General features: G+C 38.6%; 3 protein-coding genes across 4 annotated transcripts; 1 reads left to right on the forward strand and 2 right to left on the reverse strand.

Moving 5' to 3' along the window:
- Positions 1-6,649: 6,649 nt before the first annotated feature.
- Positions 6,650-13,312, reverse strand: LOC149846446 (membrane-anchored ubiquitin-fold protein 3-like). Its single transcript, XM_089996358.1, has 5 exons — positions 13,124-13,312; positions 10,737-10,974; positions 10,413-10,636; positions 9,045-9,215; positions 6,650-6,841 (listed from the first exon to the last, which is right to left on the reverse strand). Exons 3-5 carry the CDS (start codon positions 10,540-10,542, stop codon positions 6,786-6,788), a joined length of 357 nt encoding a protein of 118 aa, XP_089852484.1. The 5' UTR covers positions 10,543-10,636; positions 10,737-10,974; positions 13,124-13,312; the 3' UTR covers positions 6,650-6,785.
- Positions 13,313-31,689: 18,377 nt separating this feature from the next.
- Positions 31,690-38,766, forward strand: LOC149846447 (serine/threonine-protein kinase PBL27-like). Its single transcript, XM_089991321.1, has 5 exons — positions 31,690-31,873; positions 33,996-34,153; positions 37,316-37,349; positions 37,416-37,807; positions 38,158-38,766. The coding sequence occupies exons 1-5, from the start codon at positions 31,690-31,692 to the stop codon at positions 38,764-38,766; spliced, it is 1,377 nt and encodes a 458-aa protein (XP_089847447.1).
- A 1,505-nt stretch (positions 38,767-40,271) lies between these two features.
- LOC149846448 (lipase-like) lies at positions 40,272-58,545 on the reverse strand. 2 transcript variants are annotated; one of them, XM_089997997.1, is made up of 11 exons: positions 58,308-58,545; positions 57,143-57,212; positions 45,015-45,094; positions 44,706-44,771; positions 44,536-44,583; positions 43,561-43,628; positions 42,204-42,276; positions 41,959-42,120; positions 41,546-41,740; positions 40,807-40,895; positions 40,272-40,707 (listed from the first exon to the last, which is right to left on the reverse strand). In XM_089997997.1, exons 2-11 carry the CDS (start codon positions 57,207-57,209, stop codon positions 40,494-40,496), a joined length of 1,062 nt encoding a protein of 353 aa, XP_089854123.1. In that variant the 5' UTR covers positions 57,210-57,212; positions 58,308-58,545; the 3' UTR covers positions 40,272-40,493. The 2 variants fall into 2 exon arrangements, with proteins under 2 accessions (XP_089854123.1, XP_089854124.1); XM_089997998.1 differs by lacking the exon at positions 41,546-41,740.
- Between the last annotated feature and the right edge of the window lie 11,330 nt (positions 58,546-69,875).

Below are 69,875 nucleotides of genomic sequence, written 5' to 3' on the forward strand. Positions count from 1 at the left end.
AGTGTAAAGACATGACACCCAATGCTTAATGCCATGACGGTTTAAAAATTTTGAAAATGCATGACTCATGAACTCGCCCCTACCATCACTATGAAAAAATTTGATTGAAAAACTAATTTATTTTTTTACAATATTTTTAAATATTTCAAAGCAACTCAAAGTATATGATTTTCTCACCAGTGAAAATAACCAAGAAAACATGAATAATCATCCACAAGTAATAAATAAAATATATGTTTCTCTCTAGACATCACAGGTGCAGGATGCATAAATCAACATGTAAAATCTTAAGAGGACAAGAAGCCATAGTCTTAGCTGATCCAAACGGTAATTTATGTGTCTTTCCAATCATACAACTAGAAGATAAAACAGATAAATGCAAGTTATTATCAGGAAAAAAATGTCTAGAACAAAATATATCCATGAACCCCTACTAGGATGTCCAAGCCCACAATACCATATTTATGGTGAGGTGTCCTTCTGCGCAAAGAGCGCATCAACTCCTCTTCTTGACTCATCATTTCCTTTACTCAAACATATAGACCCTTACCGAGGTATACTTGGGTATACTTATCGGTACTTTGTATTTGTTACTTTGCATTCTCTTTGTATATTAGGTATATCTTTGGTATACCTATTAGGTATTTAGCCTTTATATTAAGTATACTTGTAAGGGTAGAATAGGAATTTTCATTTATACTTTTGTTTTTTTGTTTTTATTCGTTATTTAATGACTATTATTTGTTTTTTGTTTTTTAGTTTTATTATGGTTAAATTGTTTTGACCAGCTAGTTGTTAGGACTATGCCTAGTTACTAGTTGGAGGAGGTCCTCTCTCTTTTTCTCACTCACTCTCCTATTTTATGTGTGTGTGTGTGTGTGTGTGTGTGTGTGTTTAGGGGTGAGAGTGATTGGTAGACAACCCCCCTCCCCCACCCCAAATTTATGATGAGTGAAAGATTGCAAATACCAAAAAAAATTTATTTCAAATGTCTTCATTATCTTCACCAAATGCCTTCATTAACTGCCTTCATGGAAGGGTGCATCAAAAACTTTCATAAAATCTTCAAGATTTTTGGCAATCATTTGCTCAAACTATTAACTCTTTGAGAACATGTAAATAGAGCAAGACAAATGTCTCAACTATATAAAAGAATATATATCCCAAAATACATTTAAAAAAAATAAGTAACAAAATTATTATAATAATAGTTAGATTTGTTTTTGACAACAAATAAATTTAAATAATGATATATATTATGGAGAGAAGATGGTCAAACACATCAGCAAACAGAAAACAAAGTGGATACTATGTAGAAACAAACTAGACACATATTAAACGTAATAAAAATATAAATTTTAAAACAATTTTAGAAAAAGTAGTAACTATGCAAGCAAGACACAATAGCCATTAAGATACATAAGAGGAGCACACCTCAAAGACAATTTTAAGAAATCTAATTTAGTTAATCATAATCATAAAATCAACATATTTTTCAAGAAAACATAAATACTGATCATAATAGAATTTGACCACTAAAGTTCAAAAGACAAGCATAGATTAGCCATAAAATATTAAGAAGAGATAAACAATCATGCATCGATACTATCCCAAAGGTTTATTTAGACACTTCAAATGAAGTACGGATCATCAATTATACTAAGCAAAGACGACAACCTGCATATAAAATGTAAAAAACTCAAAAGAACTCACGAGTGAAATGGGCTAATGAAAGAAGGTTTTTCTTAATGTGAGGAACGAAAAAAGATCTATCCTTACAACTTACAAGGAAGAGTAATAATACATGACCTGGTTATGGTAAGATTAGCATCATTACCTACCATAACCATTTTTGGACTGATATTTTTTTCTGACATATCTCCTCCTGCAATTATATGGTGAGTTGCTCATGTATCAGGGTACCAGTCAGAGTTTTCAATTGATGACACGTTCAAAACTGCAACAAAAGCCTTGGGAATATCCCAACAGTTTTTAACCAAATGATTTTTTCAACCACAAAACTGACAAATAACTACTTGTTGATTGAGATTTCCTTTATCCTGACCACCATTACCCCTGCATTAGTTGTTTCTTGTAGAAAACTCATTAGCACAACTAACAAAATTTTCAAGTGTTCATGTGCCTGCTGCTGCCACCACTTCTTCCTCTTCTGAACTGACCAAAAAATCCTTGACCACAACCTCTTGTCGAGCAAAGAAAGCAGCCAAGAGGTGTTTTGGGAGGATCTCTGATTTAATACTTAGATCATATTTTCTTGATTTAGTAACATATCATATAATCTATAAAATGAAGGAAGATTCTCAAGAGTAGTCACGGTAGTGGTAAAACGTTTATACTCATGGGTGAGACCATCCAAAGTATAATAAACAAGATCAACATCAAAAATTGTTTCATTAACAGCACTCAAAGAATCAGATGGATATTTAACATAGTTCAAATATTCTATCATGGACTTTTCACGGATTCGGGTTCAAAATTGAGTTTTGCATTCAAACCAGAACATGAACCAACTAAAATCCAACCCCATTAAATGTAAGTATTGGGTTTTATGCTAGTTGGATCCACATTCTATTTTATCTAATTTCATGGGAATCCAAATCCAAAACCAAATCCGATTAGGCCATACATGATTAAGCAGTACTCGATAATGTCTAGATCCGACATCTATATCCCTAGCTGTCTTGTGGAGTCTAGATCAGGTGCTATATGATGACGCAAAAATTTGTGCCTTACGCACCTGATCGCCCTTTATCAGGTCTTGGGCCCCACAACTGACAGGCCCTATCCCCAAGATGGAGGGTGATCAGGTGCGTAAGGCACAAAATTTTGTGCCATCATATGGCACCTGATCCGGACACACCCTTGTGAGCGCTTAGACTCTGTGTTAAAAAGTCAATCCGTTAAATTTAGTGCAATTTATTAGTATTTTAACATTTTCTGAATTTATCATCGTAAATAATCATAAACTTAGAATATCTCCTCTGATTATGTCATCCAATGCACAACTGGATATGGATAATAAAAGTACTAACAATGTATTCATGGATCCACATGTGACCCTGTATCCAATTCACATTTTATATACAACCAAAAATATCGATAAATATGAATTGGTTGAACAAGGATGAATCTAATAAGATGGACGTGGCTGAAGCCTGAAGGTAACTTAGGTATACCAAGCTACCTGCATCTGCCTTGCTGCGCTAATCTTAGACAAATGTAGATGAGCTGAATCAACCGAATAGAGGGCTTTCAGGCTTGGGTCATTTTTGTGGTGAGATGAGCCAAGTTCAAACTCATGGCAAGCCCGAGTTAAATGAGTCAAGCTCGAGCTGGCTCGTTAACAAACAAAATATATTAAAAAAAAAGTTTAAATAATAAAAATTGGACTCTAAACCAAGCTCAAATTGACTGATTTACAAAATAAATAAGTTGTTTCAAAACTGCAAGCAATAAGATTTCAACTCTAAACTTATTACTTGCAAGCCAAATGCTTCAATCATCTGCACTCTATGATATAAAATATATGTAAAATATACTAATTACCAGTTAATGATCCAATACAAGCCAAGCCACCACTTGTTGTATGTATTCAGCTTACCGAGCCTATTTTACTAATTTGAACAAGCACTTTAAGAGCCGAACGAAAGCCGGGCCATGTGCAGCTCATCTCGTTTCCCAGCCCTAGACAAATGTAGAACAAATTTGGTGGGACATGGTGCATGTTACTAATAATTCTAGATTCTGGAAACTTGATAATGGCTTGGCTGCTGGCTTCCTGATTCTTATGGTGCCATGTATTGATTGCCAATGGCTTCTGTATCAAGTGTGGAACTCTATCCTGCTTTTGCAGGCAACAGGATAATATTTGCTTAGCCTAATGGGGAACAAAGGGTCATGTTTAGAATGTGGATCTGTCGAAGTAATCTTTTCCAAATAATGTTTTCCTCAATAGTTACCGTCACAGTGACAAAAGTTTTGAGGCCATATGGTTCTGGATCTCCACATTACCATCACTTGGAGGTTAAGTGCATAATGTGAGGTCATAACGTGATATTGAGACCTAAAGCTTAAATGACCATTCAGAAAGGACCATGAGTTTTAGTTTGGACAGTTTTGTCATAATGTGGTGGTTTGCAACTGAGTGCAATGCCGTCAAGTTTCTGGCTTAACTGTTCTTGTTTAAGGGGTTGTTTTGGTGCACCTGATTAATGAAAGAAATTGGGTAAGCAGTAAGCCTGCACTGTGATTCTTTCTTTTAATGGAAAACCATCTCAGTCACTCACAAACTCATTGGTGCAACGTGCAATCAATACATGACAATCATGAAAGCAGGATATAGTTCCCACACTTGGTACAGAAGCACATTGACAATCAATACATGGCACCATGGGAAGCAGCAAGCCAGCTGCCAAGCCATTATTGAGTTTCCAGAATTGAGAATGATTAGCAACATGCAGCATGTCCCACCAATTTTTTATCATTTGACCAAGTTAAGCGCAGGAAAGCAGATGCAAGCAGCTTGGTATACCAAGGAGAGTCCACAGTTATGGTTAGGACTTCCCGATATAGGCCTTGTGTGGTTATTTCAGTGCAAGTACTTCCCCCTACTAACGAGGGAAGATCAGGTGCAATGTGATTGCACACTTTTGGTGTGCTGCTGCACCTGATCACCCTCCATCTGCTGTTGGGCCCCACAGCTGACAGGGTGTATCACAAAAATGGAGGGTGACCAGGTGTAGCAGCACAGCAAAAATGTGTAATCACATTGCACCTGATCCTGCCTCCACACCAACAAGGATGGTTTCTTACTAGTTTCCATTTTGTAGCAACATACACAGCTTGGGTATCAAACTCGTGATGTCTTTCTTTTCTACTTGAACGCCTTAAGTCAACCTAACTAGCCAGGTGTGTAGGGACCTCGTGAGCAGTTACAGTCTATTTTACTTAATTGGTATTTAGCATGTGCTAAATTGCCACAGATGCTCTCAGACCTCACCTTAGAATTGCTATAGATTAGATATAAAACTGGCATCAATGGCCCCCAATACATCATACTCTGTGTTAAAGGAGATAAATTCTGTTTGAATCGTTTTTATTTTACAGGGTTATAATAATTGACAAATGCCCAGAATTATGGTCGCTAGAACGGTTTGTCTTATGATACCCAAGTCATTTGCTCCATAGTTTGAAGGACACCTTGTTGAAATGACTCATGAGTCATACGAAGCCTCTGTCACGGTTGATATGTCATCCATGCGTTGTTAAACCATCCTATCCGTTTCCCACCAGGTTCTTTTTTATCTTCCACCATATGGTTTCCACCTTTTGAAGCCTTGACAATAAGGACATAAAGACAGTGGTGGTAACCTAACCAGATATACTATGATTGAAAGTCAGATTCAGATTGGACTAATCGGGTATGGCATTTACATATATTTGGAATTAGAATATTTATTGGATTTTGATTCGGGCTGGGATGCAACACCTTATACATTTCAGATTTGGTTATTAATCGGATACTGCTTATGCTTACCATACGTTCCAATACTGAACCTGAATTCCATCCATTGACACCCCCCTGGTCCAAAAATGTGAATGGTCTAGATCCAACCTGACTAGTAACTGGGTAAGGCTCCACGAAGGCTTCAGAATAAACAAGAATCTACTCCTCAAACTGCAATGCATATCAAGAAGCGTACCAACTAGATTGAACGGTTATCTACAGCTGCCCATCCCAAAGAATGGATAATGCTCATGAAAGGCTAATGCGCCACTTTTTTCCTTGTAGAATCTTCCACAACATGAAAGAAGCCAAGCAGCAGCAAACGTGAACCAATCAGCCCGACTGAATGGTCTATCTAACATAACAATCTACACCAGGCAATCGAGGCCATGTAAGGCTCTGTTTGGAAACTAGCAGTCCGAGGGAGTTTATGCATTTGGAAAAGTGGAAGCTGCCAAATCCACTATTTAGTGTAAAATATAAAGGGAAGATGGTCTCACTTCCTCTCCCAAATGCATAGACACCGATCCCACCACCAAGGTAGTTTGACCATGTATCTATCAAATGCATAAACTCCCATCCCAGCTGCCAGTTTCCAAACAGACCCTAAACATAAAACGAATCATTCAGCCAGCAGATTGCCGTTCCTTTTTCATCGATTGAAGAAACGCCTATAAGCTGCCAAGCTATATCTAACTTAGCTTCCTTACCATGTCAAGGACTCAAGACAAGGCCATCTAAGGACAGAAATCCTTATAATCCTCCAAAGTTGCATGCATAACAAAGCTCACAGATCAGAAGCACCAATCCTCACACCTAAACACGATACATGGTCAGCCTCCTGGAGAACAACCAGGAGAATATTCATGCAAGGTTGGTGGGTTTAACTGACCGAAACTGCAGCATCTGGCATCTATCCAATGGCCCGCCAACAGGTATAGAATCAGCCCGTGGTCTCTAATCTGGTTGCCACCAGACCAAAAATGCCGCAGTTATACTTGCAATCTTTATTTTCGGTCTCATGAATGTGGAATTTGAGCCTAACAGCCATTTTCTTTGAACATTTGGCTAAGATCAAAAAGAAAAGGAAAAAGAAAAACTCCACCTTGTGCAACAGGCTCTGATTGTAAAAATACTTTAAGGGGATAATATATAATTACAACAGGGGCAACAAGATCGATAACTCAATGACAATGGCAACTGAACCAACCTGAAATGGATAAAAATGGTGATAGAAATCCACTTTCACAGTGTAACTCTACATAATGGTACAGGAACAAAAGCTCTTCTTTGGCATCTCATCCAGGTTCTTATCTGCACATTTTCAAGTCAAAACTTAAATTTTTTTCTAACTACACAAGTAATGAATACCGACAATTTAACTAGAAAAACTGGATACAGTATAATTGCTTTGAGAAAAAACACGATAACAATCCGGAAGGACACAACAACTGGAAATTTAAAGTGAAAATGAGAAATAATGGATCCTTCAGTCATAGTCTTGATGACTAGCCCAAAGCGGACATTCAGATGCTTATTAATATCCATTTATTTTCTTGCTAACAGCAAATATTAGATATGCAATAAATTAACTAAGAAAACTGAATGAAGATATGAGAATGAGCATATCAAAGGCTCATATTTCAACTAGAAAAACTGGATGCAGGATAATTGCTTTGTTAAAAAACACGATAACAGTCCAGAAGGACACACCAACGAGAAATTTAAAGTGAAAATGAGAAATAATGCAGCCTTCAGTCTTAGTCTTGATGACTAGCCCAAAGTGGACATTCAGATCAGAGTTGCCACGGGAAGCGATGCGGGAAGCGGGAAGCGAGGCACTTCAAAAATTGTAGGAATCAGGAAGCGCAGGACAACTTAGAAGCGAACTAGGAATCGTCTCGAAAGCGACCTAGGAAACGAACCGGAAGCGACATAGGAAGTGAGGGGGAAGCGAAAAAAGAGAAAAAGTAAGAAAAAAAATAAGGGGAAGCACGCTTCTCAAATTTTTTTTGCACCTCCCCTCACGTTTCAAAAGCAACACATTTCCCGCTTCTGAAACGCCGTTCGGGAAGTGCACTTCCCTATATTGTATGGCGCTTCCGGTAACTCTAATTCAGATGCTCATTAATATCCATTTATTTTTCTTGTTAACAGCAAATATTAGATATGCAATAAATTAACTAAGAAAACTGGATGCAGATATGAGAATGAGCATATCAAAGGCTCATATTTCAATTGTCCACAAGGGACTCTGCACACCTGGCTAGGTGGGACACTTGGGTGTTTAAGTTGAAGGATGTCAAGAGTTCAACACCCAGGGTGCTTGAATCTTGATGCAAGACGAAAGCCATTGGTGAATACCCCTGGTGGGCAGAGGAGGAGTAATCATGTTCTATACCGCAGACACTGAAACAGGAGCATGGTGAATGTGACACCTCTCATCTTGTAATGTGTCGTCTAGCAGTGGTTTCTCCCCAGTATTTATACAAAAAAAGGATCACATTCCCATTGTGCCAGAAATAGGAGAATCTTTTGTCCTTTTGAGAAAAGCCTGAAAGCAAACCTATCACATTGCATGCTACTGTCCATTCTGCTCCTGAAACTCTGGATGTAACAAAATCTAAGGAAAGGCCAACTGCCAAATTTTAGGTAAATTCCAATATATGTGAATTCCTTTGTACCAGTGGCAACCTATGCTAAGATAAGAAGAAACCTAGGCACACAATAAGACAGGTCAAAAAGAACCAACCTAACATTTGCAGAAAATGTTGCAGAATAACTAGGTAGACAATAGAAGGCACTTCTGATTGCAAAAGTCCTATTGGACATGAAGAAAGATAGGTTGGATCTTAAAATGAAATTGAGGAGATCAGGCATACCTAGTTCAACATAAGATCCAGTTGGAAGTGGAATCATATTAAGATCCAAATTGGGCCCGATTTATCTGTGAAATTTATAAAGCTTCATGTTGGTTGGATCCAAGTGGTCTCCATTCACAGATTTGTTGAGCTTAGTCCTGTACTTATAATGTTGGGCCAAAATATAAATTGGTGAGGGACTTCCACCCTCCACCCTACATGAGCCACACAAGTGCAAATCAAGTCCAACCAGGTATGGGTTTCAGTATAATCAAACACAAGGAGTCCCATCCTCCTTTTTTAAGCTTATGCATGTCCAGAAATATTTTTCTTCCATTTCTCATTCAATTTTCTTATTTTCCTTTTAGTTTTTTTTATTTTTCTTGTTGGAAAAGCTTGATGAACATATTCTGAACACGAAAATGGATGCACAACTAAATGGTAACCAGATAGATAAGCTGACTGTTAATAATATTCTATGAAATGAAAACCTGAATGCATTCCATTTATGTGTAGCGTATATGTGCATGCATGCATCTAGCACCTACAGTTTTCTTAAAATAGGCATCATTCAAGCATGGGATGAATATAAAAGATGAAATACGCTTAGCTAAACACATGCATACTCAACAGGCTACAATAGAAACTAAAAGTACCTGTTTTCTTTCTCGGCAGTGAAGGCTGGACCACAACATGCATTGTGATGATCCCACCTGGAAACTCACCCATGGGTGCCCTAGACTCAGCAATAGTCTTGTTGTTCTCCAATATTTTTCCAGCATTTATCAGCTTCAAATCGCTAGCAGTTTTGGGCATAATTTTTTTATCTGGAGTTGACAAGGTCACACCATTAGAATGTAACTCTAAACCAAGTGAGAACAATGCTCAACACAACAAAAGTATCATGCTCAGGTCACTAGAAACACACAAATTAGCAACATCCATAAAGAAGAATGCAGGTTCAATCACATGGTGCAATGACATGGAGAATCCTTCATTGGATAGAATGTCCACATCGAAAATTCAACTAGACGCTAAGATCTCACAAAAATTATAATAAAAATTATTCCAACATCTCACAATGCAAGCTAAGTCATAATTGCAATCAATGAAGCATCATCCCCTGATGTTTTTTCGCTACAACGAAGTGAGTTCATCAAAAGTAGTGGCCACCCGTCCATTGGCAGTACGTGACATGTTAGGTATGTAAGTGTTAGCAAAAGATAAAGGTACATTCCATGACACTTTCACAGTATGTTCTACTGTGGCCACTTTTTCCCCCAAGATAAACATGGACACAGTACAATGAATTTATGATTCATCTGCAAGGGTAATCCTACTTCCTACTATTAAAGAGGATCTGCTTCATCCGGTTTTAATCCTTCCATTTTTGTGACCATACAATTTGCGTAAGCTTATATGTTGGAGAAAAAAGGGAACAATTGCAATACCGAAGGTGCTGCAGTTGCTTACTTCACACGTATCCACTCATCTCATATCTAACATAGGAGGAACATCAGTGGCATATTTTGTAGGCTAGTATCATGCCTTCTCTATATTTCTGAAGGGTTGTGTTCGAGCTTCCGGGTAATGTTTTTTTGTCATGCACGGCCCAGTATGAAGTTATATTCATGTTTCAGCACAACTATCAATGCTTCTCGATATGAAACTCACACTTTTCAACATTTTCACCTGCACAAAAAAATATAATTGCCATGTGTAGGGTCCATGCATATTGTGCATCATACCTTAACATATGAATTGGTTATGCATTTAGAATCTACAGAAGACATCTTCATTCTATTCCCTGTATACTTACTGACAGTAACAGCTATGAAATCAAACAACAGCACAATCTAAAAGCAAAACACAGACCTATGTATGCTACAAACACAACTTTGAACAAAAGATATTTGTCTAATTTAACTCCAGGTCTTTCAGCAGAGAAAATGTATAAAGGAATCATATAAAGCTAAGCAAACTTAGAGATAAATGCAGGTTAAGGGGTAAAATTCAAATCTAACCTTGTGGCCACTCTGAGACTAGTCTTTCTTTAAGTGCCTGGATTGTGGTTGATGGTGCGTATAAAGTAGGACCAATATCTGATCCATCATATAGACGGAATTTGATCTCAACCTGATCTTCACTTGACATTATTGCAATTCTTCAACAGTTTTTATGTGGAAAATGGAGAGACGATTGGGTAACCTTTTCCAGTCTGAGGCTCTGTTTCCTGAGTATGAAAGATCTGCCGCAAGTTTATGCAGGGCAAAATGATCAACGAATATGTATAAGTTTTTAACTGGGTATCCTAAAGGTTATTGTTAAACAATAAGGTGTGTCTGTACAGTATTCACGCCCGGCAGTCCAATGTATCCATTGTGCATCTCAACATCTCAAAGCAACGGCTACTGACCCCTTCTAATGCTGATGCCCAAGGAAGTGACTGGAATTCTGATGGTTGCCATCATGCATATTGAGGAGTCTACAACATTTGGAAACTCATTTAACCAAGAAATCCAACGATGCAAACACTTCATAGGATCAGATCACTTGCACAAGATTGTGACAGTGAGAGAAAGTCATCTGCAACAAGGAAAAAATGATTTAATTGTGGTACAACCCAAATAAGAAAGGAACTGCACACATAAAAAACAGATCATGGCAGAACCATATATTCAGTTGGTTGATGGACCAATATTCCTGGACCAAACTTCTGAATATCTTAGCTTACGCTTAGAGAATCCCAAGGATTTAACAATCCTTGATTAACTAAATATGTTAAAATTGTAGAGGGTTTAATCTCACACAAATCCATTTTGCCTAAAAAACAACAAACTACATATTTAACAACAAAAGCCAAGATAAAGTTAGCAGTTCAGGGAACTTCAACATAAAGGTAAAAAAGTGAAAAATAATGTGAATCTGCAGAAAAGGGAAAATTCGGTTGAATTATCAACAGAAATAATATGTTAATGTCGGAGGAATAAGAAATCTAATGAGGAAAATTACAAAATTCTGCAGAGTAGCAAATACAGGAAGGTAAAAAGTGGCCAACAAAGAGCAGCACAAATAAAGCCCAAAAATAGATCATACAAAAGATTCTATCCAAATAGAAAATTCAACACAAAGTTCACATGTGACAAAAGAAAAGGACAACAAATTGGAGGACAAACATGGGGACTTAACATCAACAATAAAAAAATAGACAAAGTGGCACATGGGAATTGGCATTCAAAAATAAAATGAGTCCCGAATTTCACCAGGTACAAAGCATATAATAATAAGATTCACCTAGAAATTATAAGCCAAACCATTAGGGGTTAAAAAAGAAGAATTTGATTCAATCCAGTGAAAATGAAAACAAAAGTAGTAAATTAACTAGCTTAAAGAAGTCATCATGATATGCACCGAGACACTAGTAGACGACACCATCTCAGAGATTGGAAGCAGCTATAAGCATTCTACATGTTTTCTACACTCAATGCTGGAAAAATATAACATTCCATAAAATCACAAAAGGTTGCTAAGAAAACTCGCCCCTAATGTAACCAACCAAAGCCGAATACACGGGCAAGACAAGCTGCAGATAGAATGATTAAGATCCATAATAGAACAAGGGAAACTATGATACACCTGATAAAGAGCAGGTTGAACAAACATGATTATAAACAACTCCAGAAAAGAACTCCAAGGGAAAACAAATGCAAGAATCAATGAAAAACCCTAAAAGCAAAAGAAGTAAATAACAAAAGAAGCTAAAACCGAATAAACGGCTAAACAAGATACAATCAGAGATAGCCAAAGCAACTAAGAAGCAAAAAGAGAATATTAGAACTCGTAAAAATAGAAAACGAAGTGTTGGCTTGATATCAGTCAAGACAGAAAAAATATGTACATACGGAGAAATTCAGCAAAGATTTTTTAAAAAGTAAAATAAGAACTATTAATTTAAACCCTTTCAACAAGCATGGCAGACAGGAAATCACAGGAATAAACAAATGCAAGATAAGAACTAGAAGAACAAAAATCAATCACAAACCTGTGGAAAAAGAAAAGAGAAAATCTAAAGATCCATGGAAATACGAAAATTGAACAAGTATCCACTTGAAGATAAGAAAGACATAAAAGGCTGACATAAAACAAATAACAAACCGACAGCTGAGAATTTCCTCAAAGATCCATCAGAATATTAACAACTTAAACTAAAATGTCAAAAAGAATGCTGCAAAAGCTAGCGACAATAAACAAGAATACGAAGACCTTAACTGATACATAAACTCAAGCAAATAGAGACAGAAATCCACAAATCTAGCCATATAACCAAAATATATTGAAATTAAACACAGAAAAAGGGATGGAAAACATACTAATTGACGTAGCTTCTTGAAGATCAGAAAGGGAACAGAAAGACTGAAAAAACAAGAACATGAAATCAAATTCAAGAAATTCTTCAACGATCCTTCAAAAATCAGAATAATCCCATAATATTTATCGAAAACGGCCAAATTACACAAAAGAAAGGCAAATTACGGGAATAAAATCGAAGATCGTTGCGAAAACAAGCCATAATCACATATAATTATCAAAGATCCATTGTTTCACTGAAAAAACCAAGGAAAAACAACGGCTAAAAGGGAATATGGAACAAAGGAGGAGGATAAACGAAATCGAACGGAATCTGCGGTAGCGCTAAAGAAAGAAGCCGAAATATCGACGAAAGAGAGATCCTTACGAGACGATGCTCGGTACCGTATCGGCACGCCGGCGTCCACTCGAACCCTAGATCGACCAAATCGTCTCTCTCTCTCTCTCTCCTTCCTTCCTTCCTTCCTTCCTTCCTTCTTTCAGAAGCGAGCGAGACAGAGGAAGAAGACGGGAGCCCTCCTTCGTTCTCTGCAGCGGAAGCCCAAACAGCAGATCCAAAGCCGGAAGGCTCACGGACGAAGTGGTACCTCTTTTATAGTGCTCTAACCGCTTCAACCAAATTACCAAAACGCCCGCAATTTTCTTGCTTTATGACGGCCTCTGGAAAACAACAAACCAACACTAAATTACGAAATTACCCCTAACATGCTTCGTACTAAATTATAAATTAGCATAGTACCATTTTCCATTTGGAAGAATTAGTGACACAAGACTAAAACGTCAAAATAACGCCTCCAATTTCTCGTGAGAAATTATTTTTTTTTGTTTTCCTTGAAATTTTATTGGGAAAATAAATAAATTTAAAAGTAATGAAATATGTTAACATAGTAATAAAAACATATAAAATAGGCCTTTTCCAACATATAACTGATATAAACCTAAATATCGTTATTAAATCGTGATATTTTCACCTAAAAGATAATATAATAGTATTTTGAAAAATATGTATGCATGCTGTTCAGAATGGCAACTAAAATATCACTTTTTTTTCATGATATTTTCAAAATCGCTAGCTGATATATATTTTTTGTGTCACCATAGGGAAGAGACTGTTGATATGATGCGGTCTTGGATCAGATATCCACAACCCGAATCCATTTAATCGGATTGCTAGGTGGGCCTCAATGTCGCAAATCTCGTTATTAATGAGATTTTTTGCAAAGGAAAAAAAAACTCAATGTAAATTCAAAATTGTTTTCAAAATCCCCAGAAAACATCGACATATGTAACATTTGAGATCATAAGAAATATATAGGAAAACAGTAAAAAGTAAGACATAAAGAAAATCGTTAATAACGTGAAAAAATCGGTATTCAGTAGGATTCTTTTGTTTTTTAATATCACGAACTCTTTTGAGATCGCATGCACTTATGAAAAATCTATATATTCACATGTTCAAGATATCGACGATATTTTCATTGTGATGTGTCCTTCATCAGATTAGTACTTGGAATTGGTTATAAGTTTTGGATCCAACCCAATTGAGGTCAGGAATCGTTTTAGTATAGTTTGGGCTCGAGTCCATTTAATCAATTTTTACATGTACCTTTACTCGTCTATTTCATTCTTTGATGATTGTTTTGTGAATTAGATTAATAGCTGCCCAAGCTGACTTCGGATCCAAGTTTGGATTCAAAGTGATAAAACCCGAATTGGTGGAAGTCATGCACGATTTGTTATCATCGTCCATCAAGAAGGTGTACGGTGAAAAAACGTGGAGGTTGGTGTGCTGGTGGTTGGTTCTCACCTACCATCCACAATCAAATATCGGCCATATGAAGGTGGCCTGTAACAGTGAACCAAGCATAATGACGTACATAGTTGAGTGACCTAAAGTTACATCTTATGTCACAAGGACACGGTGAAAAAGGACAATGGAGGCATTATTTAGCAAAAATTTACATTATGAACATCATATAATAGGACATGACACGAGAGCAAAACTTAATGTCATATCAAACCTCATTGCTTACCCCCCACAGCTTTCACCGGTTCACATTAGGGTTGCAAACGGGCCGGATTCAGGAAGCAAAATTTGCAAACTTTGACTGTCTTGGATCTGAATCGGTCCAACTTTCCATTGTATTTTGAGATTCAAGGTCCGATCCATTTACAACCCTAGTTCCCATAATGACTTGCATCTTTAATACGGTTTATCATCATAAGAAAAAAATCCTTGTAACATATATTATATAGCCTATAACAGTGAGTCAATTCTTTTTGTTATAGCCTGTAACTGTGAGATAGGGATCTCGCCGCTATAAGCTTATATATAATGGCGAGAATTCGCATTGACAAGTCAGGGATCTCATCGTTAAAGATTGCTATGCGGCTATCAGTGTTTTCAGTTCCAATGGTATTGATTCATCTTTTAACGATAAGCTATAAATATCGCAGTTATTACTCAACAAAGGTCAATTTTTTTCAATGACTTGTCAATGCGAATTCTCGCCATTATAAGCTTATAGCGGCGAGAAACATGACAATAGCAGCAAGATATAGATATATCACTACTTGACCTACATCCTTGTAATGATAAATCACATCTCTGTGGCCAAGAAACAAGCTATGGAGGAACCAACGTGCTATTGCTCGTGTAGGTCACTAGTGCGAACCAAAATTTTCATAGGTTCTTTGTTTTGTTTTGTTTTCTCTTAAATCCAACCATGATGCAATCTATATGTTTAATTTGTTGTACAAGGACTAGCTCTTGAATCATTCAATTATGATGCATAAGATTTTTTAAGCCTTAAAATCAATGACTTTGAATCTTTATAAATATTTAACTATTAAAGAATTATATTTTTCATTAAAAAATACATCATCCAACAGTAGATTCCTAGCAAATTCACCGTGTAGAACACATCATGGTTGAATTTGCAAAACAAAAAAGTGTTTGAAATGCACAATTTACATGATAGTTCTCATAAAGCTTCAAGGCTTTATAAGCCAGAAATTGAGAATCTATATATTTCTTTAATGCCTTCGAAGCTTTGTGAGAAGGTCGCTTCACAAACAGTAAAAAGCTTGCTTCCTTTAGTGTGTAAATGAAACTTTTTCACATTGGAATATTTTTATGCTAAAAAAGTTTGCACTTTTTCTTTTTCGGTTTTATACTTCTCATTATAAAATGTATAGAATAAGTTTTAAATTCAGTTTAATTAAAAAATACATGATTTTAATTGCATTATGTTATTCATACTAATTTACATTGTTCTTATCTGCTTTCTCTTAATAAGTGCTTCACTTTATATATCCAATCACTTGTTAGATCTTCACTTCTTTCTTTATGCTTGGTGCATTGCTCACTTGTTTTTTTACTGTAGTGCTTATGTTCTTTTAATAAAAAGTCAGGCATTAGCTTAATTAATTGGGCTTGAATCCAAATCCAAATTGAAAGTGATTGGGCAAGACCAAAGTCCAATTAATTATTTGGGTCCTAGGTTTTTCTCATAGGATGTTGGGCAGGATCTGATCTAGATTCTGACTAGTCAAAGTCTCTTTTCGCCTGTTACGAATCAAACAAATGAATTAGATCTGGTCCAAACTATGATCCAGATCCAATCAATTTTCTCAGATATGGATCTGAAGATAAGATCTTAATGTTGGACGGATCAGATCAGGACTTGCACAGTTGTTTTTCCTGGATTCAGATTTGGATGAATATCAATATTTCTGCCTGATCTATATTCAAATTCGGGTCAAATCCAATCCCTTTAAAATTTAGATTTGGACTCGGATCAGTTGCCATCGATTTGCACCCTAAGTTGGATACCACATAATGTGATTGATGATGTATCCACAGTACCACCATTAGAGAGGCATTAATCTTCATTGCATTTGTTGGGCCACCACAAGGAATATGATCTAAGCTGGATCCGGACCCACCACCAAGATGACGAAGGTGGGCATCGGATCTGCATACCTGAAGCACCTTACAATGTGGGAGATCCATTACCCTGCTTGATCCAGCACATTATGTTGAGGGGCAATTTAGTCATTAACTAGCCGATAAAAAATACTAAAAGGAAACATCGCGGCGGTTTCTTGGTTCCGTGACATGTTGACCGGGAAGTTACTTGAGACGCGTAGGACATTTTTTAGTTCCGTAAATGCCCTTGGGTTTCACTCCGGGAGTTAGGTGGTGGAAGACAAGGTGGAATAGTCACGCCGGTGCTCATACGGTTCTTGAAATAACGAATTTACCCTCATGAGAGATGCAAATGGAAATGTTCTTTAGAATCCATCTCATAGTTGCGAAAGAGGGGTACGGGTACGAGAATATGGTACAGGTACTCAAGGCCTTCAAAAGTTTAGGGTAAAATTTAATTGAAACTTATATCTAAAAATTTTGATATGAGTTTTTAATAGACATTGATAGCAGATTTTGGTACATGAAAGGTGCGAGTTTTTTTGAAATTACATCTTATCATTTATGTTATAAAAATAATACCATAATATATATTGTGATAAAAGAAATGTTAAAAAAAACAAAATCACTAAAAAACAAAATATCACATTATGTATAAACATAGCAACATGTAAAAACAAAATGTTGAAATCAATATATTTTAAGACAACAATTAAATAAAGAAAAAACATAAAACAATCTCAGGCTAATGATATAAGAGCTACCTCTTGCAAGAATTTATGAAAGGTATAATCAAGTACGAGAATGATCTATTGCATGTCTTCTCAAATCTCAATAATTAAATTGATATAAAAATGCAAATATCATAATTACATTAAAAAAAAACTCCCTTACAACCTCAATGAAAGTAGCTAAGCCTGCTGATGGTTTCAATGAAAGCAAGCTAGATCTATACATATAAGAAAGATATAAGAGGGAGATGCGGAGGTCCAATCATCCTATGTCGAGATACAATTATTGCTATCATAATAGATGAAACCAAGTTTGGTACTGGTTTAATTTATATAAAAAATTGGTTTCTTACATTCTTAGAGATGAAATTTATGTGTATACTAATAGTTTCACTTATATAAGAAATTGGTTTCTTATATTCTTAAGGACAAGTTTGGTATGCATTCCAAAACAAGTTTCTTGGAGTCTCTGAAATTGGTTTCAATGTTTTTGAAACCAGTTTCATAAGCATGAAATGGAATTAGTGGGAAAAAATATAGTTTCTATGCAACTATAATTCCAACTTAAGCCATTATTTTAAAGGCATTTACCACTTTTGAAGCTGTTTAATTTAAAAAATGACATGACCGTTTTCTTTTTAATTATGGAAAGAAAGACTCTTTGGTGGGAAAAGGTGGGGCTTACTTGTGCCAGCGTATCACTTTTACATTATGGGCACATTTTGAAGCAAGAAAAATTCTAACAGGATTTTTTTTTTTTACTTACTAGAAGTTTTGATATGATAACTTTTCTAAGTGAAAATTTTTCGCTTGGTTGTATAGCAAGAGTAAAACAAAGTAGAAAATGTGAGAAAAATGAAAGAGACCTATAAATGTTCTTCCCATACCCGTGTTAGGTGTAAGAAGTAGAGGAGAGAGAATTCAAATATGAAAACATGGGTTGTTTGGAAAAAGGTTAGACTTGATGACATGGAATAGTCCCATATTGACGGTGTTTGCAAAAAGTATATTTAAAATTTAGAAAATGAAGAAGATTGAGATTTTATATGCCGAGGTGAACCACTTTTTTTCCGATTAATCAAGATTTTACGAGAAATTGACTTGGCAAGTTTGACTGATTTTTTCCCTATTAATCTCGATTTGACGATTACATGAGCTCCCGAGGAATTGGCGAAGACGAGGTAGGCTACTATGGTTGTGGATAACATAAAAGATGTTATGTTAAAAAAAAGGAAAGAAACGGAAAAAGATAAATTTAAAAAACTCTTAATCCAATCTAAATTTACAATTAATTTGCCAATTACTATTTAAAAGCTAATCCCACCCATATCTGGTAAAGGTCACAGATTCAGTGATCGGGGCGAACACATTATATGTGTTCAGCTTCAACCACTATGCTCCACGTAGTGCCTGCCCCCTTCCATTAAGAAGGGGGGCCCGATCACAAAACTTAAGATTACAATCGGTCCAATGTTACAATCGGTCCACTAAATGTGTCGGTTTCTTAAAAAAAACTTAAGATTACAATCGAATCAAATTGTTTGTGAATTGGCAACCTTTTACCATAAGATTACAAGTATTAAATAAATATTAAACAATTTTTGTAACTCTTTAAAAAATATTGAATTGAAATGATAGGTGAATCAGCTAAGGGCCGATTCGATCTAAATCAACGGATTCAGACCGATTTTGATAGCATTGCTCTAGTCCCTCTCTGGGAATCAGGATGAAAACTTGCATCCAGTTATATCTCTTGTACCTCATTATTTCAAATCTAAATAGTTTAGACCCATACTGTCTCTCATAGATAAATACTTCTTATTTAAAAATGTAAGCTGGAAACAAGATATTGTTTTCCAAATGATAGAAAATGTATCCCTAAATTTTATAGTATTATCTTTCAAGAATATATTGATTCTTTGTGATGACAGCGTGATATAGTTTGACAGATGTCACTTGCAATGAAGAGTCTAATGTTCATCTGGGAATCAAATGTCCAGAAGGGCGGCTACCTGGCTATCATTGCAGTAGCCAGCGACAGGGTGACTATAACTCCTCTTTTTTTTCTTTTTAACTATAAGATACACTGCAATTATTACCTATCGTTTATAATACATTAATCCCGATGATAAAAAAATATTGTATTTAAAATACTTATAGTTGACACTCTTATTCCGTCGATAATATAAATATATACGAACAAGCCAAAGATGGTCGAGACTGGATATTACCAATGATATTATTATCACCTTTCAAATACGATGATAATTAATTATCGCCTATTATCTTTTATATTTTTTGTAGTATAGACGACAATAATTATCGTCACATATATTATTATTTTCGATGATATACAATGATAATTATCATCGTAAATATGCTATTGTTTGTAATCTATTGACGATGATAATTATTATCGTCCATATGCTGACAATAGATTATAAATGATCAACACAATGACAACGATAATTATCGTTGTCAATATGCAAATTAGTGATGACGATAATTATTGTCACCTATAGTGTAATATTGACAATGATAAATATCATCATTGATATTAACTTGTCTCTAATGTTATTGATGATGATAATTATCGATGCTAATAGTGTAACATCAACAACAATAAAAGATCATCGTTGATGTTAAAATTATTCCTATTTCTATTGATGACGATAATTATCGTTGCTATTGGTTTAACCTCAATGACGATAAATATTGTTATCGATGTTAAACTTATCCTTAATCTTAGTAATGATGATAATGATCGTCATCCATAGTGTAACTTAAATTTATTTTTAATCCTATTGACGATGATAGTTATTGTCGTCAGTACTATAAAATCAATGACAATAAATATCATCATCATTACTGTAGTATTAATGATGATAAATATCATTGTTGAGGTTAAACTTATCCTTAATCTTATTGACGATAATTATACTATAACTTATCCATACTAAGCCCCATGAACACTACAATGATTGAACATTCTCAAAACCTTGTTAGTGAACTCGATTCCTTAGTATACAAACCTTTTCAGTGGTTTACTCTTTGTTCATTCTTTGCTTTTGTTTTTCCGAAATGGGCCATGGCAATGATGTTTCCTTCAGTGTTTTCTTCTTCTAAAAATTGTTTGCATCTTTGTATAGATTCAAGGATTTCATATCTATCGCCTGGAATTTTAATCACTGCTAGTTAGCCAATATGTGAAAGTAGGTGATACACTTATCGGCCTATTGCATTTATTGACTGTCAACATCTTGATATTGATCACCTTCTTGGTTAATATGCCTTGTTGCCATGAAAGTGTTATTAAACTCATTTGGTTCTAAGAAATTTATGGACACATATGTAAAAGATTTTTTACGCACTTGTGCCAATAATATTCAGTTGCCTTGTGATGTGGTTTTTATCTCATTCTTCAATCTTTTTTATAAGTATGGTGAATATTTTAGCCAATATATTGCTTTAAACCAGTGACTTAATTCATTTGTTTGATGCTTGTGTACTAGGAGTTACTGGATAGATAAGAGTTGGATTATTTGTAGAGAGACAGACTCAAATACATAGATGGAGTTCGGGCATTTTGTAACTTAGCGCGTAATTACATGGATAGCCATGGTAGGATCAAGTATCCATGCATAAAGTGTAAGAATACATTGTACTTGAAAGTAAATGTGGTAGACATGCATTTAATGTAACATGGATTTTATCAAGAGTACACAAATTGGATCTATCACGGTGAAGCAGAGGTACCAAGGGATAGGTATGAGCATGCCGAAAATGATGATATGATCAAGGGCGCTATGGACATTGATGATGATGTAAATGAAATGTTGAATGATGTTTATATGGTGACACACGTGTCTTCTAACCTCGACCAGTCTTCTACTATACTAAGTGTAACAACCAATGATAACGAAGAAAAATTATTTGACAAATTATGAGACTTGTCTGAGTGTGAACTTTATCCAAGATGTAAGAAGTTCTCAAAACTCTCTTCCATTATTAGGCCACTTCATTTGAAGACACTTAACAATTGGAGTAATAAGTCATTTGATATGTTGATTGACTTGTTAAGGGATACGTTCCCTGAGTGGGTCGGCTTACCAAAGTCATTTTACAGAGCAGATAGGTATAAAAAAGACTTGGGTTTTAGCTATAAAAAAATACATGACTGCAAAAATGATTGTGTGTTGTGTTGGAAGAAAAATGCTAATGCCAACGAATGCCCGAAGTGAGGAACTTCAAGATGGCACTATGAAGAATGTCGTGATGGTAAACATAAAAAGTTATCTTAAAAGGTTTTGCGATACTTTTTTATTAAGCCTAGGTTGAGACAATTGCTTATGTCAAAAGATACTGCAAAGGCAATGAGGTGGCACAAGGAAGGACATGTAGACTATGAGATTCACCTAAGGAATTCAATTGATTCTATGGTTTGGAAAGAGTTTGACAAAGATATAACTCTTTCATGGTAGATCCCTGCAATGTACTATTTGACTTGGCAAGTGATAGATTCAATCCATTCAAAACTATGAGCACATCGTATAGCATGTGGCCTGTGGTATTAATTCTGTATAATTTGCTCTCCTAGAGGTGTATGAAATCACTATTCATGATGTTGTCCCTGCTTATTCCAGGACCTAGGGCACCTAGCAATGAAATAGATATCTATTTGCTGCCGCTGATTGAAGATGTGAAAGAATTATGGTACCATGGCTTACATACATAAGATGCATCCACATATCGAACATTTCAATTGCATATGTCACTCTTGTGGACTATAAATGATTTTCTTTCATATGCAAACCTATTTGGGTGGTCTACTAAGGGTAAACTTGTATGTTCCATGTGTAACATAGATATAGAATACAAATGACTAGAGATTGGCAGAAAGACGTGTTACATGGAATATCAGTGATACTTACCTTGAGATCATCCATGGCGAAAGCAAAAAAATTTATTTGATGGCACTGTCGAGAGTAGCATAACACCAAAAGAATTATCTGGAGATGAGGTGTTAAATATGCAGTTGGCGCAACATCCACATAGGCCGATTGGGATGGATACAAGAAGGTTGTTCATTCTTGGGTTTTTTTTTTGTTCATTTTTTTTATTTTGTTTGATTTCTCAGTTTTTTATCATTTTTGTGTTACTCCTAAAGATTGCTAATGCATTTGGATAATGTACATTTCAATGGTTTGTCATGCACAAAGGAGTGCCTTGTCATCTAAATTTTGTTGTTCTTTGGCCACTTTGTAGGTTTGTACATATATTTTCTTTTCCTTAACTTCCATACTTGTTGCTTGAACATTTAGGATGCTTCAAGCATTTATGTTATATATTACTAGAAAGCTAATTTTGTTAACTTCTATTTATGTGTCCAACTTATTGCGCAGGTTGTTGTTTGTTTATCCTGTTTTTTACACACTTAATCATGATAATATCCCTTCATTAGAGATCAGGTATCTAGGTCATTTTTTATTCCAACTTTGTAATTCTGCTGGTTATAGCAGTGTTCTAGTGGGTACATTTGTACAATAACTTTGATGGCTGAAACTTAACAGTTTTTCATTGTGCCTAACGGTTTACCATATCATTTCATATGTAAATTCTCTATGAAAGTGAAGTGCAAATTGTTCTTGTTATTATTAGTATACTTTAAACATTATGTTGAATTCTAATGCATGTGAACAGTTTAGGTGTTAGGCCTATAATATTTTCAACCTCATTTTTGGCTCTCCCTAGTACCTTAGCATGCTTCACTGGAATAGCTGCTATAAGAAAAGTTGCAGTTGCCTTTAATCCAGAGGGTAAATTTATCTGTTCTCATGTTTAGGTTATGGTTGTTGTACTCTTTTCCTTTTTTTATTTTTATAGTATCCAGCATACTGGAGACTAAGAGAGTTTGGATGTACATACAGAAAAAATTGATGTGTATTGGACCTAAATTTCATATTTTGGGTGCATAGGTAAAAAAATGATAGATATAGAAATTCAGTTCAAAGTTTAGAACTATTAAACAAAGTACTTTCAAGAATTTTGTTACTTTGTTTCTGATGTTAGCATAGCCTTAGTAGATTTCTCTTCTCCAAAATCATGATGCTGATGTGCTTCATTTTGAGTTGGTGTCTGCTGACTCTATTTTGCTTGTTTGATTGCAGCAATAAGTTAGCATGAGTGACTATAACAATGTGATTGGTGCTCTGCCGTATTTGAAAATCAATAAGCAGTAGACCATCCTATTTCAGCATTTGCATTCATGCAGTCAAGGGTTCCATGGAGGTTTCCTTTTTTATTCTATGTTATGTAATATGACAATGTTGAGTCAGAAAATTGGTTCCCTTTTGTTGATAAACATCATTTTTCATGCTACGAGTACATCCAAGTATACTGATGTTAAATTGGGTGGATACTTGAGTTTGGTCCCATCGAGTTCATTCAGGACATATTTGTCAAGGCAAGCATATTGTTTTTGTCAAAGCCTCATGCATTGGTTTTTCTATTCCCACTAGCATCTCTCTCTCTCTCTCTCCTAAATTTGTAAAAAAAATTATAGTCAATGTTAATGATAAATATCGTCAGGTTTTTAAAAATAATAATCAATGCCGACAATAAATATTGTCAACTTTAATATCTAACTGACGATATTTGTCGTCACCTTAAAATAAAATGAGTGATGATATTTATCGTTGGTTAAGTAACATAGTCGATGATATTTGTCGTCAACTATTTGGAATATATGATTTTTTCAATATAAATAGGATGATAATTATTGTCACCTTTAAAATAGAACCGACGATAAATATTGTCGTTGATATTAAAAAGAGTGAACGATATTTATCGTCGCCTGTAATATATAATCGATGATATTTATCGTCTGCATGAGATAATAAAGCTGACTATATTTATAGTCGGTTTTACTTACCATAGGCGACAATATATAGGCAACGGTATTTATTGTCGGTTTTAACTAGTATAGCTGGCGATAATTATCGTCGCCTTTAATTACTATTACCAACGATATTCTAGAGCCGACCATTTTATACCGACTATATAAAATCATTGAATTTATTTTTATAAAAATAATGATAAAAAAATATCACCATTTATAGTAATATAAACAATCATAAAAAGTTGATGATTGGGTCAATGATATTTATCATTTATGTTATTGGCCACCATAAATCATATATTGTTGACGATAAATATCGTCGGCAATGAATTGTGTTCTTGTAGTGATAATTCATGTAGGATTTGAAATCGAGGTCCTTGGGTTATGATAGGTAACCTAATCATCCAACTATATCATTCACCCATAGTAAGAAGAGATCTAATGATTGAGTCTAGTACTTGACAAAGTACTAGGCCTACACCAAAACACAACAATCGATGTGCATTGCGGATACAATGATTTTGCTTGTTTAGGTAGTGATTGTGCTCCACAGAATCATTGGAGAGTTAAAGTTTGCTACAATCATTTGTATATACAAAAGACTTAGGAAACTCTTTTTTTTTAAGTTTATATTTTTTCCCTTGAATCTCATGGATGTGATCTACATGCTATTTTTAGTGGGAACCTGCTTTCGCTAGAATCTAGCATGTGTACAAGTGTAAGAAGAAAATAGAAAGACAGTTGAAATCTCAAGGGTTTGATGAGCATCCCTCTCCCTTCCTTACTGTGGCGGTGGTGGTACTTTTGTTGTATCGTTGGGTAGCGACGGCGGGTTGCTAGGACGGCCAAAAGTCTAAGAGATTGGAGTAATTGTATCAAAGTTACAGGAAGCTTCTTAGATAAGTGGAAAGCTCGCTTCTTGAAAACTCGCTTCAGAAGCGCGATACTCTTCGCTTCCGAAACTTGATGAGAACTTCGATTCCCCCATGCTTCTCCTATGATTTTCACACACCTCATATGTTCTTATATGTTTTCTTACTCAACTTTTCATGTTTTTATGCCTCTCACTCTTCTCGCTCACTTCAATGCGCTTTCTTTAAATTGGTAGTCATCATTTTTAGATGTTTTAAAAAAAATTAATTCTTACACTAAAAAATAATGAAATTTAATATTAATCACTTTTATTTTAGTTTTTATTTGTGTTTCATTTTGATTCACATTCAATTCTTATATTTATTTCTTTATTTATTGCTTTCTGCTTCCTATAAATTATAAAATGCATCGCTTCTAGCTTTCGCTTCCTAGTCTGGCAAACTTGATTTGTATTGCATGTGGAGATCAATAAAAGGCCTTAAACTATCTATTGCTACGATCATACTCTTTATCATCAGGGTGACTTCAAAGAGGATTTTCAGATGGTCCTCCATGCAGTGCGTGGAAAGTCGCGGGTCGCACGGCTTCTTGCTAGCTGCTGGCGACCTGGTATGGATTTCAATACCAAAGAATCACATTTAGTTCCAGCCTGAATCAGAATTCTAGGACTCTCTGCAGAGCTATATGGAACTGTCGTTTCTTTGTTAGTGTTGCAAAGTATCGATATGGTCGTCGTTTCTTTGTAAGTGTTGCAAAGTATCGATAGGGCTATTTGTGGGTTGTGGATAAGTATACGAGTGCTCAAGATTATCTTCAATATGCCCACATTTGTGTAGATGTGTCATTGTCTTTCGTGTTGCAGCCATCAATAGAGGTCAAAATCATTATTGGATGGTCATTTACTCAAATCATTATGAGTGTCACGGGCCTATTTCCTTCAATGGGCCAACACGGCGCGACGGTCCTTCCTCACCGTCGCAAGCCTACTTGTCAGATCGCTTGCCGATCGCGCAAGCTTGTAATCAGAGTGCAAAAGAGCAACAGAGAATAGAGGGAGAGAAATTGCAATCACAAGAAGCAATCACAACGAGGGTGAACAAAAGAAAGCTCAACTCATTTACTTCATTCACAATTTTGCCCGCAGGCTATTACAGTTCAAGTATTCGGGTTGCCCCTTCGGGGTATTGATTCACCTGAACCGCGCAGCTTACATCAGACTCAACAAAATCAAAACAGACTCTAAGCGCAACTGTACATTGTAAGTCGCAAGGGAACATGCTCCGCCCTTCAAATCATGCACCGTCCTCGGCGCCATCTGTTTTGTGGTAAGCCCTGACTTCAGTCGGGTAGCGGTTGTTCATTCGAAATGCAGGCTCCCACGTTGGTTCCGTTGTTTTCTCCCACTGCACCAAGTATTTATTTGCTTGTCCCAAGTAGTTGACCTTGTGGCGAAGGATCTGACTGAGGTGCTTCTCGGCCCGTTGTGCTGTCGGGGCCCTCTGCATGATGGGAGCGCGTTGTGGCACACTGCATTCCGGGTCTCCATCATCTGGATGGAACTGCTTGCGGTTGCACACGTGGAACACCGGGTGCACCTTGAAGTCTGGGGGCAACTTCAGCTTGTATGCCAGCTTGCCCACCTTCTTTGTGATGGTGAAGGGTCTCTCATACTTTCTGAGTAGTCCGCGGTGCCGCCCGCGGAAGATGCCTATGCGACCAGGATATAACTTCACCAACACTTGGTCTCCAACTTGGAACCCTGCGGGCCGACGGTATTTGTTCGCCAACTTCTTCATTCTCTTTGCCGCTTTGTATAAGAATGCCTTCGCCAACTCATTTTGCTCATCCCAGTCGCGAACAAACTGATAGGCGAAGGATGGACTTCCCTTTTCTTGTGTGGCAAGAGTGTGTGGGGTCAGTGGCTGCTACCTCGTGGCTATCTCAAACGGACTGTGGCCTAAAGACTCGCTCTTCTGCAGAATATAACAAAACTGCGCCACATCAACGAGCTTCACCCAATTTTTCTGATTGGCACTAACAAAGTGCCTATGGTACTGCTCCAGAGCCAAGTAGCCGAAATACTTCACGCCAGAACTTGCCCGTGAAGCGAGCATCACGATCACTCACAATTCTCTTTGGTATGCCCCAGTGCTTCACCACATGCTTTACGAACAACTCTGCAGTCTTCTCTGCAGGGCACTCCTTGGAAGCTGGGATGAAGGTGGCATACTTTGAGAAACGATCCACCATAACCAAAATAAAATTGAGGCCCTCTACCTTCAGCAGACTAACAATAAAGTCCATGGAGATGTTATCCCAAGGATGTTCTGGAATTGGTAGAGGTTCAAGGAGACCGGCAGCATTCTGGTTTGTCCCCTTATCTTGCTGGCAGATGAGGCATGTCCGCACATACCCCTTAATGTCATCTCTCATCTGCGGCCAATAGTAACAGCGCTCAAGGAGTGCTAAGGTCCGCTCCTGACCAGAATGGCCGGCCCATAGTGTATCATGGCACTCCTTAAGTAACTCTCGGCGAAGGCTTTCCCACCGTGGCACAAAGATGTGTCCCTTTTTTGTTACGAGGAGGCCATTCTGTAGCCAAAATCGCCAAGTATTCGCTGCCTGCGCCAGAGAAACAAGGTGTTGTGCGGTCAGATCCTGCTGCGTACCATCGCGGATGCGGCTCAGCAATGCACCCTCTAAATGCACTTCAAAAGACTCTACACGCGCAGCTGCCAGTTCAGCCCTACGGCTCAGGGCATCCGCCACAACATTGGTCTTTCCAACCTTGTACTCCAAGGCAAAGTGGAACTCAGCCAAAAACATCTGCCATCGAGCTTGTTTAGGCGTCAACTTATTCTGCGTCTGAAAATAGCTCGTGGCCACATTGTCCGTCTTGACGACGAACTCGGCACCCAAAAGGTAGTACCGCCAGGTCCTGAGGCAATACACAATTGTGGTCATCTCACGTTCATGCACTGTGTAACGCCTCTCTGCATTTTTCAGCTTGTGACTCTCATATGCGATCGGATGACCATCTTGCATAATAACTTCGCCAATGGCAAAGTCTGAGGCATCAGTGTGGACTTCAAAGGGTCTCGAATGATCAGGCAGTCGCAGCACTGGCTCCCTTACTAAGGCTTTCTTCAAGTCATCGAAGGCATCTTGGCACGCTCCTGTCCAGAGCCATACCTGATTCTTCTTTAACAAATCTGTGAGGGGCGCAGCAATGAGGGAATAACCTTCGATGAAACACCAATAATAGTTTTCCAAACCGAGGAATGACCGCAATTCTGGCACTTTGCTTGGCGGAACCCATTCCTGGATGGCCCTTATCTTATGCCTATTCATACGCAGCACACCATGCCCCACAACGTGGCCAAGGAAGTTGATCTCCTCCTGCCCAAAGAGACACTTCTCTCATTTGACACAGAGGTCATTCTCCTTCAGCACCTGAAACACTGTTCGCAAGTGCCCGACATGTTCCTCCATGTTACTGTTGTAGATCACGATATCATCCAGGTAGACTACCACAAACTTGTCTAAGTAAGGGTAGAAGATCTGGTTCACTAAAGTTGTGAACGTGCCTGGAGCATTTGTCAACCCGAATGACATTACTAGAAATTTGTAAGCACCATAGTGGGTGACGCAAGTTGTTTTAGGCTTATCACCTTCGGCAATCCTTACCTGCCAGTAACCCGATCGCGGATCTAGCTTGGAAAAGATACAGGCACTGCCTAGCTGATCAAACAAGTCCGCTATCAATGGCAATGGGTACTTGTTCTTCACTGTGACCTTATTCAAGGCACAGTAATTCACACATAATTGTTTAGAGCCATCATGTTTCAACTGGAAAAGGACTAGGGCACCAAATGGGGATTTTGATGGACAAACAATGCCTGCGTCCAACATCTCGTCTACTGTCTGCGCAGCTCCTTCAGTTCAGCTGGCCCCATGCGGTATGGAACCATTGCGGGAGGCTTTGCTCCCGGGGTCAACTCAATCTTGTGGTTGACCTCACGTCTTGGCGGAAGATGCTTTGGCAATTTCGGAGGCATCACCCCCCGAAACTCCTCCAATAGTGGGGCTAGGGTCGGCAGCATTGTTGCTTCTACCTTCCCTTTATCTGCACGCACTGCAACTAAGAATGTTTGCTCCTCGTGCTTGACACCCTTCTTCAGTTGCATTGCCGATAACACTGAAGACTTGCCTTTCTGCGTAAGGCACTGCACTGTGTGGGACAGGTCTGACCCCATAATCGTCAACATGTTAAACTTTGGCAGCATCATAATATTGGCTTTGCAGAAACTCTATACCCAGAATCACCTTGAAATCGTCCATAGGCACCACAGAGAAGTTGGCTTTGTCGACCCAACTCCCCACTTAAGTAGTCACATCTCTTGCTTCACCAAGGATGGTCTTGGCCGCAGAGTTTACTGTTTTGATAGTCATCTGCTTTGGCCCACTTTTCAAGCACAACCGCTTTGCCTCTTCCCGCGAGACAAAGTTGTGTGTGGCCCTGGAGTCTATCATTGCTGAAGTAGTCTTTTCATTCATAATGACTTCTACATATATAAGTTGCTTACTGACCTTCATGTTCTTAGTTGCGCAACTTCTAGCTGCGTTAATCGGTCGCATGGCCCCCATCCTTGGTTGCATGGTCTCAGTGTCACTGCATTCAGTATCGTTGCATTCTTCCCGTGCAGCATTGGCTTGCCCGTCGTCCTTTACAAGGCACTTTGGGCACTGCCTAGCGATATGTCTATCGCCGCAGAACCAACATGTCACAACCGCACCCTTGTTGCTATTGTTATGCGTTGTGAAGTTCTGTTTCTTTTTGGATTGATGGCGTGTCGACGTCTCATCTTTATCATTGCGCTGCTCATCCTTCTTGCCTCCGTGGTCAGGCTTCTTCCCAACTTTGGTTGATGGGGTGAAAGGCTTGCGCTGAGTGTCAACTAAGTGCTCTGCCGCCACATATGCATCATCCAAAATACGGGGGTTACTTTTTTTCACTTCAGACTGTGCCCATGGCTGAAGTCCCACAATAAACCAGTTGAGCATGTCGTCTTCTGGCATGTTAGATATCTCCAGCATAAGCTTCTGGAACATTCTGACATAGTCTTACAACGAACCAGTGTGTTTGAGCTCACGAACCAGTCGGTAAGCCTGCCTCTGCGCATTTCTTGGCATGAAGTAGTTGCGCAACTCCATTTCGAAGTCATCAAAGGTGTCTATCACACATTGACCTCTCTCCATGTCATTGCGCTTCCGCCTCCACCAAGCGATAGCATCTCCATCAAGTAAGGTCGTTGCAGCCTTAATTTTCAGATCTTCGAGGGTCACATTCTGGATATCCAAGTAGTCTTCTACTTCGAACAAGAAGTTCTCAATGGCCTTGCTGTCACGAGAACCATTGAATTTTGCGGGTCTTGGCACATCAATCCTTGATGGCCTCTCACCATTTCTGCCATTTAGGGTCACTGTCCGCTGCAACGTACGGTTCTTTAACTGAAGCTCATCTACTTCAGTCTGCAAGTCGGCCACTGTAGTCGTCAACGAAGTGATCTGCCCCATTAATAAGGTTACCTGCTCTTGCAGGCTCGCCACCACATCATTCAGTCCATTGAATGATTCACATGCGCATGAAATTGCTTCCTCATGCGAAGTCACCTCTTCCACTAGCTTGTTAACAGTTGCAGTCAACTCTTCTTGGCTCCGAGGTGAACCCATCTCCTCAGCTTCAGCAACTGCCTTGCCTTTGGTGTTGCGCAAGTTTTGATAAGGCGACACGATGTCTTGCTCACAAATCGCAGTCTGTCGGCGTGTCTATCGACACCGACTTCGGAGTCCCTTCCCCAGCACGAGAACGGGCTCTGGTACCACTTGTCACAGGCCTATTTCCTTCAATGAGCCAACGCGGCGCGACGGTCCTTCCTCACCGCCGCAAGCCTACTTGTCAGCTCGCTTGCCGATTGCGGAAGCTGGTAATCAGAGTGTAAGAGAGCAAGAGAGAATAGAGGGAGAGAAATTGCAATCACAAGAAGCAATCACATCGAGGGTGAACAAAAGAAAGCTCAACGCATTTACTTCATTCACAATTTTTCCTGCAGGCTATTACGGTTCAAGTATACGGGCTGCCCCTTCGGGGTATTGATTCACCTGAACCGAGCAGCTTACATCAGACTCAACAAAAGCAAAACAGACTCTAAGCGCAACTGTACACTGTAAGTCGCAAGGGAACAATGAGAATAGCGCATTAAGTATTGCTTCTATTGTGGTTAGAGTTCTCACTTTCTTGCTACTAGACCTGTTCAGCCACATACAGTTCCAGAACCATCAAACAACAATGATGGTTGGAAGACGGTGACAATGGCAAAGCTCCCTATGTGGCAAGGACAACCCTCACAACTCATACCACTGAGAATTGGTTCTCGATCCTACAAGTGAATAACAACCTTATTGATGGTGATACTTCCCATTCCCAAGACGGGGATGCAATGGACATCGCTTCGGCCATAAACTCAGCCATGGAAGTGGAGTATTCAGTTGTCACCTTGCCAAAGGTGACGGTTTTCGGTGAGCAGTTAGGACTCACCCCTACTTCAGAGGATAACCATCCCAACGTGGTGGCCACCACCACTTCCGAAGTCTGTGAAACCACCTCCTACCCAGCCAATGCCTGTGGGACCTCCCCTCCATGTCGTTCTCAAACTGCAACCACTCTTCTTGATATAAACCGAGAGAACTCGATTTACGATAAAACTACATTACCCTGCTTCTATGCACGAATCCAAAGAAAAGTAGAAAAAACTGAGAAAGAATTGAAAAAACAAGAAATGACAATTTAATATTCTCAAATCAACTTCAACTCTCACCCACATAAACCCCATAAAAAATATTTATAGCAAAATAGAAACCCTACCCTACATCAAATCTTGAATATATTCAAGATCTAAATATCCACACTAAAAATTTCAAGCCTATATAACATGCAACTACGGATCCCACTAGATCCCCTCTCACTGGATAGATCAGATCCAATCATCCTCTATTCTTCTTCTTTGTCTTCTTGCCTTTCGATGGAGTTGGATCCGGCTCTGGATCCATGACTACATCATCCTTTCTACGTTGGAAAGGATTCGTATCTGACAAATCACAGGTATTATCATCCACAAAACTGGATATGGGTCTGCATACAAGAGTCGTGGCATTATAAATAATGGTGTCACCATCATGTTCTGATTCTTGACCCTCATATGTAGTATCTGGATCTATCTCTTCATGCTCCTCATGCCTAGCGAACTGAACCTACTTGCATACTGTTGGGCATTGGCCTGCTAGATGCCTAACTCCATTACAACAAAAATACTTTGTTTCACCCTTAGATGCTCGTGTATGAGACATGGTGTTGTGAGCAGGCCCATAATCCTCACATTGTGTCAATGGCTTGAAGTCCTTGTGATTGCTGGCCTTAGAGTCATGCTGGTCTGAACTCGGTCTTGGGGTTGGAAAAGCATCTTTAGGCTGTGAGGAGGATGCTCATAAATCACTCATTGATTTGAGCTTCTCCTCAATAGACATGGCATGTTGGATTGCTTGATCCACGTTTGATACTACAAGGCAAATCATATCATCATAAATATCATGATGAAGACCCGTGATATACCTCGAACTTGCTGGTCCTCAGTCTCCTCAAGCATACTCCAAAGGTTTAGGGGATGAAACTCCGTAGTATACTCAGCTACTGACTTCGTGCCCGGCTGAAGTAAAAGGCACCATCGATAAGCTTGTTGAGCAAAACTAAGGGGTATGAACTTGGCTTCCATGACTTGCTGCATCTCGACCCACGTCTCTATAGGTCCTAGCCCATGACCCTCACGATTCTAGTGTAAGTCATTCCACCACAATAGTGCAAGCCCTCATAAATGGGTTGCGTTTACAACTGGTCCTGGAGGGTGCTCATACAAAAAATTGTCATCATCGTCTAAGTCTACAAATTGATCAGGTGGATCTCCTTGAACCACATGTCTTGGGGGGTAGCCTCTCAGGTTCATAGACACGAGGGATATCTGCTTGCCTTTGATCTCGATGTACACTTGCTTGGACATGAGCATGCTCGTCCAAATGACCCCCTTATAAAACGGGTCACAGACGAGCACTGTGAAAGAGACCCTGGTTTTGGTTGGACACAAAAACAGGGTTTGGGGTTGATTGGGGGAGGCCTAGGTGGGGGATTCATAGGACCAATAGGTGACTGCGAGTAGGTTACAGGCTGATGTAGATGGGTTTGGTTTGGTTCATGGATTGGAACTGGGTTTGGGTGGCCAGGATAATAGGCTTGGTAAGGATTCGCTTGGATTGTGACCAGATTAGGAAGATATTGGATCGTTTGGACCCAGATTGGTATAGGTCATATATTGGATCGAGCTTTGAGGGTAAAAGGTCTAGTTAAGACCCAATACATATCCAAAATTATGTTGGGTTTGGTCTTGACCCAGTTCAAATTTGAACTGGAGTTCCGCCCAGGTCCGATTAAGTTCAGTTTGGGTTTAGGTCTCAATAGTTAGACTAAAATCAGGGTTTTGGGCCCAATCCAGAGGTAGAAAACCTTAGATTGGACCTATAGTACCCGAGACCAAGGTGTTTGGGGTTGGAACCAGTGAAAACTGGCTTGGACCCGAGACCCAAACACCTGAAAATGGGTTTTGGGTATAGAAACTAATTAGGATGCTGGTTTCTGCACTGACTCGATTATGTGAATCGATTCCTGGGCAAAACTGGTTCACATCCCATGATGCCCTAGATGCAAAAGGAACCCGCGAGAGGGGTTACTGTGTACATCCGGACGTCACAAAGGAGGTGGTGGCTGAGGGTCGTCTGCCGGTGGTCGCTCTTCGCCAGCCTACCCCGTCCGGCGACAACCCACTAGACAGTGGTAGTCTGGCAATAGGGAACCCTGGCGTAATGGTGGTCATCCCCATGAAGGGCTAGACGGTGAGCCAATCCCACTGTCGGGCCCAATGGTCGGGACGACGGGCTCCCACTGGTTCCCATCTATCAACACGGAGGAGATGGGTGGGTCGGCGTTGGCGGAGACTATTCTTTCAATGGATAAGAGGATCGATTGAACGGAGGGCGTGCAGGGGTAGAGCTGCCACGAAGGGGTTTGCCAGAAAAGAGGGAGAGGGTTGATGCCCTCCTCTCTCATCATTCTACACCAACAAGGGGAGATTTGAACCTGTCATCAGGACAGTCTGTTGGGCATTGCCACTGTTCATCAACGGTGGCAGACGTGAGACGTTGCACAATGTCACAACCTCTGTTTCTTACTAGTTAATGGGCATCTTTCCACGAACCACGCCCGATCATTGCATGAATGCCTCAAGCATCTGTTTAATCTTGGAGAACCATTGATCAAACATTGCAAGCCTCTGATTCGTATCCATCACCATTGTTCCCAGTCTTTGCATATCAGCATTCATATTGGTCACTTCGGCAGGAAGATCTAGCACCAAACCGAAGATCTAGCACCAAACCTTTAGCCTCAACCATAATTTCTTGAATATTTTTCCCTTGGTGACCTTATGACGAGATGAGAAAGAATTGGAAAAACAAAAAATAACTTAATTTAATATTTTCAAATCAACTTCAACTCTCAACTGACCCCAACTGAAACCCCATAACAATTATTTATAGCAATATAGAATCCCTACCCTACATCGTATCTTGAATATGATACAAATATCCAAAACAAAAAATTCAAGCCTAACATGCAACTATGGATCCCACTGGATCCCCTCTCATTGGATTCATCAGATCCAATCACCTTCTATTTTTCTTATTTTTCTTCTTGCCTTTCGTTGGAGTTGGATCTGGGTCTGGATTCATGACTGCATCATATCACCATGCCCATGCATTTGTTAAACAAGATTTATATCCATAAGGACGCCCTAATCCAATTCCCATATTTTGAAAAGTTCTAGTTTAGAAAGCCCACACCGTTTGTAAAGTTCTGGTTCAAGAGCTGGAAGCCCACACATTTTGGAAAGTGCAAGTTCTAACATACCAAGTTCTCATATGGAAAAGAAAGCTTGTAATCTTGGGATGAAAGTATTTAATTGTAATGTAAAATCTTATATAATCGAGAAACCTTCTATTGAGAAAACATAAAATACGAAAATACTAAAATCCTTATTCTCTATTGTACCTTAAGTAGTTATAAATACATCTCTCTTTGAAAAACTCATTGAGAGAGAGAGAGAGAGAGTTAACTATGGACGTAGGCTAAGCCCAGTCGAACCATGTAAAGTTGTGTGTCAATGTTTTCTTTATGTGATGTTGTTGATTGATTAGGTCTGATCCAATGTCAGACTTAAATTATTTTCATGGTATCAGAGCCATGATCGTTTGAGCCCAGAGGAAGTAGTTCCTGTGCAAGGCCGATTGTGGTTGTTGATCCAGTGTCATCTGACATCAAGAATTTGTGAAAATCATTTGTCAGTTGTGTGGAACCGTGGGGTAAGCTTGTTGGTTCTCAAATTGTTTTTGCTTTCAGTGAAGAGTAAGTTGAGAGGTCTGGTTGATCCCTACTATGTTGGTGCATGTGTTTTGGTTAAAATGAGTTTTTCTCTTGTTTCGAATGGGGCAATTCAGTGGTACTCCTTCTTAAGCTTGGTCTTAATAAAACTTGATCATAATAATTACTTATGGTGATCACAAATTGAATATGTGATGATCAATCAAGATTTACTTAAAAAATTTGATGGGACATGTCCTGCTCCCAATCAATATCTGTGTGTGTCAAGGAAGGAGAAACTCGTTTCATAAATCCTGAGTTTTCTGCGTAGGTTTGGCCAGACTAGTTAACCCTAAGTTGGATTAAGGCCACCATGACTAAGGTTGTACTTAGTCAACTCATGATGACTCCCACTACCAAGGAAGCATGACATTGTTGTTTTCTAAAAGTTATATGAATGAAAAACAAAATCATTAGTTTAAACTTTAAGAAGTTAGAGAACCCAAATGGGTGATCTTTTTTTTTTCTTTTTTGTTCCTTCTCTAAATGCAAGCCTACACAAGTGTTATAATGAAATTGACGTGTATTTCTTTGCCTATAAATAAGTTGGTGTTGTCTTTATCTCTTCTTCTTTTGTTTAAATGCATCAAATTCTAAAATTTCTCAAGCTAAACTATGGTGGTACTTGGTTTGCCACATATCCTTTATATTTATACCTTAGTCAGCAATAATATTAAATTTTGAAAAAGAATACAAATAATAATAAAGAAAAAAATTAATAGATTTTATTGATTGTTAGAGATTTTGTTACTTAATTTTTTATTAAATGCACATATTTTATTTCTTAGATACTTACATAGATAACGTTGTTGCATTAATATTACTTTTACATGTTAATCTCATATTATTTGGTATTTATTTGAGATTTTCTATTTCTTATTAGTTGTTGCTTCATCAATAAAGCATTTTTTTGTTTATTTGTATTTTTAGATATTTTTTAAAGTTTTTTTTAAGTTTCAAAAAAAATTGAGGCTTTTAGGCCTCGCTTCAATTTTTGGGGAGCGCCTCGCTGTGCCTCAATGCTTTTCACAACATTGGTCTGATGATGTGGTTGAAAATAAACATAGGTGATTTCTGCATAGGATTCTTTGTGTTATTTACATAGGTGGACATTTGAGAAAAAAGTTCACAAACAGAATTTTAATTTTAGCAATCTAATCTAATGTGTCCAAAAGAACTATGGTATTCTCATGATTTCTTTTTTAGACCTTTTGGTGGCGTTATGAGAAAGCTTTTCTTTTCAATTTTTCTTTTCCTTTTCAAACCTTTGTCGTGCTTTATCATCTCCTTTTCTCCTTGTACCTCTTTGGCTTCCTCTTTTTCCTCAAAGTGTCATGTATACTGAGGGATAGATAGTGCTTCTCCTAGAAATCGATAGCCTAAAAACAGCTGACAAAAATAGTTCCTTCTGCTTGGATGTGTTCCTTTTTTTTATTGAGAGGTTTATTTTCGTGAAACAGCCAGAACTTTCAATTGCTTAAATAACTCATTGCACCCTACTAGTGGGAGAAAAACTGTGGAATTTGCTATGGAAAGCCAAAAATTAGAGTATTTTCTGTGGTGCTTTAAAAAGCAAGCTCTGCAACCCTTCTTCGATTATGGATTATAAAGTTCACACTATTAACTATCTGCTTTCCTCCATTGCAGATCTTCCACCAGACAAAGAGCCACTCGACTGGAACACTAGGATGAAGATTGCAGCAGGTGCAGCTAAGGGTTTGGAATATTTGCATGACAAAGCAAATCCACCTGTTATTTACAAGGATCTCAAATCATCCAATATATTACTCGGTGAAGGATTTCATCCTAAGTTATCAGATTTTGGGCTCGCGAAGTTGGGTCCAGTTGGTGATAAGACTCATGTCTCCACAAGGGTGATGGGAACATATGGTTACTGTGCTCCAGAATATGCTATGACAGGACAGCTGACACTGAAATCTGATGTCTTCAGTTTCGGGGTGGTTTTTCTTGAACTCCTTACTGGGCGCAAAGCCATTGACAACACTCAAGCTGCTGGAGAGCAAAATCTTGTTGCATGGGTGAGTTGCCACTCTTTTAACTACATGGTTAATTGATATGTTGGAAATCAAACTCAAAATAAGAGGATAAAATAGATCTGATCCTGTTTAAAGATGATTGTAGTCCCTATAGTGTGAACAGTGTGCCAATATAGTTTACTAGAGAAAATAATTTGCTATAGAAGTACTGTTTTCTTTGATGTGCATGTGAAAAGCAGTTGCTATTTCATAGTTTTATATTGGTTCTGCCTAGAGGAACAGATGATATTGAATTAATGTCTATGGCGGTTTGGCTGGTAATGTGAAACCAAATCTTTGTCACAACAGCTGTAGGTAAATTTTTGTTTACTGGTTTTGCGTACAATGTGCAGGCCCGTCCACTGTTCAGGGATCGTAGGAAGTTCCCGAAGATGGCAGACCCACTGTTGCAAGGCCGTTACCCATTGAGAGGCCTTTACCAAGCTCTTGCTGTTGCTGCTATGTGCTTGCAAGAGCAAGCAGCGACTCGTCCTCTAATTGGGGATGTTGTCACTGCCCTCTCATATTTAGCTTCCCAAAATTATGAGCCAATTGCAGAAGCTGCCCAACATAGCAGAGGTGGTCCATCCACACCAAGAGCAAGGGATGAGAGGAAGAATATGATTGGTGGAACAGAATCGCCCAATAGCAGACACTCCATCCAATCATCGTACCAGAATTCTCCTGATGTTCGACATAGGGACTCCAGTCGGGCAGCTGGGTTCGGTCCAGAGACAGGCAGAGCTGAATCTGGAGGTTGGTCTGGAAGGAAATGGGACTTCGATGGATCAGACAAGCCAGATTCTCAAAGGGACAGTCCAATACATGGTGAGAGAGCCAAGAATCTCAATTGGGACCTTGATCGGGAGAGAGCCGTTGCAGAGGCAAAAGTGTGGGGGCAGAATTGGAGGGACAGTAAGCGGGCGGCTATGCAAGGAAACTTTGACAGCACAAATGATTGAATGGGAACAAATAATTAGGCTTTGTCCATGTGATAAAGCGTCATTCTGTTCGTCCTAATGGTCTGTGGTGCAGGCATCTGATGCTACTGGACATGGTTGCCACCCATAAAGAAGGAACAAGAAAAGATTCTGCAAACCACTCTGTCAGGCCATTTTGGTTTCCCAGTTTCAAGCCAAGGAAATAAGGTAGATTGATTATAAAGCATGGCTGCATTGAGTTAGTCCATAATCATTGCCCCTCTCCTCATGTATGTTTTCTCAGATCAGGTGAACAGTGCTGCCTGCAATTTAGATGTTTGCAGATTATCTTTCTTTGGTTGGGAGAGGGTGCAAGGGGAATCAGTTCCCAGAAAAAGGTACATAAGAAAGCTGTACAATGTAGAATTGTGATGGTATGATTTACTAGACAAGTTTCAAATGTGCAACCGTTTGCACTTTCTGTTGTATTTAAGGCTTTTCTTAATGCCCAAGAGGGAAGGCCTAGATTAGGGCACTTTTTGTCATTCTAATTTTGGCCCCATGGGATTAGAATTCGGTTGGTTACCTAATTGTTGTATGCATTTTTCTTTTTAACGGCAAATATCTTCCAAGATGGGATTCAAGTGTACCTTTATCCATAACCGTTTAAAATCTTCCCCTTTTTTTTTAGTATGCTCATGAGTGCTCCATTCTCCTGGCTAGGGGGGTCAGCTCATGTGTCTCAAGTTGAAGAGATGTCATGAGTTCATCGCAAGGCCGAAGCTGGGGGCTCCACTCAGTGGGCAGAATGTTCCCGGGAATTTTATGCCGAGGTTGTTTGGACACAGGGCTCGATAAACGACAGTACCTACCAGTGACTAAAAAATTGGCAGATTTCTCCTTGATTATCCAAAAAAATAAGAAAAAAACAATGTTTGACTCACATTTGTGGGAATTTAAATAGATCAGACTCGGTTTGGTTACTGAACCTGACCTAATCGGATATTGGTTAATCAGATTTGGAGTCAATGAAAGAAAAAGTCATAGCAAATGGGCTATTCAAATATCTGTTGAATTTAAATTCAGATTTGGATTTGGATATAAAGTTTTATAACAAATGATATACAGTCTGAATATATATATATATATATATATATATATATGAGAGAGAGAGAGAGAGATTGGCAGCAAACCAATTTAATCTCCTAACGGGCGTAACCGATTCAAACACAGGAAAAACTAAAAACAAAGCAGGGCACGCTTGCAGTTGCAGTTATTTGTTTCTTGCAGTCACAAATTTCATAGCTACTAGAAAAACATGCATTACATTATTAGATGTGTTTTTCAAGAGATAGATCAATGGCTCATATTGCACTAAAACTTTCAAGTGTTTTCATTAAATGATGATCCAAAGCATCTCTTAGTTAATAAGCAACGATAAACATATTACCTGTTCAATTCAAGGACACCTGCGACCATGATTTTTTTCAAGTGGCTAGGATGGTAATTCCTCAGAGAGAGAGAGGGTGGCAATCAGGCATCAAAACTTACAAATTTAATAGCCCAATATTTTATTGCATTTTATACCTTTTTTAAGAATATTTTGTACAACATATTAACAATTGGAGTGTCATGAACATGTATAATATACATAGTGGGCGCGGGCATTGGTTGCCTTTGAAGAAAACAGCGTCAGGTGCTCTTGAGGAACACTGAACTTCCTCAGTTTTGATAGTCACCTCTCAACTCAACCCTGAACATCTGCATAGCTAATGAGAAGAGCTATAACCATAAACATCTGCATAGCTATTCCTCAACGTTATGACCAAAGAATCCCTTGATAGCACGAAGTTGGCCTTCTCAGTGCCGTCTTTCCTGATCATGCTGCTATCAAATACAATTTTGCACGAGCCCCATGTCTCTGCTTGTAATTCGACACCGAAGTATCGCAAATGGTCAGAAATGCTGTTCCCATACACAGACCTGAAAAGCACCCAGATGAAAAATGTGATGCCACTGAACCAAGGAACTGAGCAGCTTTGCATGCAAGAGAAAATGGGGAAGGAGGAACAAAAGCCGGACCTGCTGCAAGTTGGGTCTTCACCAGAACTATCGCATACTTTCTCAACCAAATAGACCAAGCTTCCCACGCCAATATTGTAAATCCAGACCTGCAAGTTTAGACCATAGAACTTCTAGTGCATGCTTTAATATAAAGAAAATTTTCCATATAAACAAGTGTCATGTTTTTGTATGCTTTTTCCAACAGTACGTATGAAAAACTTCTCCATCAAAAGAAGTGGAGAAATGGTGGAAATTTTTTTCATACACATATCCCAGTCCCACACTTTTCACATGATATGCATACTCAGATTTTCTAAGAAAATTCTACACTTCCAAGTGTGGCCTGAAGGCATGATATGGACAAAGGAAGCTCGTTTTTCTACTCAACTCTATTTTTGGCCAAACTAAGGAGTCTTCACATGCTGGCCCTTTTTAGTTGGATCCTGTATGTTTCACACAAAATGGTGGGAAACAGCCCATTTTCGTATGAAAAAGGGATTTTCTCCCACCAGGGGTGAAACAATTCTTTTTCATTTTAAAGTACTACGACTCATGCTTGCCACTTGCTACTGCTTGCCTGCTTCTGCTTTATGCCTTTACCAGAGATCTCTAAATAACACCATGTTCCCTATCCAACGGTCCGATTTTCAGTCTCCACTACTCTTATCACATTGATCCAACAAACAAAGTGGTTTCTTTACTTTGAACTATCACCGAATGCATCAATAAAATGGTTTTTTCCATTGGAGTAAATTACCTCACGTGGAAAGTGCTGGTATGTCTTCTGGGGAAAATAGGTATAATATGGAGGCAAATGTGGCACTATATCATGATCATTGGTGACTCGAAAGGTAGCAGGGATATGTTCACTGAAGTAGGAAGCAAAAACTGAATTCCCAATGCGTGGTTGACCGAATGTCATTAATTGAACAATGTTTGCTCCATAATTGACCTGGGAAATATAAAATCAATTAACTTTGAACAGTTATGTGTCATGCGACATCTGTTTGAGCACAGAACTAGTCAACTTGACCCAACATGCAATATTTATCCTGTGTGTATGTCTGGTTGTGGGGGAGAGGGATTGCAGGATGTGGGTGTATGGGCAGCAATAAGGGGAAGAAATTAGATGCTTTTTATTGCCAATCACAGGGTTCCTATTATGCTTACTTTAAGATCAAGTGCACAAAAGGAAGCCATAGCCCCTCCCATGGAGTGACCAGTAACCAAGATACCAATTTTTCCATACAATTCCCAAGCTCTCTGTACAGCATTCACAATTCCAGGACGTATTGTTGTGTTATGGTAAGCAGAATAAAAGCCATGGTGCACCTGAAACAACAAAACCCAAACCAATTATTCCTCCTAGAATGCTAATTCATAATTAACCATAAAACGCTTTGATGATAACTAACCATTGCATAAGGCATGTTAGGATAATTTAGGTCAAGCTGTTTCCAGAACAGATCTTCAATCCAATTCTGTAAGCTGTGCACAGTTGTTAAAAACAAAAGCATGTTAGAAACAAGAACCTCACTCATAAGAGAGAAGGGTTGTGGAAAACAAATGTGAAACTTCAGATGATCCAACACTTTATCCAATGGGGAAAAAAGTTTAGAAGAAGCTCAAAGAGAGGAGAGTGGTGTGGCATAGAAATATTAAACTTCAGATTATCTGACTCGCTTTATTTAATGGATAAAACTCTTACAGACATCCCACAGCAAGCAATGCATTCAGATTACAACTGAACCCATAGAACAGATAATGCAGCCTACGGGATATTTTTGCTTTTATATATGGCCTAATTGATGTAAGATTTTACTATTCAACCACATGTCCAGTATCCCTTTGAGGCATTTGCTAAAGATTCAGTATCAATTATAGTATTGTAAATATATTAAGCCATGCCTAAAATAACTGACAGGATTGATGGTTTTCAGTGATAATCTAAACAACACCTTTTTAAGAAAATATGGAAAAATATATCATCAGATTAATTGTCCTGCTTCAACAAGTGAATTCTTTCATGTAATTGCATTTACATATTCAGCAGCTCTGGTTTCATGAGTCTTTGAAACTTTTGTTCATTAAACATGAGAAACACATCCTGTACCAAGTCACAGAATATTCAGTCTGGTCTCTACTGAGAAATATATGATTGCTTATTATGGACAAAAAATCTGAATAAAATGTTTAAGCTTAAAATTTATGATCTAGATTTTGAACAAGCTGATAATTCATTTAGGGCACTTAAAAGAAATGAATCAACAATCCAACAAAGGTATGAAGCACTTCTCAAAGTGTCAAATATAAACCCAAACAACAACCACAAAAACAAAAACTAGGGGCAAAAGGAGCCTTGTTATGTGCAGGCTAATAGATCTTCAAACATTTCTTGGCTACCATTGAACCAACAGAAATACAGTGGCAAACTTACAAGTGTTTCAGATTATTGTCACTGCTCTATAGAATCTCTCTCTATGCAGTTAAAAATGCTAGATGAAATCTAGTGTCTCCCAGAAATCAGATAAAATTTAATTCTTAAACAGAAATAAAAAAATGAAAATTAAAAAATGTTATTAAATGAAGATTTTATAATTTGTTAAGTCTACATAGAGAAAACACTGTTTTTTTGTTAGTTACACCAGACCAATGCCTAGGTCACCTAGACGAGCACCTAAGTGCACTTTTAACTGCATAGATCTCTCTTAAAGCTAAGGTATTAAGAAGCGCATGATGGTTATTTTACAAGGCCAACCAAAGATTGCATACCTGTGTTCCTGCGTTCCCCTGAATGCTATCACAATAGCATTGAGATCTTTAGCAACCCCTGCGTAGGCCTGAAGTATGCACATGGTAAGTTATTTTAAACAGTGTAAGGCCAGCAAAAACCAACTGAAAAACAGAAAATATATACGTTTCCATGTGTGTCAAAAAACTGTTTGCTAAAGGGAGGACCCTAAGCCTTGCTAGTTGCAGGATAAAGAAAAATCCTAAGGTCAAGAAGGTAGGCCATGTTAACATGGCTTGACAGGTTCAGAATTTTTTTTTTAATATCCCTGATATGGATTTAGTCACCATCCTAAAAGTTATGAATGTAATTGATGAGACCTACGAAATGTGAAAAGGTTCAGTCTTCACTGATCATCTCGCTCTTACCTGTCAGGATAAAGTGGTACAACGTACGTGACTATGTTTGATCCATAACCATATCCATTTTTGTGCAACAATCCCCCATCCAAATCACAACAATCCAAGGTCTGAATCCACTATGCATTATCAAGCCCCAAAAAAAGTTATGACATTGAATTATGTCAATACCTGTTTCATATTGGGTCTAGACTCTGGACCTTAAAACCAAACCCCTAGGTTTGTGTTTTTTGTCCCAGTTCATTATGTGAGTCAGGGACAGGATTGATCAACCAAAAAGAGAGTGTTATTGATGGGTAAAGCTTACGAAGAGCTGACCAGATAGAGGAGATCTTATGAACAGTTGAACAGAGAGAGAGAGAGAGATGCTTTCTATAAATGTGATTTAGATACATTGTAAAAAAACCTAGGAAGGTAACTGCATCCAGCGATGCCACATGATAAAAGTTGACTTGAACATCATTTTTCTAAAGTAGGATAACATTCAGATACTGTAGCTACCAAGGACTGACAGTCCTCCTTGGAGTATGTGTGTGTGTGTGCACATGTGTCCCACTTTCCTATTCTGCAAACAGAATCAAATTAAAAAGACTGCACCTGTAGACAATGCTGAACGTCAACTATAAGCTCTATCATTTCAAACCCCTGTAAGAAAAATAAAAGATATCAATTTTGTTGCCACAATTCTGAGGTACACAGATGTAAGCACATTTGAGCCTTATTGTGGGCTTAACTGGGCAGCAAAGCAAAGCAACATTTATACGTACCTCAGTCATATCACTGCATCTTGAGCAAGTCCATGTAAAGAGTGCAGTTAAATCTGACATGTAGACCTATAAGTTGGAAAAAGGATAAATTCATCAATGCTGAGAATCATTCCTTGAAACATGGCCAGAAACCAAACTAAATAATGTATTTAAATGAACATCTAAAACTCGAACATTGATCAGAGAGGGACACAATGAATAAGAATGTCATAATAACTGAAAACTCCAAAGAGATCTTTGGGCCTTAGGAGAACTCTATCTGGGAGAAATTTGTAATCACCAGCCATGCAAGTAAATAGTTAAGCTCACCGCAGAGGCATACTCCACCAGTATTCTTGCAAGTGTGTGGTTGTAACCAGAAGGATGGTGTCTGTGCTTAACTTCAAGCTCTTCAAGCATGGGAAACATCAAAAGAGATGCTCAGTCAAGGCTATAAAAGGAACAAGCTATCAAAAATTGAATACGTAGATATACTCACGAACTCATGCATGCACTGATAAAAATGTGATCAGTCTACTTCAAAATTAAACTAAAATCTATATAAATGTTCTATATCACAAGGGAAAGGAAAATGTTTAGTAAGTTTTTCCTCGAAGATACATCTGCCAAGACCAAGATATAGACCCTCACATATATGTTGAGCCATGGATGCCACCATATGCATGCACACAGACAAATGTTGAACTTAGACCAGTTACTTAGAAAGCTTCAGACAATTAACAAGGAGACACGTACGGTTCTAGGAAGAAAAATTGAAATTCTATACCCTTGAAATTGTTACAAATGGGCGCCTTTTAAAATAAATAAAACAATGAACTACCTTGAACTAGCAACACTGAAAACCATTAAAGAAAAAAAGAGAAAGACGAGAGAAAAAGGAACAAAAATAATCAGATAAAGCACAAGGATTAAAGGGCATTTATGAAACATACCCAGTCCTTTTAACAATTTAGATTCACACCTAAAATACTCAATAAGTCAAAGTCATACTTACACTTATCTTCAATTATGTAAATGTATACACACTGTAACTGCCCCTTTTGACTATGGTTAATAATCAATAAAATTTAAACTATACCAAATTTGTGCTTGTTAATCTCTCTCTCTCCACAGCCTTACCCTACCTCTGTTAGAATATATGTATACCATATATAATTTCCTGATTATCTTTTGTAATGCCCACTAGGGGCAATTTAGACTTTTTTATTCAGTAAATAGACATGTCCACTAGAGACATTTTTATTTTTTTCCTTATTTTTCTTTCTTTTGTTCTTTTTTCATTTGTGTAGGGGTAAGAGGGTCCAACTCATAGAGTTGTGACCATTGGAGAGCTCCCAACAACTCTATGGGAGCCCCCTTGGTCCCATAAAGTGTATAAAAGGGGGCTTTTGCCCCCACTCCTCTCTAATGCTTTCTATAGCATTTCAATATACTATTCTTTATATTTCAAGCTCTCTCTCTCACATTGTGTGTGTTTGGTGCCTAGCCCTTTGTGGCTTCTTGTATTTTGCTCATTAGTGGTCTCTTGCTTATGTGCTTGTGCATTCGTTGTAGTCACTTTGTGATATTGTTCTTTGCACTAGTGTTTCATTACATGGTATACGAGCCCCTAGGTGATGGAGCACTCTTGGGACTCTCTTTTATTCTATTTTTTGTGTGCTTGTATTTTGCACACTTATTGTTATCCTCCTTCCTTCTTTTCTTTCGTAATATCCGACAAGAATGCAAAGATTGATCTCTCATTCAAATTGAATGGAACTAACTATAAAATGTGAGTAGCCGCTATGGAAAACAAGCTTCAAAGGTAAAAAAACTTTGGGGATTTGTATGTGGTACGATTCCGGAACCCCAACTAAAGCTCACCAAGAAGGAAGGAAATGAAAGAAAAAAAACTTGAATAAAGAAGAAAAAGCCAAGGTCATTGATGAATATCAATCCAAAGTTAAAGATTGGAAAAGTAACCATGTCAATTTGGCATGGTTCATGAATAATGTGATCAAAATTTGTGCTAATCTAGCCAAATTCAAGAAGGCAAATGAAGCATGGTTCTTCATGAAAGGTATGTATACTCAAAGAGATCTTGCTAGACATTTTTTTTTTGCAAGAAAACGTGAGAGCAACCAAGCAAGGAGTTATGAGTATTAGATATTACTATAGCACTTTATCTCCTCTATAGAATGAACTTGATCTCCTTGAACCCCAATGAAAAGGAAGTGTTATTGCCATGAAGCAAGAACAAATGAAGAAAAATTCTTTCAATTCATTCATAGACTTAGGCCCGAATTTGAATAACTACGAGGATCCCTACTTCATAGGGTTTCAACTTCTCTTAGTAAAATTCTTGTCGATCTATGCCAAGAAGAAACACACTTGGCTCTAAAAAGGATATTGATGAAGTACATGTGGTATCTACATTGGGCAATAATATGAGGACATATAAGCTTCCTTACTTTTGGAAAAATAACTATAACAACAATGTTGGTGGAAGAAAATTTGTGTCATCATTGTAATGAACCGCGATATCTTAGATTTGATTGTCCTAAGAAAAAAGTAGCTTTTGTTGGAAGAACTCAAGCAACTCAAATGGAGATAAAAAAAAAGATGGAGATATCAAGGACTCCATTGCACACCTTCTACTTTCAGTGACGCGCTTTCATCAACTCCTGGTATGTCTTTTTGGATTCTTGATTCGGGTGTTCTATTTCATATAACTCTAAATGCATCACTTTTATCCGAACCAAGCACTAATTCTTTCAAATCTTTTGTTTCTACGGCCGATGGTACATTTTTTGATATTAAGGGAATAGGAACTCTTGAAACCATTTTAAGCAATGACAAAAAATTCTTTGTTCCAAAAATTAGAATTGTTCTAAAACTTAACTTACACCTTTTTTCAGTTTCTTAAATATCTGATCTTGGTTGTAGTGTCTCTTTTTCATCTTCAAATTGCTATGTGCAGGATTTCTGGTCCGGGAAGCGGATTGGGCAAGGCCATAGAAGAGGAGACCTATACTATATAGATTTTTTGTTATTACTATCTGAGTCTTTTTGCAATCACGTTCAAGCAAAAGATGTCGCCAATTGGCACAAAAGACTTGGTCATCCAAGTCTCTCTAAGATGTATCTCTTTTCTCTTTTTAAGAAATTTTGTAATGAACATGCAATGATTGTATCCTTGGAAAAACGCATTTTCTTCCTTTTCAACATAGCAACTTCATTTTGAAAAGACCCTTTGAGTTAATGCATTCAAATGTATAGGAACCGACACCATTATGTCTAAAGGAGGATATTCATATTATGTTGTCTTTATTGATGATTTCACTTGATATACTTGGGTTTACTTTCTCAAAAATAAATCCAATGTTTTTTCTACTTTCAAAGAATTTCATATCCTTATTCAAAATCAATTTCAATATAATATAGCTATCTTTATATCTGACTCCGGAAGAGAATACATGTCAAAAGAATTTCAAAATTATCTTAAACAAGATGGCATTATTCATTGTTAAAAGAAGCACCAAACCCTAGGTAGAGAGAGAGAGAGGGAAAGATAGAAGAGAGAGTGAGAGGGAGAGACGGCTGCACAGAGAAGAAAACACGTTAACTTTTTATTAGGGCTTCTCTCTATGTTAAATAGAGAGAGGCTAAAAGGAATAATTACATCAAAGCCCATTATGAAAACATAATTTCAAATAGCCTCTAATATAAAAAGACTTAACTAAAAACCACATATTCTCAACAATATCAAATAAACTTAAAACTTAAAACTTCTTAATCTCAACACTCCCCCTCAAGCTGGAGCATAGATATCAATCATGCTCAGCTTGTCATAACATTTTGAGAAATTTGGTTTCACCAGGGCTTTGGTAAAAACATCTGCTACTTGATCTTTGGAAGATACATGATCGGTGCAGATAAACCCAGCTTGAACCAGGTCTCGAACACAGTGACAGTCAACTTCAATATGTTTAGTCCTTTCATGAAACACTGGGTTGTTGGCAATATATGTAGCAGGCCTATTGTCACACATCATCAACATAGGTAGGGATACTTTCTCCTGAAGCTCGGTCAAGACTGATTTTACCCACATAATCTCAGCTGCAGTCTGGGTCATTGCTCGGTATTCAGATTCGGCACTCGACCTGGCTACAACGGTTTGTTTCTTACTCCTCCAGGTAACAAGATTTCCTCCCACAAACACACAAAATCCAGATGTTGACTTCCTATCTTCGACAGATCCTGCGTAATCTGCGTCAGTGTAAGCAACCACATCCAAAGATGGATTCCGTTTAAACAACAGACCTTTACCAGGAGATGACTTTAAATACCGAAGAACCATCATAGCTGCATCCAGTGAACTTTTGTAGGTTTGTCCATAAACTGACTGGTTTTACTCACGGCTAATGAAATGTCAGGTCTAGTAACAGTCACATATAGCAACTTACCCACCAAGGATCTAAAGTTGGCACTATCCGCATAGTCAGACTTCTCATCGAACATGTGAGTTTTGGGATCCGTTAGAATATTAGCTAGCTTAGCTCCTAGCATTCCAGTCTCTTTTAATAAGTCCAACACATGCTTTCTTTGAGACAACACTAAGCCCTCTCTGTTTCTTGCAACCTCGATACCCAGAAAATATCGAAGGTGACCAAGATCTTTAGTAACAAAGTGCTTCTGAAGGTGATCTTTTGTTGCAGAAATATCTTAGGCAGTGCTCCCTGTTAATATGATGTCATCGACATATACCACCATAACAACAATTCCAGTACTGGTTTTCTTGATAAACAAGGAATGATCTGAAGCTGACCTAACAAATCCAAAGTTCGACATTACCTCAAATAATTTGTGAAACCATGCCCGCGGACTCTGCTTCAGGCCATAAATAGCCTTCTTCAACTTGCACACTTTCTGACACTCTCCCTAAACCTCAAAGCCTGGGGGTTGTTGCATGTAGACAGTTTCATGCAAATCCCCATACAAAAAGGCATTCTTGACATCCAACTGAAACAAGGGCCATATTTGATGGAATATTCACTCGGATGTTTGGGGACCGGCACCATTCATATTCAAAGGTGGTTTTGCTTACTATGTGATTTTTGTGGATGATTTATCACGATATTGTTGGATATATTTTCTCAAACATAAGCATGAAGTTTTTTCATGTTTTAAAACATATCATATGATGATCAAAAATCAATTTAATAGTAATTTAAATATATTTAGGACTGATTCCAGAGGTGAATATCTCTCTAATGAGTTTAAGAAATATCTTGAGGATTGTGGCATTGTCCATCAAATATCGTGTCCTAAGACCCCACAACAAAATGGTTTGGCCGAAAGAAAGCATAGGCATATCATTGAAACCACTAGAACCCTTCTCATTTCCCAAAATATTCCTAAAAAAAATTAGGCTGAAGCGGCTCTTGCTTCCGTCTATCTTATCAACCGACTTCCATCCAAAAATTTAGATAAAATTTCTCCCTTTGAGATTCTATATGAAAAAGAACCCGATTATAATAGGTTGAGAGTTTTTTGTTGTAAGTGTGTTGTTCTTACCGATAAAAATGATAAACTCTCACCAAAAGCCATTCCTTGTGCTTTCCTTGGCTATTCGGAAACTCAAAAAGGTTTTCGATGTTATGACTCTAAGAATGATAAATTATGTTTCAAGGAATGTAACTTTTCTGAAAAAATTATAGTGGTTTTGAAAAAAATGAATCTCATTTAGAAAATGCAGATTACTCCTTTTTTTTGACCTTTTATCTAATGATGATGATATCTCTAGTGATGATGAATCAACATATAATAGTGAAAATGAAATGGTTGTGATCAACAATAACTCTAACCCTTCTACCCCTCAAGAAGAAAATGTATCTAGAGAACCCATCACTTATTCTCATAGAGATAGAAGCACCTTTGGGAGTGCTATTGAACTATATAGTGAACCTAGTGAGACTATTTCCACTCATGATTCTCATCCTAGGAGAACTGAAAGAACTAGAAGGACTCCCTCTAGATTCGTATCTTTTGATTCTTTCTCTCCTAAATATCGAGCTTGTTTGAGTGTCATTCACTCTTATTTTGAGCCAAAAAATTTTGGAGAAGCCAAACAATGTACTGAATGGAGAGAAGCCATGAAGAGTGAACTCAAAGCTCTTAGGAAAGCTTCAATATCTTCCCAATGGCAAGAAAACTATAGGATGTCGATGAGTGTTCAAGGTCAAGACTAAGAGTGATGGTTCTCTTGAAAGGTATAAGGCTCGTCTTGTAGCTAAAGGGTACGGTCAAGAATATGGGATTGACTATAAAGAGACATTTGCTCCAGTAGCTCATATGGTTACTGTCAGATGTCTTATCACCATTGCTTCAATTCGAAAATGAAATATTTACCAAATGGATGTCAAAAATGCCTTTTTAAATGGAGATCTTAATGAAGAAGTTTACATGGATGCTCCACCTGGTATGGAAATCCCTAAAAATAAAGTTTTTCGTCTTCGTAAAGCTCTTTATGGACTGAAACAAGCACACAAGGCTTGGCACGATAGGTTTAACAATGTAATGACTGAAAATGGTTTCACTTCATGCTATACTGATAGTGCATTGTTTGTTAAGAAATCTGATGCAGGGATTGTTATATTATTATTATATGTTGATGATATGTTAATAACAGGTGATGATATCAAAGGAATCAAGAGCATTAAATCTATTTTGACTTCAAGATTTGAAATGTCAGACTTAGGATTTCTGATATATTTTTTGGGAATTGAGGTTGCCTATTCTCAGAGAGGCTATTTTTTGTCTCAAACCAAACTTGCTTGTGAGATTCTTGATAGATCAGGAATCACAGATGACAAGGTCTGCGAAACTCCTGAAATAGTAGGTTCAAAGATGAGTATTGATGATGGGATTCTCCTAAAAGATCTCACACCTTACCCGCAACTGGTTGGATCCCTAACGTATCTCAACATTACCAGGTCTGATATTTCTCATGCAGAACATGTTGCTAGTCAATTTCAACATGCACATACTACAGTCCATATGAGCAACATCCTTCGTATCATCAGATACATAAAGGGTACAGTAAACAAAGGAGTATTTCTATCTTCTACGTCTAAATTAAGTTTAATTGCTTATACTGACTCTGATTGGGGAGGTGACACAAATAACCGTCACTCCACCACTGGTTTCTGTATTTTTTTAGGTGAATCATTAATCTCTTAGAAATGCAAGAAACAGCAAAAAGTATCGCTTTCATCCACCGAAGTTGAGTATAGAGTCATGGCATCTACTACCATGGAGATTGTTTGGATTCGCAACTTGTTGGAAGATATGAATATTCAAGTTCAAGGGCCCACAAAATTATGTTGTGATAATAAAAGTGCAATCTAAATTGCCAAAAATCACACATTTCATGAGCGCAGGAAGGATATCGAGATGGACTGCCACTATGTTCGTGAAGAATATTTAAGAAAAACCATTGACCTTCCTTATGTTACATCAGAATATCAACTGGCAGACTTCTTCACCAAGGCGTTGTGTTCTCCAAGATTTAACTTCCTTCTTGGCAAACTTTCGGTTGTGACACCCTAAGTTTGAGGGGGAGTGTTAAAATATTATGTCTCTTTTAAGTGTAAACTGAAATACCCATCAGGGGTATTTCAGTCTTTTTACTCAATAGGTGTCAGCCACCCTAATGGGCACATTTTTACTTTTTCTTTTTTTATTTACTTTTACCTTTTACACCTTTTTCTTTTTACACTTTTCTTTTTGACTGTTGTGAAAGGGACAGCTCCATATAGCTGTTGGAGCTGCCCCAACAGTCACAAATGTGACCGTTGGGTGCAGCTCCAACAGTCATATTGAGTTGCACCCTGTGGCTTCTTTCTGCATTATAAATAGGCCTTAGTGGCCCTTGTAAACATATCTTTTTTTGTGAGAGCATATGCAATATCAATGTTTTTGTAAAGCCCCTCTTGCGAACTTATGAATTGAAGTTCATTTTGTTTCATGCTTTTGTGCATGTGTATCCGTGCACTTGTGAGTGTTCTCCTTTGTGCCTTTGTGCACTCTTTGTATTTCTTGTATTGTGTTGTTACACACAATCTCTTTTTGTTGCAATTCTACGTATGTGTATTTTCTGTTAACATGTGACTTGTAGGTTCCATTAAAGACAATACACCAATAAAATTTTAACAACACATAACATAGATGTGCATTCCTAATACATTTAACAACACATCCAAAATTCCAAATCATTTCATCTTACCATATCAAATTCAATGAAGGAGAACATAGAAATTGCAGATCAACTGTAATAGAAAGCTTCTCTGAAATAAATGATGAACATAAAGGTAGCAGGGGAAAAGAAATAGATGGTTACAATAGCACGAGAAAAAGAACAGATTTAGAAGGAGAAGTGATCAAACAGTTTTGAGAATTTCTCATGTTCCTTTACAAGAATGATCATTATGACTAGATCCAAGACAAACAGACTCACCAACCAAATTAAAACCTCAAATCACAAGGACGAAGCAACTATTTATCTTCTATTGCATATTTATATATTGTTTTTCTTTTAAAATCAAAAGTTAAAAAAACCCGGTCCGAGTCACCGAGTTGACCCGCCGAGTCACGAGTCAATAAAGAACGAGTTGAGTCCCGAGTCACGGGTTTTAAAACCTTGGTTTCAAGAAATGTGACTTTTCTTGAAGATCAAAATGGATTTGAACATCAAAAAACCAAGGAAGATGTTGATTATTCTTTTTTATTTGACTTACTTCCTAGAGATGACTCTAAAAAATCTAATGATACAATTTGGGATAGTAAGATTGTTTGTGATAATGAGAATGTTTGTGATAACTATTCTCATCAAAGAGATGATTCTCCTAATGAGAATCCTAATGATATTCATGTATATACTCGGCGTGAGGGAAATGAGCATCAAAATGCTTTTAACATATATTCACAAAATCTTCCTTTAAATGACCAAGTTGAGGAATCCTTACCTCGACGATCCTCTAGGAGTATTAGACCTCCTCAAAAATTTGCATCATATGACTCATTTTCCATAAATTATAGATCTTGTTTAATGATGATCCATTCCTATCAAGAGCCTTCAAACTTTAAAGAAGTTAAGCAATACTCTCATTGGATAGATGTCATGCACCTAGAATTAGAAGCACTCAACAAGGCCAATAGTTGCAAAATTGTAACTATTCCTTTAGGTAAAAAGGTTATTGGTTGTAAGTGGGTCTATAAAGTAAAAACTAAAAGTGATGAGTCATTAGAAAAATATAAAGCTAGGTTAGTTGTTAAGGGATATGCACAAGAATATGAAATTAATTACGAAAAAACATTTCCTCCAGTTGCGAAGACAACGAATGTTAGAACTCTAATAGTCTTAACATCGATCATACAATGGCCTATCTACCAATTAGATGTAAAGAATGCATCTTTAAATGAGGATCTTTGTGAAGAAGTCTATATGGATCCTCCGTCGGGTCTTGAAATAGAAAAAGGAAAAACACTTAAGCATAATAAAGTTTTTTATAGTCTTAAGCAAGCTCCAAAAGCTTGGTAATGACTGCTTCAGTAAAGTTGGTCTTAATAGTATATTTACTTCTCGTTATACTGACACTACTCTTTTTGTTAAAAATGAAAAGGACCACATAACTATCTTACTTTTGTATGTTGATGATATGATCATCACTGGGAATGATAAAAGGGGCATTGAGTCTATTAAAAATGTTCTTAAAAACAATTTTGATATGTCTGACCTTGGATTTCTAAGATATTTTTTAGGGATTGAAGTTGCATACTTTCCTTGGGGATATGTTCTTTCTCAAATGAAGCTTGCATCAGATATTATTGCTAAGTTCGGCTTGACTGACGAAAAGAAATTAAAGACTCCAGAAGTAATCAATGCTAATATGAGAGCCAATTATGGACCTCTTTTAGAAGATCTCACTCCTTATCGTCAATTAATCAAATCTCTAACATATTTGTCCATTACCAGGCCAGACATTGCTCATGTTGTAGACATCGCAAGTCAGTTCCAGAATGCTCCTACTAATATTCACATGGCAGTTGTCATATGAATTATCTGATATCTGAAGGAAACTATAACAAAAGGGCTAATATTATCTTCTTCTTCATCTTCAAATTTAATTGCTTATACTAACTCTAGTTGGGGTAGAAACCCCAATGATCGTATTTCTACCACGGGTTATTGTGTTTTTCTTGGAGAATCATTAATTTTTTGAAGATGTAAGAAACAGCAGAAGGTTTCTCTATCTCCTACAGAAGTCGAGTATAGGGCAATGGCCACCAATACAACTGAACTTCTTTGGTTAAGAAATTTGGTCAAAGATATGGGAGTTATCATCTCCATTCGTTCGAAGCTATGTTGCGACAACAAAAGTGCCATCTACATTGCTAGCAATCATACATTTCATGAACGAATAAAGCACATTGAGATAGACTATTATTATGTTCGATATGAGTTTTTACATGGCACTATTGAACTTCCACACGTCACTTCAGAGTAGCAGCTTGCGGATTTCTTTACCAAAGCTTTACCATTCCCTAGATTCTCCTTTCTTCTAAGCAAACTTTCAATGATCTCACCGTCAGTTTGGGGGGTGTTTATATATATATATATATATATATATATATATAATTTTTCTATTATCTTTATAATGTCCACTAGTGGCAATTTAGTCTTTTTCTTATTATGTAAATAAACATGTCCACTAGGGATATTTTTATTTTTTTTAATTTTTTTCTTTTGTTCTTTTTCCATTTGTGTAGGGGCAAGAGGGTTCAACTCATAGAGTCGTTGGGACCCTCCCCAACAGTCACATTCCCAACGGTCACAAATGTGACTGTTGGAGAGCTCCCAACCACGCTATAGGAGCCCCCTTGGTCCCATAAAGTGTATTAAAAGGGGCTTTGCCCCCACTCCTCTCTAATGCTTTCTATAGCATTTCAATATACTATTATTTATATTTCATGCTCTCTCTCACACACATTGTGTGTGTTTGGTGTCTAGCCATTTGTGGCTTGTATTTTGCCTATTAGTGACCTCTTGTTTATGTACTTGAGAATTCGTTGTAATGTTCTTTGCACTAGTGTTTCATTACAACCTCCCCCCACCACCCACCCTTTCCCCCACCTCAAACCCACAACCCAATGGGGCTATCAATGGATTGAATATCGAACCCATCATGATGCACTCATACCTGCCCAAATAGCATGTAGTGATGTTTGGATCCAAGTTATGCCAAATGGAAACCAGACCCTATCATTTAAAAGATATGTTTTTAGTTGAAAATACATATCAGAAAACTCAAGTCCAATTGGATATCCAATACAAATCATAGGTATACCTGGACTGCTGTTATTTGGGTTAGGTTTGGCTAGGCCTAAATAATATTCAGGTAGGTATTTTATGAGCATAACCATGATTTCAGGTTCGAGTTGAGTTAGATACCCAACACAGACCCGTGCAGACATTATACTATATTAATATCCCTTCATTCAATACACCCCATTTTACAAATAGGTTGAATCAGGTCATGCAGACATTATACTATATCAGTTTTTCGAAGAGTGGGTCCATTTGGATACAAATTCAACTTGGATATTATAGTGGTGTCATGGATCTAGTTAGTATATAAGCCTATGATATTGGATCTACTAAAAAGTACAAACAAATATTCTGAGAGAAACAACACATACCAACTGTTTCCAATGCACTATGAAGTTATGACACGAAAACATATACAGACAAATGAGAAGAAAATTAATACAACTTAGTCCTCTAGAATGTGTCACATGGACACAGCATGTGTGTCCCATGTTGACACATTACGAAGTTACGACATTGAGCATGACACCGGACACCATAGCACTCAATGAGCATGCACAAACCTATGTAGGAAAGGGTCAATTGCTCTTGACTTCATCTGTTTCTTTTACAATGTTGATCCTTTATTTTGTGGTTATTTTTCTTTTAGTTTGTCATTTCAGTACATGCATTTCAATTTTCAACTATGATTTATTTTCTAATATTCATTAATCATAGTGATTCAGAATTGTTAATCAAGAACCCATTTACACTTGAGACATTTCATGCTTTACTGCTTTAAATAGGAATTTAGTTGTGTGTGTGTGTTCATGTCTCTGTTTTTCAGGTTTATAGAACTTCCATATCGTGCCAAGCATCCCCATTTTGAGTCCCATATCCATGTCCATGTATATGTGACAGCCTCTAGATCAAATTTAAAATATGGCCTTAGAAATAATAAATGCAGCATGAGAAGCTTGCCCACAAGCAACAACCACTCGGCAACATAGACAGCAATAAGTTGAGAATAAGTATCGTGTTTTGCACTGGTAGTTGAATATATTGAAAAGTGAGGAAAAAGAACAAGCACCTCTTGCTCTGGTGATCAAAGGTAAACAGATGAGAAATGCCAAAATCAAACATCGGGAGAAGGCCATAGCCTGCAACCAAAGTACCACTCACAAATGAACTCCAAAACAACCGCATAAAAATATGATGAGGCAAACATCAATAACTGCTTTAATACTTTCATGCTTTGCTTTTTATATTTAAAAAGGAATGAAAGGAGAACCACCAATTAAACGATTAGCTAAAAAAAGTAATCAGATTTCAGATGCTCCTCGATATGCTCGAATTATGAAATCCTCCAGCCTCTTGGATGTTGTTTGTTCACTAATTCCTCCAATATGAAAAAATTATTTCCAGTCCATCCAATAGATCGAAAGGGAAGAACAACGGGATCGACGAAACCAAAATTCACATTGTTTAACCAGTGTATCAAGGGAAACTCAACTTATTAATCCATCTCATATGGTATGTCAGTGTTCCTGCTGATCCAATAACAGCCATTTTCTTTGCTCAACCTACTCCTTACAGACAATGCACCCGACCCCGCCTACCACCATCCATCGAAATAATAAAGATACAGACCAAAAACAAATCCACTTCTTCAGATTCTCATTGCTGCATTGTTGTTCACAATTGGGGAATTGAGCAATGTGTTTCAACCAATTCCTCTATGCAAAGCAATTCGTAACCACCATCCATCAAAATAATAAAGATACATACCAAAAACAATCCACTCCTTCAGATTCTCACTGGTGCATTGGTTTTCACAATTAGGGAATTGGCCAATCTGTTTCAACCAATTCCTCCATGCAAAATAATTCATAAGCGTGCATGTTATCAAAAATAATAATCCTGTTAACGAGAAAATACCAATTAAAAGAACTGCAGATTAGTGTTTCTGTTGAATACTGCCCAATAACCTAAACAAACTTCAAAGTTTTCTTCAAAAAGCAATCGGGTAGTGCCACTACGTGAAGAGAATCTACGAATTCAAAATCAAGCCGCAAAGATAACAAACAACAATTAGCCGTTCTCTATAGCTCCTCTTTTCAGTAACAAAGGGTCAATACCAAATCACTGCATAAACCGATGCATAAAAAGGAAGGAACTAAAAACAATGGAGACCAACATTCATGTTCTTCTATCCACGCCGATTGATCGAGAGGAGAAGGAACGAGAACACGTACCGCCAGGATTCCAATGGAATTTTGCTTCCGGCGATCGGAATCCGATTTCACCGAGGGAAAAAACAATTTGTAATCGTGGGATTTTGCGTCGCGTCCCGCAAGGAACGTTGCTGTAGGAGATGGGATCGTTGCGAATGTACTGCTGACTTTGGGACATTTCCACGTCAGGTCCGGCTTTGTCTCTTTTGTCTAGGGAATGCCTGGCTGGGACAGGGGTAGGTGCGGGAGAAGGTCTCCATTCTCGCTCCGTCTCAAAATAATGACCTCCTTTCGGGGGAACTTTTGAATTTCTATCTCTCCTCGTTTCAAATTTACTGTTTTCCCATCTCGATTTCCATCCCTTTCCTGTTTCTTGTTTTTGCATCTCACTATCCTCATTCTTACCACTGCGTTTCCTGTTTCTTGAGGTTGCGGCTGTTTTGAACGATGTTGTTACAATCGGTTCACTACGTGAATCGGTTGCAAAAAAATTGAGTCAATCTTGAATGGGACTTTTCAGCAATAGATGACACGTGTCATTAAAATAACCAGTCATGAAGAAATTGACCCCTTTAAGAAATATTAAAAAATAAATTGAATCGGCCTCTCTTGAATCTGAATATGCCGATTCGGGTCCTGAATCAATTTTCAAGACGATTGGGGGAATTGGCCGATTCCGATTCTGAACCGAATCGACCTATTTTAACCAGCATGTGCTTCAACAAATATTAAAATACTATTATAAATATATAATTTAAACCATTTTTTTAATTTTTAAAATAAGTCGAATCAGCTTGATTTCGTATCGATATTTAGCCCGATATCGTACGAATTAGCCGACTTGCAACGATACCCAACATCATTGGTTTTGAATATCGCCAACGTTAAAAAAATATAAATAAATAACGATATTATACAGAAAGCCCAGTGCGATGTTTTCAAACCATCAGATAATTTGGATATATCAAATTTGTCTTGCATTCTTATCTTATTCACTTGATAAAGGGCCATCCTTATGAATGGTTGAAACTTCCCCGAGGAAGAAACAATAATTGCCTTAAAATAATGTCAAAAATTTCATGAACTTTTCAGATCCTTCTTTGGGCTGTCGAGTACCCGTCAGGCTCTCGAGTACCCAGCCCAACTCGGGTCGGGCTCGCAACCAAGATTGAGGAACATACCCCAATAATGTCAGATTGGGCCCGACTTGACAACTTATCGGGTCAGGGTCAGGGTCAGGCTTGGATCCCGGCCCGACTTGGGCTCTTATGATCTCTCATTGTATAACACTGGACTTGACTATATATATATGGGTTAGTCTACCATCAAACCATCTAAGTTTAACATAAGATAATTTTAACCTTATCAAAATGACTAAAATGTTTTTAAAAAATAATAATATTTTTAAAATTTTAAGGGTTTTTTTAAAGCATTGTACAACTTTTTAACTTGAAAGAAGCTGAAGAGGCAAATACCTTTTCCAAAAAAAGTAGATTTATGAAGCTATCAAAATTACCTTTTTTTACCTAAAAAAATAAACTTGCATTTTCAAAAATAATATATTTTAGTCATTTTTATAAGGTCGAATTCACCTAATGTTAAATGTTTAATGATAGATTAACCACACACACAACCAGGTATATCATAGAGATAAGACGAGGTCAAATATGCAATCAAGCATCGTGCATCCAAAAAAATTCAAGCAATCACTATTTAATGGCAATCCTAACAGTCGTTGAAGAGTGTAAAAGCACAAATTTGTTTGCGCCGCAAATTCTGTCTAATTTGTATCAAACACTTTACTTGTTTGATGATATTGTTCCCTTGCGACTTACAGTGTACAGTTGCGCTTAGAGTCTGTTTTGATTTTGTTGAGTCTGATATAAGTTGCCCGGTTCAGGTGAATCAATACCCCGAAGGAGCAGCCGGTATACTTGAACTGTAATAGCCTGCGGGCAAAATTGTGAATGAAGTAAATGCGTTGAGCTTTCTTTTATTCACCCTCGTTGTTATTGCTTCTTGTGATGGCAATTTCTCTCCCTCTATTCTCTCTTGCTCTCTTGCACTCTGATTACAAGCTTTCGCGATCGGCAAGCGAGCTAACGAGTAGGCTTGCAGCGGTGATGAAGGACCGTCGCGTCGCGCTGGCCCATTAAAGGAAATAGGCCCATGACAAGTGGTATCAAAGTTTGTTCTCGTGCTAGGGAAGGGACTCCGGAGTCGGTGTCGACAGACACGCCGACAGGCTGCGATTTGTGAGCAAGACATCGTGACGCCTTATTAAAACTTGCGCAACACCAAAGGCAAGGCAGTTGCTGGAGCTAGGGAGATGGGTTAACCTCGGCGCCAATAAGAGTTGGCTACAACTGTTAACAAGTTGGTGGAAGAAGTGACTTCGCATGATAAAGCGATTTCACGCGCATGTGAATCATTCAATGGACTGAATGATGTGGTGGCGAGCCTGCAAGAGCAGGTAACCTTATTAATGGGGCAGGTCACTTCATTGACGACTACAGTGGTTGACTTGCAAACTAAATTAGAGGCACTTCAGTTAAAGAACCGTACGTTGCAGCGGACAGTGACCCTAAATGGCGGAAATGGTGAGAGGCCATCAAGGATTGATGTGCCAAGACCCGCAAAATTCAATGGTTCTCGTGACAGCAAGGCCATTGAGAACTTCTTGTTCCAAGTAGAAGACTACTTGGATATCCAGAATGTGACCCTCGAAAATCTGAGGATTAAGGTTGCAGCGGCCTTACTTGGTGGAGACGGAAGCGCAATGACATGGAGAGGGGTCAATGTGTGATAGACACCTTTGATGACTTCAAAATGGAGTTGTGCAACTACTTCATGCCAAGAAATGCGTAGAGGCAGGCTTACCGAATGGTTCGTGAGCTCAAACACATTGGTTCGTTGTAAGACTATGTCAGAACATTTCAGAAGCTTATGCTGAAGATACCTAACATGTCAGAAGACGACATGCCCAAATGGTTCATTGTGGGACTTCAGCCATGGGCACAGTCTGAAGTAGAAAAAAGCAACCCCCATATTTTGGAAGATGCATATGTGGCGGTTGAGCGCTTAGTTGGCACTCAGCGCAAGCCTTTCACCCCATCAACCAAAGTTGGGAAGAAGCTTGACCACGGAGGCAAGAAGGATGAGCAGCGCAATGATAAAGGTGAGGCGTCGACACGCCATCAATCCGAAAAGAAATAGAACTTCACAAAACATAACAACAACAACAAGGGTGTGGTTGTGACATGTTGGTTCTGCGGCGATAGACATATCGTCAGGCGGTGCCCAAATCACCTTGTAAAGGACAACGAGCAAGTCAATGTTGCACAAGAAGAATGCAGTGATACTGAATGCAGTGACACTGATACTATGCAACCAGGGATGGGGGTCATGTGATCAATTAACGCAGCTAGAAGTTGCGCGGCTAAGAACATGCAGGTCAGTAAGGAACTTATGTACGTAGAAGTCATTATGAATGAAAAGTCTACTTCAGCAATGATAGACTCCGGGGCCACACACAACTTTGTCTCGCGGGAAGAGGCATAGCGGTTGAACTTAAAAACTGGGTCAAAGTAGAGGACTATCAAAACAGTAAACTCTGAGGCCAAGCCCATCCTTGGTGAAGCAAGAGATGTGGTTACTCAAGTGGGGAGTTGGGTCGGCAAAGTCAACTTCTCTGTGGTGCCCCGGAATGATTTCAAGGTGATTCTGGGTATGGAGTTTCTATGAAGCCAGAATGTTATGATGTTGCCAAAGTTTAACATGTTGACGATCATGGGGTCAGACCTGTCCCACACAGTACAGTGTCTTACGCAGAAAGACAAGTCTTCAGTGTTATCGGCAATGCAACTAAAGAAGTGTGTCAAGCATGGGGAGCAGACATTCTTAGTTGCAATGCATGCAGATGAAGGGAAGGTAGAAGTAGCCGTGCCGCCGACCCTAGCCCCACTATTGGAGAAGTGTCGATGGGTGATGCCTCCGGAATTGCCAAAGCGTCTTCCGCCAAGATGTGAGGTCGACCACAAGATTGAGTTGACCCTAGGAGCGAAACCACCCGCAATGGTTTCATACCATATGGGGTCAGCTGAAGTGAAGGAGCTGCGCAGGCAGCTAGACGAGATGTTGGACGCAGGCATTGTTCATCCATCAAAAGCCCCATTTGGTGCCCCAGTCCTTTTTCATATGAAACATGATGGCTTTAAACGGTTGTATGGATTACCGTGCTCTGAACAAGGTCACGGTGAAGAACAAGTACCCATTGTCATTGATAGCGGACTTGTTCGATCAGCTAGGCAGTGTCCGTATTTTTTCCAAGCTAGATTTGCGATCGGGTTACTGGCAGGTGAGGATTGCCGAAGGTGATGAGCCGAAAATAACTTGCGTCACCCGCTATGGTGCTTACGAATTTCTAGTAATGTTATTCGGGTTGACAAATGTTTCAGCCACGTTCACGACTTTAATGAACCAGATCTTCTACCCTTACTTAGACAAGTTTATGGTAGTCTACCTAGATGATATCGTGATCTACAGCAGCAACATGGAGGAACATGTCGGGCACTTGCAAACAGTGTTTCAGGTGCTGAAGGAGAATGACCTCTGTGTCAAACGAGAGAAGTGTCTATTCGGGCAAGAGGAGATTAGCTTCTTTGGCCACATTGTGGGGCGTGGTGTGCTGCGTATGGATGGGCAGAAGATAAGGGTCATCCAGAAATGGGTTCCGCCAAGCAAAGTGCTAGAAGTGCGGTCATTCCTCGGTTTGGCAAACTATTATCAGCATTTCATCGAAGGCTATTCCCTCATTGTTGCGCCCCTCACAAATTTGTTAAAGAAGAATCGGGTATGGCTCTGTACAAAAGTGTGGCAAGATACCTTCGATGGCTTGAAGAAAGCCTTAGTGAGTGAGTCAATGTTGTGACTGCCTGATCATTCGAGACCCTTTGAAGTCCACACGGATGCCTCAGACTTTGCCATTGGAGGAGTTATTATGCAAGATGGTCATCTGATCGCATATGAGAGTCGCAATTTGAAAGATGCAGAGAAGCGTTACATAGTGCATAAACGTGAGATAACCGCCATTGTGTATTGTCTCAGGACCTGGCGGCACTACCTTTTGGGTGCTAACTTCGTCGTCAAGACGGACAATGTGGCCACGAGCTATTTTCAGACACAGAAGAAGTTAACACCTAAAAAAGCTCGATGGCAGATGTTTTTGACTCAGTTTGACTTTGCCTTGGAGTACAAGGTTGGAAAGACCAATGTTGTGGCAGATGCCTTAAGCCATAGGGCTGAACTGGCAGTTGTGCGCGCGAAGCCTTCTAAAGTGCACTTAGAGGGCGCATTGTTGAGCTACATCCGTGAAGGTACACAGCAGGATCCAGCCGCACAACACCTTGTTTCTTTGGCGCAGGCAGGGAAGACTCGGCGATTTTGGCTGCAAGATGGCCTCCTCGTAACAAAAGGGGGACACATCTTCGTACCACGGTGGGGAAGCCTCCGCCAAAAATTGCTTAAGGAGTGCCATGATATACTATAGGCCGGCCATCCTGGCCAGGACCAGACCTTAGCACTCCTTGAGCGCGGCTACTATTGGCCGCAGATGAGAGACGATGTTGAGGGGTATGTGCGGACATGCCTCATGTGTCAGCAAGATAAGGGGACAAACCAGAAGGCTGCCGGTCTCCTTGAGCCTTTACCAATTCCAGAACGTCTTTGGGATAACATCTCCATGGACTTTATTGTTAGTCTGCCGAAGGTAGAGGGCCTCGGTTATATTTTGATCGTGGTGGATTGTTTCTCAAAGTATGTCACATTCATCCAAGCTTCCAAGGAGTGACCTGTAGAGAAGACTGCAGAGTTATTCGTAAAGCATGTGGTGAAGCACTGGGGCATACCAAAGAGCATTGTGAGTGATCACGATGCTCGCTTCACGGGCAAGTTCTGGCGTGAAGTATTTCGGCTACTTGGCTTTGAGTTACTGTTTTCAACAAGCTTCCATCCGCAGACAGATGGGCAGACAGAGCGCATCAACGAGATACTGGAGTAGTACCATAGGCACTTTGTTAGTGCCAATCAGAAAAATTGGGTGAAGCTCCTTGATGTGACACAATTTTGTTATAATCTGCAAAAGAGCGAGTCTTTAGGCCACAATCCGTTTGAGATGGCCATGAGGCAGCAGTCACTGACCCCACACACTCTTGCCACACAAGAAAAAGGAAGTTCATCCTTCGCCTATCAGTTTGTTCGCGACTGACATGAGCAAAATGAGTTGGCGAAGACATTCTTACACAAAGCGGCAAAGAGAATAAAGAAGTGGGCGGACAAACACCGTCGACCCCCAGGGTTTCAAGATGGAGACCAAGTGTTGGTGAAGCTATATCTTGGTCGCACAGGCATCTTCCGCGGGCGGGACCACAGACTACTCAAAAAGTATGAGGGACCCTTCACCATCACAAAGAAGGTGGGCAAGCTGGAGTTGCCCCCGACTTCAAGGTTCACTCGGTGTTCCACGTGTGCAACCTCAAGGAGTTCCATCTAGATGATAGAGACCTGGAACATAGTGTGTCACAACGCGCTCTCATCATGCAGAGGGCCCCGACAGCACAACGGGCCGAGAAGCACCTCAGTCAGATCCTTCGCCACAAGGTCAACTACTTGGGGCAAGCGAATAAATACTTGGTGCAGTGGGAGGAAACAACGGAACCAACGTGGGAGCCTGCATTTTGAATAAACAGCCGATACTCGGCTGAAGTCAGGGCTTACCACAAAACAGATAGCACCGAGGACGGCGCATGATTTGAAGGGGGAGCATGTTCCCTTACGACTTACAGTATACAGTTGCGCTTAGAGTCTGTTTTACTTTTGGTGAGTCTGATGTAAGCTGCCCGATTCAGGTGAATCAATACCCCGAAGGGGCAACCCGTATACTTGAACTATAATGGCCTGCGGGCAAAATTGTGAACGAAGTAAATGTGTTGAGCTTTCTTTTGTTCACCCTCGTTGTGATTGCAATTTATCTCCCTCTATTCTCTCTTGCTCTCTTGCACTCTGATTACAAGCTTTCGCAATCGGCAAGCGAGCTAACTAGTAGGCTTGCGGCGGTGAGGAAGGACCGTCGTGCCGCGCTGGCCCATTGAAGAAAATAGGTCCGTGACCGATACAGTCACATGTATATATATATGGTATACATTTGGTGCTGAAGTAAAAGTAATAAATATTAAATAGAAATGATTTTTTTTCTCGAAAAAAATGCTTCTCACTAAAAAAGAAAGGCTTGACAAGAGGAGGGAGATGCAACAAAGGATGAAAAAGGCTTTCAAATATCTAAACTATAAGACATCAAAAATGATGAAGTCAAGGGATGGAGGGGTAGAACGAAGTTCCCTAGAGTGTCCCTTCGAGACAATAATTGGGTTGTGTCGACAATTGCACCTAGGGGTGGCAATCGAGTCGGGTTGGCGGGTCAGCATACCTCAACCCGAACCCGACTCGTTTATTAAACGGGTAACCCGATACAACCCGCCAACACGATTAATAAACGGGTTGGGTCGGGTAAACGTGTTGGCTCGGGTTAGCGGGCGGGTTGACCCACCCGCCTAACCCATTTATTAAACGGGTCAGCCGGGTTGGTGGGTTGGTATACCCCTAACACGAACCCGGCCCGTTTAATAAACGGGTTAGGCAGGTCGACCCATTTATTAAACGGATTAGTTTAAGCCCAACTCGAACCTGCCTAAGAGGCGGGTTGGCGGGTCGAGTCAGGTTTTGCCACCTTTAATTGCACCTAAATGCATTTTTGAACGTGTGCATTTTTTTTTACAAAGAAATATGTGGTTAGGCAAACCCTACCAATTATAACAACCATACCATTTGGGGTTCAAACTTGCAATGTCCCAACACAAGGTGATATGCACTAATTTATAACTCAAAAAACCGCATTGTACAATCGGTGTTGGATCCAGTGTGGCCATAGGGTCTCACAAATGAAACCCCATAAGTCATAAGAATGGTGGGCTCATTAAGATAATTCAATATGTTTTATAGGTTGCATAAAACCTATTATATATGGGTTATGGAGGGGTTATAGAGTTTAATGAAGCATTATCTCCATGTTAATGGTAAAGTTAATCTGAATCCTTTGTGGATCCCGATATATATAGATCAATGGCCATGACAGCATGCATGGTAGAAACATTAGCTATAAATGAGCTCGAGATAGGATTGATAAGGAAAACCTGCCACGTGGAGAGGATTGGAATAGTTCAACTGATAGATCATGTGTTTTCACATAGATAGGTTTAAGTCCTCCTTTCGACGACATGCCTCATCGAATTTAGTGAGTCCATCCATACCGGATTCCAGAACCACTGCATTTCAACATTGGTATCAAAGCCTCATTACCGACTTATCGATGTGTGTGACAACTCCGTGACCAAAATGGAAAGAAGGTGGTCTAGCATCTAGAACGACCGCAAAAATCATCATCAAATGCAGTGTTGTGTGGGTAAGGCAGCACGACGGAGGTCATCCTTGTCGATCGATCGTGTCTGCACTTAAGAAACTCTTGAAGAGACATTTGGCATGAAAACACCTTCACCACTATGGGTTTGTCCCACTGATCAACTTTTTGGTTGCACTGACGGTTGACAGAAACTGATGGCTTTGCTACCAACATCAGGGGAACAAAAAAAAATTCTTCCATCGGACGATAACAGACCCGACGACCTTTACTGTTGGCATCATGGGTTGCAGAGGAGGTAGTGGAAACTTCACAACCACCTTGACCTTCGACCCACCGATCATTTGTGTCAGAAGACCAGTGGTTGATGGAGGAAATTGCAGGAAAAGGGTCTCTCTCTCAAACCCTATATCAGTTCTGGAGAACATAGAGAGAAGTGTGTGCACTTCAAACCTGACATCATAGTGATGCTCAACTTTACTAGGAGCGAGCAACACACCAACCACTTCGTGGAGCTCCGTTGTCAAATATAGGTTGCAGTGAGATCGGATCGAATCTAAACCCACTAGAGTCACTCCTCTCCCACAACGATGAACTTAAAGAGCTCACCAACGACAAAACCAGGTCAGGCTTTTGGTTCAGAGGTGAGTTATTGTCAGAGGCTTCTAAACTGCCAAGATTGGGGCGATTGATGCACCAAAGTTGGTTTGTGAGCCGTCATAATGAGGGAACAAAGGACACCAAAGCATTTCATGTTGGTTTGCAATATCAGAGGACACCAGACGATCAGATGAAGCGAGTGATGATGCAAAGGGAGGTAGTGGGCATGGTCAACTGATCGACAATGGCACTATTAATCCGATTGAGATCAGCATTGCCATGTTTCACGGAGAATCTCATCCGTTAAAGAGAGAGGAGGGCTCACTCTCTCCTTAACGGGTGAAACTGTCCTGTTGAGGACCTTATTCAGAGATGAAGCATGCTTCATCCTGGATAAGCTCAGGTCATGAAATGGTTCGTATTTCACGCTGGGTTATCAGCTACCCAAGAGGGTGCAAGACTTCAGTGTAATCTCTCTCTTTAAAGAAGAGAGGGTTACCCACTGAATATTCAGTGAAACCAAGTGTGTGTGATAACCCCTTCTAAGGTAGGTCGTAAACAATCATCACGCACTTTGTACGATCCTTCAGTGGTATCAGAATTAGAGTTAGGAGGTGTGTATAGGACCGTCGCTGGATCGGCATTCACCGATCAACCGTTAATTGAAAGTCAAGCGTTCGAAAACAGGTCAGTGTTTTGTTTTGACATATCAGGCAGGTCGCTAGATTACGACGACCCCTATTTCTATTTGCAAATTATAAGGAGGAAGACCTTGACTCGGGTCTGTCCGTGGAAGTAAAAAAAAAAAGGAATTAGTTTTTTTCATTTTTGTTTTCTGTTGCAAATCAATCAGGAAGGGGATTTGATCCCCCTACCTTTCTGTTCTTTTTTTTTTTTTAAGGTCGGGTTCTGCAATAGGTGACCTCAACAAAAAAATAGAAGAGGTCGCCAACATCAGGCAACCTCAAAAAATAAAATAAAAAAAGGAAAGTAATAAGTTTTTAAAGGTTTTCTTTTCTTCAGAGGGTCACCGGTTACTGGTGACCTCTGTTTCTTTTAAAAAAGGGTTGCCGGCATTGGGCGACCTTCGTAAATAAAAAAAAGAGACAAAAAAGGGGGATTAATTGTTTTATCGTTGGCAACACATTTTTCTTTATTCAATCGAAAAATTGAACGGCCACCTCATCTGCAGGCTGATCTATCTATTTTTTTTAGTCACCGCCTTCATCACTGCAGCATATTTTTTCAGTTTTTTCGATGATTAATTCGGGAAGTAGATCACAACGACTGCCCAAATTCTTCTCTCATTGACTGTAAAAAAAATAAAGGGAAAGGGGATTATCGTTTTTTTATTGCTATTTTTTTCTTTGTTTTTTTGGTGATCTTTGGACAACTTCGGTATTCCTGCAATTTTCTTTTTCTCTTTTTTTTTTTGGCGAACGAGCGGAAGGAGATCGATATTCTCTCACCGACTAACAGAAAAAGAAAAAAAAACACTGACATAAATCTGCCCTTTTTTCTTCCATTTTTCGGTGAACGACCGATAGTTTTCTCACCGTCTAAAACAAAAAAAAACAAAAACTCAAATTGAAGCCTATGATCAGTAGAGTTTTGCCTTTTTTCGATGATCGATCGACTCTGCTCCCTTTTTTTCTTTTTCGGCAAACGATAGAGATTAGATCGACATTTTTTTCATCGCCTGAAAAAAATGAAAGCTTCATCTAGAAGTTTTCAACCATTCTCGAGAAACACGGTAATTATACCTATTTACATGTAAAAGTACCATAATACCCCTATTCTTTTCCATAACTATCAATTATATCCCCCAAATAGGCGGAGTTACGCTACTGCCCCGATCTTTTCCAAAAATTTTGATTGTATCCTTGTCAGGTAAAATTACTTTTTGACCGAGGTCTTTTTTATTATTTCCAGTCCATTCCCTGACCAATTGAATTATGTTTTCTTCCCTGCACATTTATGTTAATGCGTGTTCTATCTTGCTAAAATTTATTTATTGTACTGCCCTTGCTTTTAATTTAATTACCAATTATATCCCTCAATTATAAAATTACAACAATACCTTTAACTTTGATGTTTTTTACTTTCATATCCCTAAATTACAACAAACGTCCTAGTTTTTGTTGGTAATTCCTAAATAGGACTCTATCTCAAAAAAAATCTAAAATAGGGTCAATTTTCTGATTTTTGCAGAAACCCCTCTGTTTCATTTTAAGTCCTAATTTTGGGGGATTATTATTGCAGTGTTGTCTTCTAACTTTTTTGAAATTACACAAGAATGCTTAGAGTTTGCAAATTAGCTAAATTTTAGTGAAAATCAAAGAGCTTGATTGCAATTCATTTTTTTTTTGTATTTGCATGATATAGTAAGATTGATATCATGATTTTTTTTTATTATGAACATGATGTTTTATGTATTCATGTATGATATTCTTTTATCTATCTACTTGTTGAATGTTGGTCTTATACTTGTCATGTTTTGCCATTTTAAAATAACAAAA

The sequence above is a fragment of the Nuphar pumila genome, chromosome 2 (assembly GCF_984573655.1).
Source record: "Nuphar pumila chromosome 2, dmNupPumi1.hap1.1, whole genome shotgun sequence".
NCBI classification, from domain to species: domain Eukaryota; kingdom Viridiplantae; phylum Streptophyta; class Magnoliopsida; order Nymphaeales; family Nymphaeaceae; genus Nuphar; species Nuphar pumila.

What these genes read in the sequence shown, in the direction of transcription:
- LOC149846446 (XM_089996358.1), bottom strand. Translation starts at nt 10,542, where the DNA reads ATGTCAAGTGAAGATCAGGTTGAGATCAAATTCCGTCTATATGATGGA. An exon ending in AGTCTCAGAGTGGCCACAAG is followed by an intron (nt 9,216 to 10,412) that starts GTTAGATTTGAA and finishes TGTCAACTCCAG; the next exon opens with ATAAAAAAATTATGCCCAAA. An exon ending in ACTGCCGAGAAAGAAAACAG is followed by an intron (nt 6,842 to 9,044) that starts GTACTTTTAGTT and finishes GAAAATGTGCAG; the next exon opens with ATAAGAACCTGGATGAGATG.
- LOC149846447 (XM_089991321.1), top strand. Translation starts at nt 31,690, where the DNA reads ATGGACATCGCTTCGGCCATAAACTCAGCCATGGAAGTGGAGTATTCA. An exon ending in CTCCTACCCAGCCAATGCCT is followed by an intron (nt 31,874 to 33,995) that starts GTGGGACCTCCC and finishes ATGATGCCCTAG; the next exon opens with ATGCAAAAGGAACCCGCGAG. An exon ending in TGGCAATAGGGAACCCTGGC is followed by an intron (nt 34,154 to 37,315) that starts GTAATGGTGGTC and finishes GCCAAAAATTAG; the next exon opens with AGTATTTTCTGTGGTGCTTT.
- LOC149846448 (XM_089997997.1), bottom strand. Translation starts at nt 57,209, where the DNA reads ATGGCCTTCTCCCGATGTTTGATTTTGGCATTTCTCATCTGTTTACCT. An exon ending in ACGTTCAGCATTGTCTACAG is followed by an intron (nt 43,629 to 44,535) that starts GTGCAGTCTTTT and finishes TGCATACTTCAG; the next exon opens with GCCTACGCAGGGGTTGCTAA. An exon ending in CTAACATGCCTTATGCAATG is followed by an intron (nt 42,121 to 42,203) that starts GTTAGTTATCAT and finishes TTGTTGTTTCAG; the next exon opens with GTGCACCATGGCTTTTATTC.